This window comes from Carcharodon carcharias, chromosome 9 (genome assembly GCF_017639515.1).
Source record: "Carcharodon carcharias isolate sCarCar2 chromosome 9, sCarCar2.pri, whole genome shotgun sequence".
Classification (NCBI taxonomy): domain Eukaryota; kingdom Metazoa; phylum Chordata; class Chondrichthyes; order Lamniformes; family Lamnidae; genus Carcharodon; species Carcharodon carcharias.
Window position 1 is genome coordinate 142,921,958 of NC_054475.1, and position 72,089 is coordinate 142,994,046.

The following is a 72,089-nucleotide window of genomic DNA, read 5'->3' on the forward strand; positions in this document are numbered from 1 at the left end:
AAAAGTCGTGGCACTCCCTACCTAACTACACTGTAGTTTTAACTACACCCCCTGAACTGCAGCAGTTCAAGAAGGCACCTCAGCACCATCTTCTCAAGAGCAATTAGGGATGGGCAATAAATGCTGAGCTTGCCACGTCAATGAGCTAATAGAAAAATATCTGATTGTTGAGGTGTTGTCTTTTTTACTTTTTTCAATTGTTCAATCAATTTGGAAATGAATGCTTTATTCCAGGTTAGGCCTTAATGGGGGCGATTTTAATTCAAAAAAAAGAAAATTCTTGGAATTGGGTAGAACGTTCATTTTATACCTAACCATTGATTTCAATGGAGAATAAAATCAGATTGGGTGTAAAAACAGAATGTACCCATTCCTGTCAGTTTCCCACAGAAGGGATTAAGTTAAAATTGTCCCCAGTGAGTTAAGTGTCTGGGGAAAGTTTGTATTGGACAGCAAGTCATTTTCTGTATAGTTGTCTGTATGGATGGGTTATGCACACTTAAATGTCTCTTGGCCAGAAAAGCAATGATACCACCAGCCATTTATCTGTTGCTGTTAGTACTGCACCTCTGACACTGTGAAAGAAGAAATGGTTTCTCTCAGCCTGATTCACTTAGCAGCACAGGAGGCACTAGTGCCATTTTATTTACTTTAGCCAAAAGGGGGTTTTCTTTTATTCATTCATGGGACGTGGGCATCGCTGGCTAGGCCAGCATTTATTGCATATCCCTAATTGCTCTTGGAAAGGTGGTGCTGAGTTGCCTTCTTGAACCATTGCAGTCCATGTGGTGTAGGTACACGTAGAGCGCTGTTAGGGAGGGATTTCCAGGATTTTGATCCAGTGACAGTGAAAGAACAGTGATATATTTTCAAAACAAAAACAGAATTAGCTGGAAAAACTCAGCAGGTCTGGCAGCATCGGCGGAGAAGAAAGGAGTTGACGTTTCGAGTCCTCATGACCCTTCGATATTTTCAAGTCAGGATGGTGAGTGTCACTGGAGGAGAACTTCCAGGTGGTTGCGCTCCCATTTGTCTCCTGCCCTTGTCCTTCTAGAAGATAGTGGTTATTGGTTTGGAATGTGCTGTATAAGGAGCCTTGGTGAATTTGTGCAGTGCATCTGTATTGCAAGGTAAATGCAGAAAAGTTTGCTGGTTTACATAACTTCTTAAAAAGTCTAACTAATGTTAAATGTCACAGGGACAGAGTTAGTAGCATCACTGGATAAGAAATATCCTCACTATCATCAAATCGAGCCCCCACCTCTAGCCCCTTCCGATACTCAAAATATGCTCTCTTAATTTATTTGAATCAACACTGCTTTCGGAAACACTGATCAGTACTTTTATCATGGGAGTGAACTCCATTCCCTCATTTCTTCTCAGAACAAACAATCTCTGGTTCCCTCCAAGAAACACTCAGCAAGAGCACATGCTTGGAAAAGAAAAATAATACATATCAAATTTACACATGATGAAAATGTGCGTAATTATTGTTAAAAATAGAAAATTTGAGATGGAAAGGCATAACAAAATGGGCAGGTTTATTTATTCATTGTCACCATAGCCTTAATGGGGCCATTGGCATTATCTTGCTTCTTCTCTGGCTTTTTCAAGCCTCCCTCAGCCCACACATCTCAATGCCATCCACCCATCCAATTTTTCTTCTTCCTCTTCTGTTTTTACCCTCAATTTCTCCTTCAATTGTTGCCAGGACAAGGCTGTGGGTTTTTGTTTCCAATGTCCATACTTGGCTATCTTTCGCTCTCTATCTGTACTTATCAACCCTTTTGATTCCTGAACTTTTACTCTTCATCTAACCCACTCATTTGTCTTTCTGTCCATCCCGTTGATTCTGAGCATCCTCCATCATACCCATATTTCAAAAGCTGTGGCCCTGTCATCCTCTTCCTCCAGAGTTCAACTCTTGCATAACAAAAAGACCAGTTGTGTACAAAATGGTTCCAGGAGAATTGAAAATGTAAAACATTTGAGAAAGGTTTTTATTTAAAATATTTTATTTCTTTCTTTCTTAGATTGTTGAGTTATTTCCTTCCCTTTTAGGTTTTCCTTGCCGTGCACCATACCCAACCAGCCACCAGAGATGTTAAGCAAGCAACCTTTCTTTTATTCATTCATGGGAAGTGGGCATCACTGGATAATCCAGCATTTATTGTTCATCTCTAGTTGTCCTTGAGAAGGTGGTGGTGAGTTGCCTTCTTGAACCGCTGCAGTTCCTGTGGTGTAGGTACACTAACGGTGCTGTCGGGTAGGGATTTCCAGGATTTTGACTCAGCGACAGTGAATGAATGGTGATACGTTTCCAAGTCAGGATTGGAGGGGAACTCCAAAGTGGTGGTGTTCCCATGTATCTGCTGCCCTTGACCTTCTAGATGATAGTGGTTGTGAGTTTGAAAGTTGCTATCTAATGAGCCTTGGTGAGTTTCTGCAGTGCATCTTGTAGATGGTACACACTGCTGCCACTTTTTGTCGGTGGTGGGGAGAGTGAAAGTTTGTGGATGGGGTGCCAATCAAGTGGGCTGCTTTGTCCTGGATGGTGTCAAGTTTCTTAAGTGTTGCTGGAGCTGCACTCCATTCCTAGCTGGATTCCTAGCCTCTGATCTGCTCTTGTAGCCACAGTATTTATTATGGCAAATCCAGTCCAGTTTCTGGTCAATGGTAACCCCAGTATGTTGATAGTGGGGGATTCAATGATGGTAATGCCATTGAATGTCAAAGGGCAATGGTCAGAATCTCTTTTGTTGAAGATGGTCATTGCCTGGCACTTGTATGCCTTGAATATTACTTGCCACTTGTCAGCCTAGGCCTGGATATTGTCCAGGTCTTGTTGCATTTGGACATGGACTGCTTCAGTATCTGAAGCATCGCAAAGGGTGCATTGTCAAAACATTGTTGACTTCTGATCTTATGATGGAAGGAAGATTATGTTGAAGCAACTAAAGATGGTTTTGCCTTGGACACTACCCTGAGGAACTCCCACAGTGATGTCCTGGAACTGAGATGATTGACCTCCAACAACCACAACCGTCTTCCTTTGTGTTAGATATGAGTCCAACTGGTGAAGAGTTTACACTGATTCCCATTGACTCCAGTTTTGCTAGGGCTCCTTCATGCCACACTCAGTCAAATGCTGCCTTGATGTCAAGGGTAGTCACTCTCACCTCACCTGGCATCAATTAGGAACTGGCCACTGGGAAAATGTATAATAGTGCAATACCTTGCATGCCCTTCAGTTCTTTTTCTTCCTCCTTGTAAAGGTAATAAAGGTTTAGATTTTGTAGTCAGAAGAGAAGGAATTGGGCTTGCCATTCACCTTGCTGATAGCTGTCCACAAAATATTTGAAGTGGAGTGGAGACTTGCCGTCTTTGGATGTTGATCTGGTGGGGCATCCTCTACAGGAGATCAGAGACACCCGTAAGCAAGACAAGAAACAGCGCAACTCTTCAACCAATCAAATTGAGGAACAATCACTGAGACACACAGGGCAGAATTTTAAGTCCCAAGACAAGGCAGGTCAGGTGTGACTGGGAAGTACGAAGAAGTTCGGGATGATGGTGAAAGCTGAAAAGTGGCATCCAACATTACCTGCTCCACTTTGGGGTTTAACTTGGGCAGGTTTGCAGATGAGTGGGAAACCCCAATGCAACTGTCAGGTCAGTCATTAAAATATTCAACGAAGCAGTTAATTCATGATTTAACCCAGAACTCCAGCTTTAACAGTCAGTGCACTGGTTTCCCGAGTTGTGTAGAGCACCAGGGTCAACAAGGTTAGAGGACAGCAGGGAATGATACTTCAGTAAAATTGACAGAGTGGGAAGCCTTCAAACAGTAAAAGGCTGCTGTGCACAGCACTTGTTCTGAGAGTGTGCTTTCACTGCTTGGCAGGTGATCTCTGACTCCTTGGAAGTCTTGGACTTCACTCACATTGAGTTGCACATTTCTGCAGTCAGCCTTCACTGTGGCATGGGATCAGCTAATGCAGCTCTACTTTGCACCTTTGATATGGAACAAGGGGAGAGCAACACCAAAAATAATAGCATCAGGAACAACAGCAGCAACAGCTGCCTTCTCCTTACCCACATGCCACTCCACAGTACAGGGGGGATGAACACAGAGGTCAAGTTCCAAGGAGGCGGTAACCTCCCCCACCTCCAAACACAGGTTCTACAAGCCGAGGATCAACTCTCTCAATATGTGTGAGCCCCAGGATGCTCAGACATTCACAGCAGGTCTCTGCTGTGTATGCGTGAGCCCCAGGATGCTCAGACATTCACAGCAGGTCTCTGCTGACATCTGCAGCTTCATGGAACAAGACTCCCCTGCCAGTGGAGCAGGTAGGGTTATCACTGGAGAGCCTCACTCGCAACGCTCCCACTCCCATCCTCCCACTCCCATCTCCCACTCACTGGAGGGCTTCCCTCACAACCCTCTCACTCCCACCCCTTGCTCCCCCAGCCTGGATCTCTGCCTCTCCCTGAAGTTCTGCACTCTTTCTTCCTGCAAGGAGAGAATCAGGGAGCGGTGAGTTTGAGAAATATATTTGGCGACATCGTCCATGCCCGTTACTATCAGGTGTGTTTGGCGGCATTGCCGGACAATACGGCTAGAAGGCCAAAAACTGGTTTCACGATGTGGTAAAGCCAGTTTGCAATTGTCCCCCCTGTCCGCTGATGGCAGGCTGCATTTCCTGCCATCGGACGTTGGGGATTTCATCATAATACATCCGCATATCCTCATAAGCCCAGCCCGCCGGACTCATCCCGCCCCCACTGACGTGTTCCACAACAGCATATAAAAGGCGTGAACTTGGCGGGCTGCACTTTGAGGGGAACTCGGACAGTAACATTGTGGAGTGCTTGACCAGGTTGCCTGTTGTATTTCAGGGTTGGGGTGCATTAAGGGGAGGGGCGGGCAATGGCTACCCTGATATTGAGGCAAGCTGGGGGTTGGGGGGCAAGGTCTGCCTTGCAGTTTGAGGTAGCACACAAGCATGTGCGGGGTGGGGGTGGACGATGGAAGTGGCCACACATTAGGGAAACCTTGGGTGTAAAGTGACCATTTCTCTGCAGCTGAGGTAGTTCAGGAGCAGCCACAATGATGTGAATGGAGTCAGGCCTCTAGCTTCTCTGCTCAATCAAGCAACACAGAGGCATGAAAGTGCCACCCTTCAAACACAGACTTCAAAATAATGAGCATTTTAGTCGACTGCAGAACAGTTGGGACGACTGGGCACGTTAGACAATCTCCTTGCTAAAGCTGACCATGGAGCAGTCACTGCTGGAAGTGCTCCCAGCCCCTTGCAATGATATCATTCAGGTTTGGACCAGTCTCCCCCACGGTTGAAGCTAACAGTGCAGTCTTGAAGTGCGGGTTGGGAGAATGCCTGTGCCTGAGCTGAGAGCACAGCATGCAGTACAGTGGGCGAAGCTGCTGCCAATCAGTCAGGTGGAGGGGGGTGGGTTTTCAGGAAGCCTTGCAGTGCACTAAACCCTGGCCATCCAACTGGTGGCCAGCATTCTCCAGGATGCATTAAGAGGCCTTCAGACTTAACCAAGACATGTTCTTAGTACACCCATGCTAACCCACACATCTCCCTCTTTCATCCTGCAGGCAGGGTACATCAGGATCATGGAGCCTGACTTAGCCAAATGCCTTGTGGCGTACAGAGAGCAGAGACGATGGAGAAGAGAGCGACTAAGGTGCCAGACTGTGCAGAGGGAGGAGCAGCACTCTCTGAAAGAAGGGACAGCTGGGGCCCCCACACATGCTGCCGAAGAGCCACAGCGAGCTGTTGTAGGTCGGTGCCTAGCTAGACCCATGGTCTATAGACTCCGCTTTTCATTCCTGCAGATTACCGAGAACCAGTGTCGCTGAGGGCTGCACATGTCTAGGGAACTAGCCGGTCACATCTGCCACCTACTACAGGATTTGGCGCAATGGGGACATGGAGGGCGTCCATTGCCAGTGGCTGTGAAAGTGACAGCAGTGCTCAATTTCTCTGCCAGTGGCTCCATTCAGGGCTCCACATGTGACTGCTATGGTATATCACCAGCCTCCACCCACAAGTGCATCCATGAGGTCATGGATGCCATCTTTGCGAGGGCACACACCATGGTGCAGGACAGCCAGGGTGTAAGAGCACTTGGATTTCCCAGGTCTCAGGTTTCCCACAGGTGCAGGGTGCCATCGACTGAAATCACATGGCGCTCAGATTTCCATTGATTTCCATTCACCTATGTCAACCATAAAGGTTTCCATTCGCTGAATGTGCAGCTGATATGCGACCACCTCAAACGCATCCTGCAGGTCTGTGCACGGGTTCCAGGGAGTGTGCATGGCTCCTACATGCTCAGTGTGTCACAGATTCCTGACGTCTTCCAGGGCCCACAGGAGTTGCGGGGATGGCTCCTCAGGGACCATAAAACCATAGAACCATAGAACACTACAGCACAGAAAACAGGCCATTCGGCCCTTCTGGTCGGTGCCGAAATATTATTCCGCTAGTCCCATTGACTTGCACCTAGTCCATAACCCTCCAGTCCTCTCCCATACATGTATCTATCTAATTTATTCTTAAAACTTAAGAGTGAGCCCGCATTTACCACTTCAGTTGGTAGCTCGTTCCACACTCTCACCATTCTCTGAGTGAAGAAGTTCCCCTAATGTTCCCCCTAAACCTTGCCTGTTTCACCCTAAAGTCATGTCTTCTCATGTTTATTTCTCCTAATCTAAGTGGAAAGAGCCTACTCGCATTTACTCTGTCTACACCCCTCATAATTTTATAAACTTCTATCATATCTCCCCTCATTCTTCTATGCTCCAAGGAATAAAGTCCTAACCTGTTTAATCTTTCCCTGTAACTCAACTCCTTAAGACCTGGCAAGATCCTAGTAAATCTTCTCTGCATTCTCTCAATCTTACAGATATCATTCCTGTAGTTAGGCGACCAGAACTGCACACAATATTCCAAAGTTGGCCTCACCAATGTCTTATACAACCTCACCATAACATCCCAACTCCTATACTCAATACTTTGATTTATAAAGGCCAGTATGCCAAAAGCTTTCTTTACAACCTTGTCTACCTGTGATGCCACTTTCAGGGAACTATGTTCTGAACTCCCAGATCCCTTTGTTCCTCCACACTCCTCAGTGCCCTACCATTTACTGTGTATGTCCTACCTTGGTTTGACCTTCCAAAATGTAACACCTCACACTTTTCCACAGTAAATTCCATCTGCCATTTTCTGGCCCATTTTTCCAGTTGGTCCAGATCTCTCTGCAAGCTTTGAAAGCCTTCCTTGCTGTCCACAACGCCTCCAATCTTAGTGTCATCAGTAAACTTGCTGATCCAATTCACCACATTATCATCCAAATCATTGATATAGACAACAAACAACAAAACAATGGTCCCAGCACAGACCCCTGAGGCACACCACTAGTCACAGACCTCCTGTCCGAGAAGCAATCATCCACTACAACTCTCTGTCTTCTCCCACACAGCCAATTTCGAATCCAGTTTACAACATCTCCATGGATACCAATTGTCTGAACCTTCTGAACTAACCTCCCATGTGGGACCTTATCAAAGGCATTGTGGGACAAGGGCATTGTGGGACAAGGGCATTGGACGTGGCTGATGACACCTGTGCAGCGGCCTCAGACTGCAGTAGAGTGAAGGTATAATGAGGTTCAAGCTGCAACTCACAACTTGGTGGAGCAAACCATCCCAATGCTGAAAATGTGGTTCCAGTACCTGGATTGCTCAGGTGCAGCCCTGCAATATAGTCCACAGAGGGTGCCACGCATCATTGTCGACTGCTGCGCCTTTTACAACCTGGTGCTGCAATGGGGAGAGGAGCTGAGTGAGGAAGAGATGAAGGAGCTGCAGGTGTCCTCCGATGAGGAGGATGCTGATGGGGATGAGGGTGAGTAGACCCTTGAAGGTGACGATGATGGGGATGAGGCCATTGCACTGGCTAGATGAGACAGGCACGCTCAGGAGGCTCTCACAGCTGCTAGAGGTGAGGATGATGACAACATAGAGTGAGAAGACACCATAGATCCTCATATTGCATCTGTGAATGTTTGACTCCAGTCTGACTTATGGCAGGGCACATGCCCTATGTGATAATGCTCCTGTCATGGAGACACAGTGGAATCGCTCGATTCCAGGGGGATGATGATGACATGCAGTGAGGACACTCCATGGATCTTTACATAGCCTCTGAGAATATCTGACTCCTGTCTGTCCGAGAGCAGTTCGCTTGCGCTCTGTGATCAGGGTCATATCATAGAGATGCAGCCATGAAACTTTAAAAGCATCTGATCCTTTGTCCGCCTTCACCACCTGACCCCTTCAGGAGCACAGTGTCACTGGTCACAGATGCTGAAGAGATGGGGGCCAGCCCCACCTTAAAGATGCTGAGAGCACAAGAGAGAATGATGGGACTCTGTAACACCAGCCCATGACATTTTGGCAGCAATAACAAACACCATCGAGGTGCAGGCATCAGTAATGTGTCCAGGGAGTGTGAGGCCGGACCAATACTTTGGTCTGAAGGCTGCACAAAGCACAGGAAAGAGGCCCTGGACTGAGACACCTGCCTTTATCCTGTGCAGGAAGGTTTCACATCTGAGTGACACGAACATTGCTCATCAGAACAAGGAGCCATAAGCAGGGAGACATTCTTGGGAGTTTATTGGCAATAGCAAACAGTATTTACAAGTGATTAACACCCATGCCCAGGCCGTGCAACCACATCTCCTTAACTATCCTATCCCTGCCACTACATCTTGGTATTCCCTGGACATCCACAGCGGAGGTGGAGGCAGCCTGCTGACTGTAACGCCCTGTCGGTGATGACTTTGGCGGGTGTCCTCTAGAGGGCTGAGATTTGGTGGGCCCCGGCCTGTTTTTGGGGTCCTGCTGTGTGGCAGTGGCACTGTTCTCAGCCAGTAGAGCTGGGGCTTTTGAGATCACAGGATGGGCTGGGCACTCCCAGGGTCACCTCGATGGATGGCCCTAGGGGGTACACCTGCTGATCCTCCTCCCTATGGGTGCCTCAGGGCCCTTGGCTGATTCCTTGAGGAGAAGGGGTAGCTGGAGTGAGATCAAGCTGCCCCTCACCTACCTCGAGTACGCATTGTTGGAGGCCAACTAAGGTGGCAGTGATGGAGTTGAGCCCGCTCAGCAGTGCAGGAGCGATGTCCTGGACTAAAGTCTCCATGGCTGCCACCTATCCACTATTGTTGATCTCGGTGCATTGTCATGGCAGCACTATCACCTCAACCTGAAGGTGGATGGACTCTTCCATCGTGCTTTACAATCTGAGGAATGCAGCACCCATCCCTTCCTGATGTTCCTGAACTTGCCTTAGCAACTCCAGCATCTGTGGCATGATCAAGTCCAGAAGTTCATCAACTGAGTCGACTCAGCAAATTTCTGGCCTCCAGCGGTCCTCCAAGTGCCAGACACCTGGGAAGTCCCTGCCGCCACCTGCCATGGATCAGGCAGTGTGATGTGCTCACCAGATTGTGATCCCGAGGCTATTCTAAAGCTAAAGTCCCACAGAGGTGTGTCTCTGCGCTGGTGGAGGGTTGGGTGAGTGCTGTGACAGGACTTCAAGGAGAGCGCCTCCAAATTCCTCTTCAGAGGTTCCTTCGGGACTTGACTGGAGGCCCTGGGTTGTGAACTCCATCGGCTGCTTCTCAGCTGTGTCGTTAAGAGCAAGGGGAGATAATTAGTGCATGGCAGTGATCTGTGAAACAGGACACATCGCTCATGGCATTGATGTCTGATGGATGTTGCAGTGTTGGGTCCTCACTTGGTTGAGCACCACCAACCTCACCGTCAGCACAGGAATGGTCCAGATTCTTGCCGGCCAGCTGGATGGCTCTGTTTTCAAAGTTCATGAGGACCTTGATTTCAGGCATTCCTCCACCGGCCTGCAACCTCTCCCTCTTGTTGTGTGCCAGCTTGTCCTGCATGAATGGAGATGGAGAGTGTAAGCAGAAGCCTGCCAGGCCAGAAGATAAGTATGCCTGGCATGTGTGGGTGATGAGTGGCCCCATGGACAGGATGAGGGCAATGAAGGTGTGTGTGAGAGAGTGAATGGTAATGTCCCTTGAACTGGCAGTGAGTGAGGGCCCTGTGGATGTCTGATGGGGTGTGAGTGTGTAAGTTGAGAGTGATGAGAAGAGTGACTTACCCAGACAGAACAGAGGAGATCATTCATCCTCCTGTGGCATTGGGTGGATGTCCTCTTTCGAAGGGCATTAGTGCTGAACACCGCTGCCACCAGCTCCCAAGCTGGATTAGTAAGGTTGCTGCCTATCCTTCAGCCAGAATGGAGATAGAGGACATCACAGTGAGCCTCCACTGTCCAAAAGGTTCTCCAGGGACACATCACTGAACCTGGGGGCTGCAGTCTTTTTGCCTTTCAAGGCCTTGTTTCCTTTGCAGCAGTCATGGACTGGAAGCACTGAGAGGTGTGTGTAGTTGTACTTTAAATATGGCGCCCAGCGCGCTGAAGTGGCAAGGTGATAGCATGGTAGGCAAATGAGAGTCCACCCGCCATGGAAACAGCGTGTTTCCCAGGAATGAATAATGAATGCAGTGGGTTTGGGACGATAAGGCGTGAAAAGCCGCCATTGCGGCTGGTGGGTAAAATGGCGTTTTAGCGGCCCACTACTTAGTGGAATCTGGGACGATTCCGCCCATTTTTTGGAGAGGTGAGAAAGACAATATTTGTGGAGGGTGATTGTGAGGGACAGCTGTGATATGGCACAAAGATGAGCGTGAGTGCCAGTGCTGGATGTTCAGTAATGTAAGTAGGTGCCTGGAGAGAGAGGAATGATTGGAGCTGCAAGTTGTGTTATTGAGGTGCAAAATGCTGGAAAAGTCAAGAAGTAGATTTTGGAAATTGAAAGTGCTCCACCACCTACCTTTCTGGCCTCCTGAGGTCCTCCAGGTTCAAGGGAGCACCACACCTACGGTTCTTTTCCTTGGTCACTTCTATCCATGCCCGCTTAGTTGGAGAGGCTGGCCTCTTCCTACCATCCTTAAGAAAGATCACATCATTTCAGCCCCATAGATCCTGCAAAAGAACCTCAGGTAAGATCTGAAATCTAGGAGGCAGCCTCCCCAGGTTTCCTTCCCATTCATGTGGCTGCTACAGCCACAAGAATCAATGTGTAGTTCAGCCATTCTGATCCCTTCCATTTAACTAGAAACCCTTTGTTTGACAGATTTGGTGCATCACCTCTCCTGTCTTAAAAACAAAAAACTGCGGATGCTGGAAATCCAAAACAAAAACAAAAACAGAATTACCTGGAAAAACTCAGCAGGTCTAGCAGCATCGGCGGAGAAGAAAAGAGTTGACGTTGCGAGTCCTCATGACCCTTCGACAGAACTAAGTAGAAATATTTCTACTTAGTTCTGTAGAAGTGTAATGAGGACTCGAAACGTCAACACCTCTCCTGTCTTCTCTGATTGGTCTGATAACCCAACGGTGAGATTTAATGCCATAGCTCTTTAACTCCCAATTGTGTGTGCGTCTGTTTCGATAAAATTCGGGCCACGGATTCTAAACCAACAAGTATAAAACAGTAAGTTTTAATTATGTTTAAATAATGTAAGAAATCAAAATAATGATTGGGAAAGAAAGATGGGATTAGGGAGAGAGCTAAAAGAGACAGATAAAATAAGAAAATTATATATTTTTTTAAATCTCCAACAATAATTAAACTCTGAAGGAATGAGATTCTACATCTGTAAAGTTTAATTTTTAGGGTCAGAAAGCTGTAATTAACATTTATCCCATAAATAAAAATTTACATACACCTGAATGCACCAGCCCTAACTTTTTCTGACACTTTTAGTGGGGAACTAGTGGGTAAGTATCACCACTTCATGGCCTGTATTGATTTTAATCTGAAGGCTATTGGTGAGATACTGTTTTAGCACAGCCAGTAGAGAAGCAGGGTGACTCAGATTTTTTTGGCAGGTAGTTTAGATTTAGCTTTGGATTTCCACTTTTAACTGTACATATGCTTAGTCTGGAAGTTGCTATCCAATTTACCCCACAATAGCAGTGAATGCTGTTAGTCTTACCATTATTCTCAACACAAAATCCAGACTATTATCTAAAGTTGGCTCAGTATTTACCCCAATAGCAGGTATACTCATAGGTGAGGGCAATCACAGAGAAGAATCCTATTCCCTAACATTCCTTGACATAAGGTGCTAACAGAGCAGTAAAGATAGCTGTTTGGAATGACACTAACTGATTTTAGTTTAGAAATGCCAAGTATATTGACGGAGTTCAATTTACATTAAGGCACAGTTCAATTTTTTTAATGAATTTACATCCAATCCCATTCTTGATCAACAGTCTCATTCTTAACATCTTTTTGAAGTTGTCAGATATGGGTGCTGGTTTAACTGCATTCAGTGAAACTGACCCTTAGATTAATTTTGAACAGTTTATTCATAAAGCCTTTACTAATAGAGGCCCCATGTAGGATCCTTAGTGCTGACTCATTAGCATATTAGTGTGGTGCAATATTAAAGAAAGCAGCAGGGAGGATTGAACATGCCACAGTTCTTAAAAAAAAATTTCAAAGGAATTAGTTTCTGAACCTTCATCTAAATAATATTCAGCATAATGCTACTTATATAACTCATGTGGGAGGGTTGATCATGAATACTTTTGGTTATTCTATGGTCTCTTATTTTGTATAATATATTCAATACCGTGGGACTGTGACTAATTTGTTGCTCCACTCAATTTTCAGAAATGTTTCAGTGAATCTCCGCCAAAATGATAGATTTTAATGATCAGATGCAATGCCAGTTAGAATTTCTAATGCCATGATTTAGTGGCATTGTAAATATGTATACAATCTTGAGCGGTGGATCAGAAGAAATCCAAACCAGGAGATGTGTCTCTTTTCATAGCAGAAGATCAAGAGATCTTGACAGCACTGATGATAAACTGAAGATTGAAACCTGACAAAATTGTAAACCTTATACCTTCTTGATAAACTTCCATATTTTTAAAACTTCCTCAGTCAAATTTCACACATATGCACACACAACCCATCCTGTAATTGTTGTCAGGCTTCTGATCAGTAAGGGAGTTGGAGTATTTAGCATCTTCACATCATTTATGTGATTGGGCTCAACAACATTACATTTCTTTGGTAAGGCTCGGCTCGCTGTGCCTGCTATTCATAGAAGGTAGGATCGTCACTTCTTTTTAGGTCAAATGGTCTGTTTATTTGAGCAGAGTTTCTTTTTTAAAATTATTTTTTAAGTAAACCACAGAATTTCAGAATAGTTACAGCACAGAAGGAAGCCATTCAGCTGATCGTATCTGTACTGGAGCAATTGAGCTAGCACCACTCACTGACCTTCTCCTCCTTACCCTACACATTCCTCCTTTTCTGATAATAATGCAATACCCTCTTAACTACCTTGATTGCACCTGCCATCACCACACTCTCAGGCATTGCATTCCAGGCCTTAACCACTTGCTGCATGAAAAAGTTTTTCGTCATGTCTCAATTGCTTCTTTTGCCAATTCTTAAATCTGTGACCTCTTGGTTTCAATCCTTCCACCAATGAGAACAGTTTCTCTCCTTCCACTCTGTTCAGACTGCTCATGATCTTGAATATCTCTATCAAATCTCCTCTCAACCTTCTTTCTCCAAGGAAAACTGTCCCAACTTCTCTAATCTATCTACCTAACTGGAGTTCCTAATTCCTGGAATCATGCCTGTGAACCTTTTCTTTACTCTCTCTAATTCCTTTACATCTTTCCTAAAGTGTGGCAGCCAGAACCAACACTCCAGCAATAGTACTGAAGACTTGTGCTCTAGGACTAGCCATGGTCCCCAACCAAGCTGTTCCAGTTCAGCTACAACACTGACATCTACTCAGCAATGTGGAAAATTGCCCACATATGCCCTGTACACAAAAAGCAGGACAAATCCAACCTGGCCAATTACCGCCCCATCAGGCCACTGTCCATCATCAGTAAAGTGATGGAAGTAGTGCCATCAAGCGGCACTTGCTTGGCAATAACCTGCTCACTGACACTCAGTTTGTGTTCCACCAGGGCCACTCCACTCCTGACCTCATTTTAGCCTTGGTTCAATCATGGACAAAACAGCGAAACTCTAGAGGTGAGGTGAGAGTGACTGCCTTTGACATCAAGGCAGCATTTGACCGAGTGTGGCATCAAGAAGCCCTAGCAAAACGCGAGTCAATGGGAATCAGGGGGAAAACTCTCCACAGGTTGGAGTCATATCTAACACAAAGGAAAATGGCTGTGTTTGTTGGAGGTCAATCATCTCAGTTCCTGGACATGGCTGTAGGAGTTCCTCAGGGTAGTGTCCTCAGTCTAACTATCATCAGCTGCTTCATCAATGACCTTCCTTCCATCATAAGGTCAGAAATGGGGATGTTTGCTAACGATTGCACAATGTGCAGCACAATTCATGACTCCTCAGATACTGAAGCAGTCCATGTCCAAATGCAGCAAGACCTGAACAACATCCAGGCTTGGGCTGACAAGTGACAAGTAACATTCGTGCCACACAACTGCCAGGCAATGACCATCTCCAACAAGGCAGAATCTAACCATCACTCCATGATATTCAATGGCATTACCATCACTGAATTCCCCACTAACAACATTGTGGGGGCTACCATTGACCAGAAACTGAACCGGACTCACCATATAAACACTGCATGAGCATGTCAGAGGCTAGGAATCCTGCGGCAAGTAGCTCACCTCCTGACTCCCCAAAGCCTGTGGACACCATCTTCAAGGCACAAGTCAGGTGTGTGATGGAATATTCTCCTGGATTCTCTCTTGCCTGGATAAGTGAAGCTCCAACAACACTCACTCAAGAAGCTTAACACCATCCAGGACAAACCACTTGTTTGGCACCCCTTCCACAAACATTCATTGCCTCCACCACTGACGCTCAGTAGCAGCAGTGTGTACCAGCTACAAGATGCACTGCAGGAAATCATCAAAGCTCCTTAGACAGCACCTCCCAAACCCACAACCACTACCATCTAGAAGGACAAAGGCAGCAGCTACATGAGAACACCATCACTTGGTAGTTCCCCTCCAAGCCACTCACCATCCTGACTTGGAAATATATCGTTTCACTGTCGCTGGGTCAAAATTCTGGAACTTCCTCCCTAATAGCACTATAGGTGTACCTACATCACAGGGACTGCAGTGGTTCAAGAAGGTAGCTCACCACCACCTTCTCGAGGGCAATTAGGGATGGGCAATAAATGCTGGCCCAGCCAGTGATGCCCACATCCCGTGAATGAATTTTTAAAAAACTGTCTCTCCCAGTAATCTGCGCAGCTGGGTATTCCTCTCTGATATTACCTCCTGATCCCTACACCTCTGGAAGTTAGTTTAAACCAGGTAGGAAGTGTCAAACTTTCTTAGGTTTTTATCCATTTTACATTTGAAACTGTAAACTATCAAAACAGGTCTAATTCATATTGTTGGTGTAGCTGTAAAACCCATTGGGACTTTGAAATGAAGTTCAGCAGCAACAGCAAGAAGAGGAGCAGCTGGGCTCAGGAGATAAATGTAAACCTGCAGCATCCAAACGTAGAACTGGTAAATAGTCAAGAGCCAGAAAATCCTGAAACAGAAAGTGAGAAAGTATTGCTATGCCAGTTAAACACTGACACCATACAACTCATTAAAAGAGGAATTGCAAGTCCAAAGTCCGTGACAAGAGCTCCTGAAGAGTACCACCTACTGAGTTTTAAAAAGCAGGAAATACATGGCCCATAATTGCACCACAACATCGAAAGCAAAGGTCAGTTCACAGTCTTCACTGTGTTTTGTTTGTGATTACCGTGCCAGATGCATTTTCACAGCTAAGACTAACCAGCTGCTTATATTTCAGATCGTTTCAGATAGGAACAAATATCCAACATAAAAACAGAAAATGCTAGAAATACACAGCAGGTCAGGCAGCATCTGTGGACAGAAGAACAGAATTTATGTTTCAGATCTGTGACCTTTTGTCAACTTCACAAGGCATTAAAAGCAACACCTCAAGTGGAGAGGGTCATAGAGGGTGAATGTTTCCTCTTGCAGAGAAGAGTATAATCAGAGGCCATCAATATAAGACAGACACAAAGAAATCCCATTGGAAGAGTGGTAAAAATGTGGCAAGCACTACTACTGGGAGTGGCTGAAGCGAATCGTTTAGATGCATTTAAGAGGAAGTTAGACAAGTGTTTAAGGGGGAAGAGAATAGATGGTTATAATTTAGGTTTCGGTGAGAAAAGATGGGAGGAGGCTCAAGTGGAGCATAAACACCGGCATGAAGTGTTTGGGCTGAATGTCCTGTTTCAATGTAATATATCCTATGTAATCGAAGTAACTAGTGGAATACTATTTTTTATGGTAAAAGGTATAGGGGAAAAATTACCCTGGAAAACAGGCATCAGGAATCACAATGGACAATTAACCCATGCCCATTGCTTTTGATGCAAGCAGCATGCAAACTTTGTACTGCCTGCTCATTTAAATGATCGTAGTGTGCAGTGGCTAGCACCACTTAAAGCTTGTCTGTACTACTTAAAGACAGACTGCTCCTCTTAAAGGGAAGGTGCATTCTGGCTGCACCATGTCCTGGAAGTGGTTGGGGAGCAGAATGAATAATGACATGATGGAGTAGAGAATATGCTCCAATGTTCTCAGGAATGCACTGAAGGCCAGGATGGAGGAGATGGACAGGAGGTGAGTTGTCCTCTTTCTACAGGGTACCAGTAGCCCCTCCAGACAGATATTGTAATGGCAGTGGGACCAGATATCAGTCACAGTCAAAGCCACCACACCTGGCCCTGGGGACCTGGATACAATGCTGGAAGAAGTTCAAAGACCTCACATAAGTCATCAAAGTTAATAACTGCATCTTCAAGTGCAATATCTCTGAGGCTGCTCATTTCACCACATCCTCTTCACTCACCAACAAACACTGTCAATTGTGACTCATACCTAATATTTATGGCTTCACTTCACCCTCACACACTTTACATCCACATCTCACAGCTTCCACACATTGCCAGCCATTCAAACTTGCTAGCCACATTGCCCAAATAGATTGCACCACATTCAATGATACTCTTCCCTCTCTCTTACATGATTTGTTGCCACATGACTGTATGCAGCAACAGCTAATTGGTGAGGAAGGGGCATGGCTGTGTGTCCTCACCCCCATGGGGGCAGATGGTGCTGGCTGTTATTAGAATAGCTATGACATGGCCAGCGATGGAGCTGCAATTATCAAAAGTCAAGTTCTGTTCATACCTTATCTGCCTTCTCACGTCCACTTCTCCCTCGTCCGACAAACTCTTCTTATTTACAAACTTCAGATGGTGTACGTATGCACCCATTGCTTTCCACTTTTCCCCACACCACAACCTTCCCACTAGGGAGGGAGTTTCCCAGGCTTGTGGAGGTGGTTTTGGAGGCTTAGTGGTGGGGGTTTGGGGGGGTGGGGGCGTTGGTATAATTTGCAAGAAATACTGTTGGGCCAATATCCCAAGATATTTCCACCTCTTTCTGTCTTTCCCGGGGCAGGTGGAAACCCATCAGGTTGATGCGGTAAAGCAATTAAAGTTATTAAGCAGACAATTAAATGGGATTTTGTGCACAGATTCCCTCTTTCCACTAGGGAAGCAGTCCCAGACTGTGTCTCCAAACCAGCGGGTTGGAGAAGGCAAGAGCACATTGGCAGGGACTTTCTGAATGTAACTAACAAGCTGTGAAGGCTTGTATCAGTTACACTGAAGAGCTACAGACATGCCCAAGTGAAAGCCTGCTGTGAAAAGCACTCCAAGTCCTTAGAGGAGTGGCTGTGAAGCATGGTTGCAAGAGAGCAATAAGCTGAGGGTGGGTGTGAGCATTAGCTCTTCAGATGGGGATGTTTGGTGCTGGCTGGAAAAGGGATGAGTGGAACTGCAAGTTGTGTTGACTTGGAGAGTGCAGGAAAATGCTGTGCAAGTCAGAGTGTGATGCTTGAAGTTTAAAGGTGCTATGCTGCTCACCTGTCATGCACTCCTGAAACCCTAGATCCTCGTGATAACTCTTGTTGGATAGAACACCATATTGTTTCTCAGTTCATTAGCCATTTCCATCCAAGCCTGCTTAGTTGAAAAGGTTTACCTTCATCCTCCCATCCTTGTGGAAGCTCACCTCGCTGCAGTCCCTCAGATCCCTCAACTGAACCTCTAGGTAAGAGGGAGGGAGTTGTAGATCAGTCTTCTTAGGTCTCCTTTCCATGCTGTTCATGTTGTAGCCTAAAAGAAACAACTGCTGGTGAGCTTGTCTCTGACATGCCATGGTTTCTTTAAGCAGAAATCATTCCTCCAACAAGATGGACCTGTCACTCTGCCCGCCCTCTCTAATTGGTCATGGAGCCCAGCGGTGGGTTCTTAATTAGTTCCCTCACAGAAAGAGCAGCCAGTGGTTTGGCTATTCTTATGTTCAAGTTCCCTATCCGAAATGGTCTGCCACTCCACCAAAATCTAAAGTGGTAAAATTGTGCCTTTCTCCTTTCAGATACCTAAGAACTGTCATGTGATCAGGCATTGGTGGAAGAGAACAAGGTAGGAGAGCAGGAAGACAGTGATGAAGAAGAAACAACATCACTCAGCCTCACACTCGAAGCCATCAGCTCAGGTATTATCACTGTACACACTTTAGAGGATAGCATAGTGGCAGTATCGACATTTAGTGGTGAGTCAGCAGGGCACAGGACAAGGGTAATGCAAGGTTTGGCCACACAGGAGTTCCACCGCAGAGGAGTCAGGTGAGGACTTCAATGGGGTGGCTGACAGAAGAAGGCTGATTGATAAACACATTGGGCCATAACTTCCAAGCTCCAGGGCCTTGTATTGGGGGCTGTACCCCAAAGATGCACTGGGAACACCCCCACCACCACCCCACCCTGGAGGTTCTCAGGTAAGGTTTGCACGGCCTGGGAAGTGCAAACTTCCCATGAGCAATTGCCCTGCACTGGTAGCCATCTGAAAATGCGATTCAAATCATTAACTTAACTTTGGATGGTTCCAACTACCTTAGATCAGCAGTTACCCAGAAAATGTTAGAAAAATTAAAACTAAGTTTAGCTTCTGGGTAACTATTGTATGGTCCCACACTGACCACTCCACAGGACTCCCCCCAAACCTCCCAAACCCCCATGGGGCTGCCCCCATCCCCCAATTACTCCCCACCCCCCCATAGGACTCCCCCTATCCTCCAATTACTGCCCCCCACCCCCCACAGGGGACTCCCCCAACCCCCGGCCAACCTGCCCAACCGGACTGCCCCCATCCCCCAAGGGATTATACTCCCCAATGGAAACTTTCCAACCCACGGAACTCCCCACTCCCCCACAGGACTCCTTAGCCCCCACGGGAATTCTTCCCCCCAGCCCCTGTTACGTGGTCCTCACCCGCCGGGTCCAACTCATCCCCACCCCCACCCCCTTCAGCTGCCAGAGACCTGACTGCCAACAGCAACCGCCCCTCCCCCCCCCCCCCACCCCGGCCACAGCCACCACCAACCCTACTCTCACCTTCACCCCCACCAAAGGCCTGATCCAACATCCCCCCACTACTCCAAAAGGCATGGCCTGACACCACCCCCCACTACACTGCAACCCCCCCAACCCCCAAGGCTCGACCCGACCCTACCCATCCCAACAACCCCTGCGCCAAGACATGACCTGACCCAACCCAAAACCATCCACCAAGGTCTGACCCAAAACCCAACTCCCATAATCCTACCCACTTACCTTATACTCTTATCTTCTCCCTGGCTTGTCAAGGACACTTAAACTTGGCTGGACATTTAAATTTACCTGGTTTACGGCAGCTAGTGCTGTAAAAAAAGGGGGCGTGGCTTGCTTACTTGCAACTCTACAGGCCTCAACACTAGGCGTTGGGGACATGCTACTCCACCCAGATCTCACCCGGCCTGAGTCGGAAGGTCAGGCGAGATAGGATCGCCTGTATTTCAAGATAAGAACTTTCAAGCAGAATGGCAATCCAATCAATTATCACTCTATCGGAAGTTATGGCTCAATGAAATGCTTCGTGCATTGGCAGACCAGCTAGACAGGTGATCTGGTTGAAACATATAAAACCCTAAGGGGATTTGATAGGGTAGATACCGGGAGGGTGTTTCCACTTGTGGGAGAGACTAGAACCAGGGGGCACAGTTTAAGAATGAGGTCTACTGTTTAAGACGGAGACGAGAAGAATTTTTTTCTCTCAAAGGGTCATTTGTATGTGGAATTCTCTTCCCCAGAAAGCAGTGGAGGCTGGGTCATTGAATTTATTCAAGGCTGAGTTAGACAGATTTTTGATAGACAAGGGAGTCAAGGATTATGGGGGGCAGATGGCAAAGTGGAGTTAAGACCACAACCAAATCAGCCATGATCTTATTGAATGGCAGGGCAGCTTTGAAGGGCTGAATGGTCTACTGTTGCTCCTAAGCCCTATGTTTCTAAAGCCAATGATCATTGTCAAGGAGCATGGAGGAGTCCATCATTAAATTTGCACAGGGCTTTGCATAGGGCTGGTAGTGAGTTCAGCCTCTCCAGCTCCATGCTAACACTTACGAACTCATCCAAGGGGCTGCATCTTCCAGTCGGTGAGCGGGGAGGGCGGGGCCCGTTCACCAACATATAAAATGACGTGGGGTGATGTTGGGCGTGCATCCTGATGTCACCCCACGTCATTTAGGTTTTCAGTTCGGCAGGCATACAACCGAACTGTCAGCGGCCACTTAAGGCCTTTGAAAAACTAATTAAGCCAATTAAAGGACCTGCCCGTCCAACCTTAATGTTGGTGGGCAGGCTGGGAGCCCAGGCGGGCTTCTGAAAAAACACAAAACCTCATCCACGGGCGGGATGAGGTTTCATGAGGAATTTAAAAATTTCAGAATATTTTATAGTAAAAGTTATGGACATGTCCCAACTCATGTGACAGTGCCACATGAGGGGACATGTCAGTAAAATTATTCCTATTCTTTAAACTGTAATTCACATTTGAGCCGCTCTCCCTGAGGCAGCACTTTGCCTCAGGGAGATGTGTGCGCTCTTTCGTGTGCATGCATGGAACACCGCACTCCCAGCTCAGGGAATCCCCCCGCCAACACAGGGAGCACACAGCGTTTCTGAGCGGGCATTCTTAATTGGCCCTCCCATGTAAAGTGGCGGCATGGCTCCAATCGGGGGCCCCGATCGGGAACCTGCCCACCCGCACCTGCCCCTGCACATCCCCCCGATGGGCGGGGGTGGGGGGGGTGGTGGAATGATGCAGCATCTAATGGCTGATATCTCAGCTTTCATTGTAGCAGAAACAGAAGCCACCCAATGTTTGGGGGCGCAGTGAAGGCGCGGACTTGTTCTCATGCAAATTCAGACAGCTGCCAATATAGCTGCAGGTATCAATGTGCAAAGTGGCTTGCAGGGTATCACTGCAGTCCAGAAATCTGTCCTCCAACAAAGTGCTAGGATTGCTAAGGTCCCTCCCCGAGCAGGGGATGGGGTGGGGGCAGCAACGACACAGCAGAGCATGACCTGCTGTTCTCTCTCAGGGTGACAGCATTTCTCCTCCCACCAGTATGACTCTGTCCTTGCTGTTCCTTGTCAGGCAGCCAGCCCACACTGCAACCAGCTATGCCAAATTGGTGCAGTCCAAAGTCAGTCCTTATAGGACCAGAACTGTTCAAGATTGGCATGCAAAAAATATTTGCAGTCTCCCCAGTGAAAGTCAGCAGCCTTCTATCAGCCATTGCTGCAGCCATTAGGGTAGTGTTACATAGAAGCACTAGGAAAGACAAAGGTACATAAAGACAGGCACCAAGACAATGCACAAGGGTGATTAGTTGGCTTTGCTATGGAATATTGGATGGTTTAATTTATAAAGTGGCTTGAATTTTTTTTTCTGGGGGTTTTATTTTAGCATTGTGGTCAAGAGGACACTGTGTTGCTCAGTAACAGAGAGAAGGGAAGGTATGGGATGTAGTTGATTGGGGGATTGAGGTAGTGTTCATGGTTACAGCAGTCAGATCATGGAATAACACAACCTGAAATGAGATGCGTTGGTTGTTTTCTCCTTTTCCTCTTCCATTTCAGGTGGTCACCATACACGAAGTGGCAAGGGCTGTCCCCTCATGATGGTTAGATTCTACAGCATGCAGCAGACCATGACAAATCATGGCACACATTCTTCTGAGTGCTGCTGTGAATTCCGGGCAGTGGAAGCATTACTTAAGCACCAAAATAGTCTGTTCTATCACCTTTTATCGCAATATTGCTTATATATATATATATATATACTGTACAGGTGTGCGTGGGTTGCACATTGGGATTGTGTGATCAAGGGATAGCCCTTGTCATCCAGTAACTACTCTCTGGTTTATTGTGGTACCTCAAACACAGATATTGCAGTAGGCTGCCATGGAATGAAGGCATCATGATTGCTGCCAGGATTATAGGCATTGACTAGCATGATAGACAGAGTATGGTCACACAACAGCTGGACATTGAGGGATTGGAATCCCTTCCAGTTGCAGTACATATCAGAGTTGACAAGGGGCTCACAAAGCGACGTGTGCATCACTCAGTGGTGTCGTGCACCATGGGAAGCACGCGATTCTCGCAAAGCTGTGTGCTCACTTCATCTGCTTCTCTCTGGCAGAAGGAAGGAAATGTACTTAGCTCTCAAGGCATAGACAGCATCAGTGACCTCTCTTGCGCAGCTGGGGGCAACAAACTAGGAGATGTTGCAAACTTCATCTGCACCAGCTTGGAAGGAGGCAGACATATAAATGTTTATAACCATGGTAACCTTCACAGCCACTGGTAATGCTGTCCTTGCCCTGCAGTTGTGGTTGGAACAGGTAGCACATTTCAATGTGCACCTCCTAATTGAAGCAAAGTTATCAGATACACTGTTCGTCTCTGAGGTTAAGGTATGAGCAGAATGGCTGTCTGAACACCCTGGGTTGATATGGCCTCCTGCTGAAAGCCTTCCTCCCTCCTCTGCCTGCAGCTTGTCCTGCTCTGTGCCACCTTTGCTCATTCTCCTTGTTATGCCATGGTCCAAGAGGGATGCAAACTACTGCACCCATATCTGAGAGAATGTGTATTGTGCAGAAGCATTGAATTGAAAACCAAGCCTTTCAACATCTGCCACACCACTCCTTATAAACTTCAACAATTTTTAAATAAAAGTACAAACCATTAGACAATTCTAAAATTGCAGCAAGGGCCATTAGAAATCAATCAGCAATTAGTTTATGATCCCTTTAAATAGTACAGGTGGCTGGGGGAGGTGGGGAAGGTTCTTCCTGCTACTGACCACATGTTAGATGGGGCATAAAGCTACAAAATGGCAGCTCTGGCGTCAAATCAGAATTACTTACTAACTGATGTCATGATCTATCCATTCTGGATGCTTCCTGCACACACTCCGCATTAAAACCTTGCCCAAGATGGCAACTGGCATGGCCCACACCAGAGGTCTCACAGCATGTGCCTTGGATACCATTTTGGAGCCAAAACAACACCCATAGTGCCATCTGAAAAACAGATGCTACATAACCAAATTCTTTAGCCATTGAATAACCTTTGGGACAATGTGGGAGAGACTGGACAGAAACAAACTTTTCCAACGATTGACATTGTGAAGTACCTGAACCAGTGAATGGTGCTGAAATAAAATGATTGCTAAGGCACCTTGGATGAATACTTGAATTATGTTAGTTGATTGCTCCACCACCATTAGGCTCCATTAATCCTTCAAGCCAACCACCTCCCCGTAATATCGTCAAATTCCAATTTCACCAAAATAAGATTCTCCTCATATTATTTTAAAATCAGCATAACCACTATTAAATGATTTCAAAGTTTGAAGTTGTATTGATGGTGAGATTCTGGCTCAGAATTTCCCGGAGTCTAGCACTGTTGTAATGCTGCATCTATATCACTGATTTCATGGCACAAAAGTCCCAGCAAATCATGGTGTGAGAGATTTATGTCATGACAAAAAATCCTGGTATTTTTGCACCTCTCTGCCATTTTCCTTGCTGAAAAAGTCATGGCATTCAAAAGGGAATCAAATCATTATCTGAAAAGGAAAAATTTGCAGGGCTACGGGGAAAAGACAGGTTAGTGGCAAAAGGTACGTTGTTCTAGCACAGAGCCAATGCAGACATGAAGGGCCAAATGGTCTCCTTCTGTGCTGTAGCCATTCTATGATCCTATGATATGATCATATCTCTGCCCACTGTGAAAATGTCAAGGGTAAATTTGCTGAATTTATGGTACTTCGCTTGTAGCTGGTACTGAGCTCACTACAGAATGCTGCTAGGCTCAGTCTGACTGGTATTATCACAGGAATTTTAGTCCGTGATGTTATGGATTGATAACAGATACACATGTAGGGGCAGCAATCTGAGACTTTTATTACTAGAAAAATGATTCTTACACCCACATTCTGGTAGCAGTAATGGTGTTTATTCAGAACATTTGTGTGGATTTGTTTGCCACTTACCACAATGGTGCGGCTCTCAACATTATGAATCACTTCTTAAGTGTCTATTCTTACTGGGGACTAATTGCAAAAATTAGAAAGCATAGACATGTGCTTCAGGTCACAGTGAACCTCCTGCTTTATATTAACATTGATCTTTTGTTAAATGAATAATGTGGTATTATATGCAATGCACAACTCATGATAGAAGCTGGTTAATGACCTGATCTAAACTCTTCTAACAGCATTCCTACTGATGCTTAATAATGATTAACAGGTGATGTGAATAATACTAAAAATAAAATCAATCACTATTACAATGGTAATTTGACAGTTTTAGTATTATAAAGAGATTCCATAATCACATTTTCCCCTCCGTCTATCTGTCTGGCCTGTATTTGAAGAAGATATTTTCATGTAAAATTTTTTAAACCCAAGCAATCAATTTAATTGTAAAAACGTAACAAAGTAAAATAGAGTACAGTATTCAATACAGTGATCTCCTATGATCACGTGAAACTTGCAAAGTGTTGCAGATAAATTTTCAATGACTGATATACTGAATAATTTGATGTGTGTTTTCCATACCATGATATTAAAAGAAAATTTATAATTCAAAAGATATTTTCACTTACAGGGGATTTTGACATAAATTCGCATCTGAGGCTTAGACGCACACCAGTCTAACTCGTAGCGTTTGTCATCAATTTTGCTGTAGCCAAAAATTCCAGCTCTCCCTCTGGCTCAAAACTGTACCCAGCATTTAACCACTAAATCATAGAATTGCAAAGCACGGAATTAGGCTATTCAGCCTATCATGCCTGTGCCGGCTGTTTATAGGAGCTATCAAGTTAGTCCAACTTCCCTGCTCTTCATCCTTGCTCTGCAAGTATTTTCCTTTCAAGTATTTATAAAATTTCATTTTGAATGTTACTGTTTGAATATATATCCTTTCATACAGTCAATTCCACATCATAACAACTTGCTACGTAAAATAGATTCTCCTCATGGCTCCTCTCTTTTTGAGTTGGGTGAGGTAGGCCCTCACCCAACTCAAAAAAATGAGGGGCCATGAGGAGAATCTATTTTATGCAGCGAATAGGGGGGCCTGTCTGATGATAGGCAAGTGCCAAAATTTCTGGCAGCTTGGATTAAGGCATCTGTAATGGCAGGAGAACCCATAGCCAATTGAAGATGGCAAGACCTTCCACTGTCCCACAAACTTCAGTGGGGTCAACACTAGAGGGCACTGGGAGGTGGGATCTCGGTTTTCCAAGAGCTTATTGTGGACAATGACATTGACATTGTGGCCTTAACAGAGACATGACTCATTTCCCCTAACTTGCTGGAGTTCTTTAAGGAGGTAACAGAGAGGGTTAAAGAGGGTATTGCTATTGATGTGGTGTACATGAACTTCCAAAAGGCATTTAATACAGTGCTGCACAACAGACTTGAAAGCAAAATTATAGCTCATGGCATTACATTGCTGAATGCCCCACCATCAACATCCTGAATATTACCATTGACCAGAAACTGAACTGGATTAGCCATGTAAATACTGTGGCTACAAGAGCAGGTCAGAGGAACCCTGCAGCAAGTAACTCATCTCCTGACTCCCCAAAGCCTGTCCACCAAGTACAAGGCACAAGTCAGGAGTGTGATAGAATACACTCCACTTGTCTGGATGAGTGCAGTTCCAGCAACACTTAAGAAGCTTGACACCATCCAGAACAAAGCAACCCGCTTGATTGGCACCCCTTCCACAAACATTCACGCCCTCCACCACAGACGAACCATAGCAACAGTGTGTACCATCTACAAGGAGCACTGCAGAAACTCACCAAGGTTCCTTAGGCAGCACCTTCCAAACCCATGACCAAAACCATCTGAAGGACAAGGGCAGCAGATACATGAGAACACCACTACCTGGAATTTCTCCTCCAAACCACTCACCATCCTGACTTGGAGATATATTGCCGTTCCTTCACTGTTCTGGGTCAAAATCCTGGAACTCCTTCCCTAACAGCACTCTGGGTGTACCTACACCACAGGGACACAGGGACCGCAGCAGCTCAAGAAGGCAGCTCACCACTACCTTCTCAAGGGCAATTAGGGATGGGCAATAAACGCTAGGCTTGCCAGCAATACCCACATCCTGTAAAATGAATACAAAAAAAGGACAGTAGCAATATGGATACAAAATTGGCTGAATAACAGAGGGTAATGGTTAACAGATGTTTTTCGGACTGGAGGAAGGTTTGCAGTGAAGTTCCCCTTTCTTTTCCTGATATATATATTAATGATCTTGATGTATAGGGTACAATTTTCAAATTTGCAGCTGATATGAAACTTCGAAGCATTGTGAACTGTGAGCAGGATAGTGCAGAACTTCAAAAGGTCATAGACAAGTTGGTGGAATGGGAGGACAGGTGGCAGATGAAGTTCAATTCATTTTGGCAGGAAGAACATGGAGGGACAATATAAAATAAAGGTTACAACTCTGAAGTGGGTGCAGGAGCAGAGGAACCTCGGTGTACATGTCATTTGTCACAAGTCATAGAAGGTGGCAGGACAGGTTGAGAGAGAGCAGTTAATAAAGCATACAGTATCCTAGACCTTATTAATAGGGGCATAGAGTACAAAGCAAAGAGGGTATTGCTGAAAAAGAGACATGTCAAAGCTCTTGTGTTTTGCAAGCACAGGCTGGTTGGATACGGTCTGTACCTTGCACATTGTGAACAGCGGTTGTGACATGCTGTTTAATACATTCTGCCAGCCTTTGGCATGTGCAGCCTACATACCTAGCATCACACTGACACTGAAAATCATATACCACATTACTCATTTGTGTGATAGGCAAAACGTCTTTTTGGTATGTGGGCAGCATCCTGTTAGTGATGAGTACCACTCGTATTGCATAGTAGCAACATGAAACAGCTAGCTTCACCGGTTGCTCAAAGTTTTGAGATACCTTGCCCTTCTAGGGTAATCTGAGGTAGATTGGGCATACTTCAGGGCCGAAAGTGATAGCCTTAAGCCTGTTCATGAGCTTGTGCGATATGCAGCATGAAATGATCTGATCAGGGTAGCCATTATCACGCAAATCTCAAACACAGTGTCTAACATTAGATGTAATCCCATGATTGACTATATTTGCTAAATGATCCTCAGTGTGCTAAGAGTTACACTGACAACCAATTTAAGATTGTCAGTCGGACTCACAGTTTGGAAAATTTACAAGTACAGGAAGTTGCATATATTAATACACAGGATCCCATTCTTTACAGACAGAAAGAACATGTACACACATTGTGCCTGTTTCAGCTAAACAAAATAAGTGACAGCCATTTGCTGACTCATTCCTCAGGGCAATGCCTTGACCAATCAGGGTCAAGCCGCCTGGTTTAAATTTCAGACAATGCTCGGCATCAATTGGTGTATTCTCCATGGCAATGCCTCTACCAATCAGAGTCCACTTGCCAACCAATCAACACTCCCTTCTCATACAGTATAAATTGATGTTTTCCCTTAATATTGCCAATCTTGTGAAGTGTCCTGATGAGTGCAAGATGAAAAGCTTTGGCATGTCTCTTTTTCCAGCAATACTCAGGTTCTATACCACCAAATGACAAAGAGGCTATGTTGAACTTGTATAAGCCACTAGTTTGGCCTCAGCTGGAGTACTGCATCGAGTTCTGGGTGTCGCACTTTAGGAATGATGCTAAGGCATTGGAGAGAGTGCAGTAAAGATTCACAACAATAGTTCCAGGGATGAGGAACTTCAGTTATGAAGATAGGTTGGAGGAGAGAAGGCTGAGAGGAGATTTGATAGAGGTATTCAAAATCGTGAGGGGTTTGGACAGAGTAGATTGGGAGAAAACTGTTCCTACTTGTGAAAGGATTGAGAATGAGAGAGCACAGATTTAAAGCAATTGGTAAAAGAAGCAAAAGTGACATGTGGAAAAACTTTTTCATGCAGGGAGTGGGGTCTGGAAAGCACTGCCTGAGATTGTGGTGGAGGCAGGTTCAATCGAGCCATTCAGAAGGGAATTAGACTGTTTATCGGAAAAGGAAGAATGTGCAGGCGTACAGGGACAAGGCAGGTGAATGGCACTAAGTGGGTTGCTCAGTCAGAGAGCTGGTGCAGATACAATGGGCTGAATGGTTTCCTTCTGTGCCATAACAATTCTGTGAAGCTTCCTCACCTCATTATACCTTCCACCAATTGCCCCACCGAACCATTACAGCAGTGGTGTAGCCCTTATTTCTAAATCACAGTTTGGTCTGTCTCCCTACTCCTCTGACAACTTTTCTTCCTTTGAACATCTCACCTTGTTCTAGCCTCCACATGCCTCATTTGAAATCATTGTTCTGTACCATCCATCCAAATACCACTCCAAACTTCTCACTGAGGTATCTTCTGTACTTTCCTTCCTCTGCCTCTGCAGTGAGTGACTTATCATCCTTGGTGATTTCAACCTCTATCGCATCTTTTCTTTTTCTCTCACTGAGTTTACTGCCCTCCCTTCCTCCCCAAATCTCTCCTTCCATGTGAACTCTTCTAACCGCATACATGGCCACTCCTCTTGACATCTCATGCAGTCTTGCCACCCCGATTGTAACTATCACTGATAAGGCAACCTTTGATCATTTCCTTGTATCATGCTCCATCCACATTCATGCCTCTGCGCAACCGCCCCCCCCCCCCCTCCCCGCCCTCCCCCTCCCCACCACTTCCTTCTATGCCCAACCCTGGGGAAAAAATCTCACAAGTCACTGTCCACTGCACTTTCACATTCCCAACTATCTCACCTTTAGTCTGTAATTCATCAGCCCATCTTAACAGCTGTCAATTTGCTAAATCACACCGTCTCACACCTTTGATGCCCTTGCCTCCACTAGGACTATTATTCTTTCCCGTATTAATCATTGCCCCAGGTATACCCCTCATCTCTACTCCTTTAGCGACACAGATTTGAAAGTCTTTGGTGAACAATTGGTGAACCAGGATCTGGCTCAACCACTTAAAGAATTATTGGGCAACGCTCTCCACCATAAAACCTTCCCACTATTTAAAGATCATCCAGGAAGGCAAAGATAACACCCAGCTTTTCTTCTCCACCACTAACCCTCTTCTTAAATCATTCTCCCCTACCCCCTCCAACAATAAGTTTGATGAGCTCATGGACTATTCTGTTACTAAGATCGAAGCAATCTGCTTTGCTGCTTCCCTCCCTTCCATTAGTCCACCATACCTAACTTCCTTTAGATTCTCCCTTGCCCTAACCCAGAATTTGCATCTTCCTCTAGTTTCTCTCCTATTTCTCCTAATGTCCTATCCAAGCTCATCTTGTTGATGAGGCCCTATTCCTCATAAACTACTGACCACTCATCTTCCTTTCCTGGCTCTCATGTTAGCTGACATTATTAACAGTTGTCTCTCCTCAGATCCTGTCCCCTCTCCTTCAAGCAGCCATCATCGCCCCTCTCCTCAAAATAATAATCCTTGGCTTCTCTGTCCTTACAAATTACTGTCCCATCTTGAACACCCCTTGCCTCCCAAAGCCCTTGAACATGTTACTATTTCCCAAACCCTTTCCCATCTTTCTCAGAACTTCTTCTTTGAATCCCTCCAATCAGATTTCCACCCAATGCCAAAGTGGCTCTTACCAAAATCACAAATGACATCCCAGTTGACTATGACAAAGGTAACCTATCTCACCTCACTCTTTTTTGACCTGTATGCAACTTTTGACATGGTTTTTGCTCAAAATTCTTCTCCAATACTTTTCTATTATTGTTCAGCTGCATGGGACTGCACTTGCCTGGTTCCATTCTTCCCTTCAAAGTCAGAGAATCATCTGCAAAGGCTTCTCTTCTCACTTCTATGCCACTATCTTTTGTATCCAGCAAGGATCTATCCTTGGTCCCTCCTTTTTCTTATCTATTTGTTCCCCCTTGGCAAGATCATCTAAAATCACTCACATGAATGCTGATGGACTGCTTGTCTGACATCCAGAAATTTTCTGCAATTAAATATTAGAAAGACAGAAGCCATTATTTTCAGTCCCTGTCGCAAATTGAGTTCCCTTACCACTGACTATATCTCTCTCCCTGTCAACTGTCTGAGGCTGAACCACATTGTTCTTTGGTATTATATTTGAACCTGAGATGAGCGTGCCATCACACATCTGCATTCTCACTAAGGCCACCCTATTTCCACCTCCATAGCAGTGCATGACTCTGTCCTTGCCTCAGTTTATATGTTGCTCGAACCCTCATCCATCCCTCAGTTACCTCTAAGCTTGATTATTCCAATGCTCTTCTGCCAGCTTCCCACATTCTGGCCTCTGCATACTTGAGGCCATTCAAAACACTGTTGCCTATGTCCTTACCCACACTAAGTCCAGCTCAGTCTTTACCCCTCTGCTTGCTGATCATTATTGGCTCCTGGTCAAGTAACATATCGATTTTAAAATTCTCACTTCTGTTTTCAAATCCCTCCTTCACCTCATACCTCTATATCTCTATAATATCCTTCAGGCCTGCACTCCCCCTAGATCTCTGTATGCTTTCAATCCCAGCCTCCTAAGAGTTCCCGATCTGAATCACACTTTTATTAGCAGCCTTGTGTTAGGAAATATACATAGCTTAAGTAGGTTATGATTGTGTTTCTGGGTGTTGGGATGAGTTTTAGCTTTAAGGTTTAAGTTTGATTTGTATTTCTGTATCTGTGTGTTATGAAAGGTCAAATGGAGTTTTAGCTTCATTTTAAAAGGCTGCTTGCATTTCTAATGAGATGTCTACGACCCCTATAAAGTGAAAGTAAACACACAAGAGTAGGAAGAGCAGTGCTGTTGCTTAGCAACAGGGGGGCCAGATAGGCAGATTCCTCCCACAGACATACACACAGAATTAAAGAAACAGCAGTTTTAAGTTCAGTTTGAAGCTAGGACCCGGAGAGGCTGGACAATGGGAAATGGAACTACAGATTTCCCAAAAGAACAAAAAGGTCCCAAGCTAAGAAGAACCCCAAATGTCCAGAGGAGTGGAAGAAGAGAAAGTCCAAAGAAGACCGTCTAGCTAAAGGAAGGGCAGGAACCTGAGAAAATGTCCTGTTAAGTGAAGTTAAGAGTGAGGGACAGAGACAAAGGCTTCAACCTTCAGACTTAAAGTGAGAACAGCTTGCAATAAGCTTCAAAGAGACAACTGAAGGTCTGTGACCCTTTCCTATGTGCATGTGAAGCAGTGGTGTGCTGTTAAGGCTGAATTGATGAGAGACAGTGCATGGAAGACAGCTTGAGTGCATGTGGTGACCCAGGGAAGAGGAACATCAGAAGGAGAGTTTGAAACCCTGGAGGTGAACCCTTGTGGAAGGCATCTGAGCAAAAAATTTGGGAGAAGATTTGAAGGCAAGGTCCTGGAGAATGGAGATTGGAAACCCTCATGTGAAGGACAGAATTCAGTGAGATTGGTTGGCTCATGGTGTAACAAGCGTCTGCAGGGAGCTGAAGAGAGATCCATAGCATCTGTTTGAGGTGGCATCTATCAATTGATTTCAGAGTGTGGTGTGTCTGGCCACAGGGTGCCATAGGGCTACATGGACTGTTTACTTACTGTGATCATTAGAGTATAAGATAGCTTTTGTAACCTGTGTTATCCTTACAAATCTGTATACATTTGTAAAGGTATAGTTGTGGGTGAAGGAGTATTGTAATATAGTTCATCCTTTCTTGTTGAATAAATGTTTTATTCTTTTGCTGGAAGTTCATCAACTGACTCCTATGCCTCTGTTCAGTAGCTACTCTTCATGTATCTAAACAAACAAAAATAAAAGTTAGTATCTGTTAAGCTGGGTTCCACTCTGGGATCAGGGTTATCCAGTCTCAGCTTGGATCATAACACCACGGATTCAACTGCCTAAGACCTGAACTCTTTATCCCTCTCCTTCCCTATATTTCTCTCACTCTCTACCTCCCTTTCCTCCTTTAAGATGCTCCTTTTTCTTTGACCAAGCTTTTAGCTATCTGGCATCATACCTCTTTATGTGGCCCTTTGTCAATTTTTTTTCCATAATGCTCCTGCACAATACCTTGGGCATTTTATGTTAAAGGTGCTCTATAAGTACAAGTTGTTGTTGTTGATGACCAGGATAACTCCCCCCCTAGTACAAATGGTCAGTGACATGGTAATGCACAGATAGGATTCTTCCAACCAGTCATTATATTTGGTGAGTCAGTCACAAATTACAGGGACTTTTTATCTCAATTTTTTTCTTTTAAAACTATTGTAGAGGTATCACTGAGAATATTTTCCCTGGCTTTTGGCCATATATTTAACATAGGATTAATTCTATACTCACTCAAATTATTCAACTGAAAATTGTAATTAAAAGAAGTATTTGCATTCTTATTTTTAATATTTAACAAGGTTAGGGTTACTAGTTCTGGGACATTTTCATATTTAACCACCCTTTGTCAGCATCAATTACGCCCAAACAAAAACAGAATTACCTGGAAAAACACAGCAGGTCTGGCAGCATCGGCGGAGAAGAAAAGAGTTGATGTTTCGAGTCCTCATGACACTTCAGCAGAACTGGGTGAATCCAAGGAGAGGGGTGAAATATAAGCTGGTTTAAGGTGGTGGTGGTGGTGGTTGGGGGGGTGGGGGGGGGGGGGGGGGGGGGGAGTGCGGTGGTGTTGGGTTGGGGGAGAGAACTGGAGGGGGTTGGTGTGATTATAAGGACAAGCAAGCAGTGATAGGAGCAGATAATCAAAAGATGCCATAGACAAAAGAACTAAAGAACACAGAGGTGTTGAAGTTGGTAATATTATCTAAATGAATGTGCTAATTAAGAATGGATGGTAGGTCACTCAAGGTATAGCTCTAGTAGGGGTGGGGGGGCATAAATGATTTAAAAATAATGGAAATAGGTGGGAAAAGAAAAATCTAATATAAGTTATTGGAAAAAACAAAAGGAAGAGGGAAGAAACTGAAAAGGGGTGGGATGGAGGAGGAAGTTCAAGATCTAAAGTTGTTGAATTCAATATTCAGTCCAGAAAGCTGTAAAGTGCCTAGCCGGAAGATGGGGTGCTGTTCCTCCAGTTTGCGTTGGACTTCACTGGAACAATGCAGCAAGCCAAGGATAGACATGTGGGCAAGAGAGCAGGGTGGAGTGTTAAAATGGCAAGCGACGGGGAGGTTTGGGTCATTCTTGCAGACAGACCACAGGTGTTCTGCAATGCGGTCGCTCAGTTTATGTTTGGTCTCTCCAATGTAGAGGAAACTGCATTGGGAGCAACGAATGCAGTAGACTAAGTTGGGGGAAATGCAAGTGAAATGCTGCTTCACTTGAAAGGAGTGTTTGGGCCCTTGGACGGTGAGGAGAGAGGAAGTGAAGGGGCAGGTGTTGCATCTTTTGTGTGGGCATGGGGTGGTGCCATAGGAGGGGGTTGAGGAGTAGGGGGTGATGGAGGAGTGGACCAGGGTGTCCTGGGGAGAACTATCCCTATGGAATGCCGCCAGGGTGGAGGGGGGGGGAGTGAAGGGAAGATGTATTTGGTGGTGGCATCATGCTGGAGTTGGCGGAAATGGCGGAGGATGATCCTTTAAATGCGGAGGCTGGTGGGGTGATAAATGAGGACAAGGGGGACCCTATCATCCTATCATGTTTCTGGGAAGGAGGAGAAGGTGTGAGGGCGGATGCGCGGGAGATGGGCCGGACACGGTTGAGGGCCCTGTCAACAACCGTGGGTGGAAAACCTCGGTTAAGGAAGAAGGAGGACATGTCAGAGGAACTGTTTTTGAAGGTAGCATCATTAGAACAGATGCGACGGAGGTGAAGGAACTGAGAGAATGGGATGGAATCCTTATAGGAAGCGGGGTGTGAGGAGCTGTAGTCGAGATAGCCATGGGAGTAGGTAGGCTTGTAATTGATATTGGTGGACAGTCTATCACCAGAGATTGAGACAGAGAGGTCAAGGAAGGGAAGGGAAGTGTCAGAGATGGACCACGTGAAAATGATGGAGGGGTGGAGATTGGAAGCAATATTAATAAGTTTTTTCAAGTCCCGACAAGTGCATGAAGCAGCACCGAAGTAATCATCGATGTACCGGAGAAAGAGTTGTGGAAGGGGGCCGGAGTAGGACTGGAACAAGGAATGTTCCACATACCCCATAAAGAGACAGGCATAGCTGGGGCCCATGCAGGTACCCATAGCCACACCTTTTATTTGGAGGAAGTGAGAGGAGTTGAAGGAGAAATTGTTCAGTGTGAGAACAAGTTCAGCCAGACGGAGGAGAGTAGTGGTGGATGGGGATTGCTCAGGCCTCTGTTCGAGGAAGAAGCTAAGGGCCCTCAGACCATCCTGGTGGGGGATGGAGGTGTAGAGGGATTGGACGTCCATGGTGAAGAGGAAGCGGTTGGGGCCAGGGAACTGGAAATTGTTGATGTGACGTAAGGTGTCAGAGGAATCACGGATGCAGGTGGGAAGGGACTGTACAAGGGGAGAGAGAAGGGAGTCAAGATAATGAGAAATGAGTTCCGTGGGGCAGGAGCAAGCTGACACGATCGGTCTACCGGGACTGTTCTGTTTGTGGATTTTGGGTAGGAGGTAGGAGCGGGCCGTCCGAGGTTGGGTGACTATCAGGTTGGAAGAAGTGGGAGGAAGATCTCCAGAGGAGATGAGGTCAGTGACAGTCCTGGAAACAATGGATTGATGTTCAGTGGTGGGTTCATGGTCCAGGGAGAGGTAGGAGGAAGTGTCTGCGAGTTGACGCTCACGCCGCCCTTCCTGTAAGGACTCCATCCCATTCTCTCAGTTCCTTCGCCTCCATCGCATCTGTTCTGATGATGCTACCTTCAAAAACAGTTCCTCTGACATGTCCTCCTTCTTCCTTAACCGAGGTTTTCCACACACGGTCGTTGACAGGGCCCTCAACCATGTCCGGCCCATCTCCCACGCATCCGCCCTCACACCTTCTCCTCCTTCCCAGAAACATGATAGGATGATAGGGTCCCCCTTGTCCTCACTTATCACCCCACCAGCCTTCACATTCAAAGGATCATCCTCCGCCATTTCCGCCAACTCCAGCATGATGCCACCACCAAACACATCTTCCCTTCAGCCCCCTGTCGGCATTCCGTAGGGATTGTTCCCTCCGGGGCACCCTGGTTCACTCCTCCATCACTCCCTACTCCTCAACCCCCACCTATGGCACCTCCCCATGCCCACACAAAAGATGCAACACCTGCCCCTTCACTTCCTCTCTCCTCACTGTCCAAGGGCCCAAACACTCCTTTCAAGTGAAGCAGCATTTCACTTGCATTTCCCCCAACTTAGTCTACTGCATTCGTTGCTCCCAATGCAGTTTCCTCTACATTGGAGAGACCAAATGTAAACTGGGCGACCGCTTTGCAGAACACCTGCGGTCTGTCTGCAAGAATGACCCAAACCTCCCTGTCGCTTGCCATTTTAACACTCCACCCTGCTCTCTTGCCCACATGTCTGTCCTTGGCTTGCTGCATTGTTCCAGTGAAGCCCAACGCAAACTGGAGGAACAGCACCTCATCTTCTGACTAGGCACTTTACAGCCTTCCAGACTGAATATTGAATTCAACAACTTTAGATCTTGAACTTCCTCCTCCATCCCCACCCCTTTTCTGTTTCTTCCCCTTTCCTTTTGTTTTTTCCAATAATTTATATAGATTTTTCTTTTCCCACCTATTTCCATTATTTTTAAATCTTTTATGCCCCCCCACCCCCACTAGAGCTATACCTTGAGTGCCCTACTTATTCTTAATTACCACATTCATTTAGATAATATTACCAACTTCAACACCTCTGTGTTCTTTTGTTCTTTTGTCTGTGACATCTTTTGATTATCTGCTCCTATTACTGCTTGCTTGTCCCTACAACCACACCACCCTCCTCCACTTCTCTCCCCCCACCCAACACCCCCCACCCTCCCTCCCCCCCATCTTAAACCAGCTTACAATTGACCCCTCTCCTTGGATTCACCCAGTTCTGCTGAAGGGTCATGAGGACTCGAAACATCAACTCTTTTCTTCTCCGCCGATGCTGCCAGACCTGCTGAGTTTTTCCAGGTAATTCTGTTTTTGTTTTGGATTTCCAGCATCCGCAGTTTTTTATTCTTATCAATTACTCCCAAGTCAGTTACGACCTGATCAAACAGTATGTGGAAGCAGTGATTCTCACTCCCTTTCTGGCTGAGAGAGGTCTTACAACTCTAATCACTCAAATGCTACCATTAGGCTTTAAGTGACGTCTTTAGTTTTCTGCTTCTTTTGGGTTTCTGCCTCCTGATAACAGCTGCTTATATGCCATACACACTTTTCCATACTTCCCGATGTTGCAATTAAGGGAGACTCTGCACACTCTTAATTTACCTCACTTATTTTTCTATTTTACCTAGATGGCATCTTGCATATCCTAATGACTTTTGTTCCTGCTGCTTTCTCCCTAATTTTATTGTCAATTCGCACTTTTGATTTTTACTCATTTATGTTGAGTGACATATTAGAAATACAAATACGAAAGGGACAAGTGCCTCCAACTTTAGCCGATCTGTTTTACAGTACCTTTCTATTTCCCTTTCTTTGCTCGTTTCCTTCCACTTAACTTTCCTTATCACGCTTTTTTTTATGACCAGATGTAGTACCAGTATTTAGCCATGCCTAGTTCTATCCGGGTTACCTTGAAGTGGTGCTCCAGCTCTACCTTTTCTATGTCACCTAACAGAAAACAGGGCAAGCAATTATGCGTTCCTGACAAAACACTGGGATTCACACTCGAGTTAGTGCTCCTAATAGACAGAGGAATACTCATGAACTTTGGACTCTGACAAAATAATATTTTCAGAGTAAAGGCAGCCTGCCATGTAAGTCAATGGAATAAAGGGACACAGCAAAAATAATGAGTAATGTCAGACAAAATCAAAATTTTCTCAAAAAACGATAATGTTAAAGCAAGTTTGAAATGAATTGACAAAAAATACTGAGTCTTTTTTGAAGCAGAAGAATCTTATATATAACAGTGCTTATATGACTACATGAATTCTCATATTCTGTCACTGACTCAGCTATGGCACAGCTTTGCTGAAAACTACTGAATCAGAAAAAATACTGTTAACACTTAGAGAGAGAAATATGCAGTTTTGTGTATTGTAGATGACGTCAAAGATTTTTGATACAGAATGCACAGTGAATATTAGTGTGGGTTCAATAAAGTATCTCTTAGGAATTAAGACCGACAGCAAAGATAAAGTTATAAATAAGCAAAGCAGAGCAAAACAGAAGAAGAAGTAAGAAAGAAAAGGATAGAGAAGAGAAAAGCAAAAAAAGCGTCAAGAGAAATGTGAGGAAAGCAAAGAAAAACAAGGTTGGGACTAAAGGAGAGAAAGACGGAATGCAGGGGGAGGAATAAAATAAGCAGAAACAATGAGAAAAGAAAAAGGAATGAGAAAGGCGGGTTAAGGAAAACATGAATTGGAATTAAAATGCAGAATAAACGTAACAGAATAAACAAAAATGAAATGAGGCATGGAGCCAAAAACAACAGAATAGGAATCAGCAAGAAAACCCGAGAAAAACAGTGGGGGTGGGGGTTTGATAAAACAGGTGGCGATGAAAAGTGAAGTAACTGGGAATAGAAGTGAGTTTCAAAGATAAAACAAATAGGAATGAAAAGACGCAGAAAAGTCAGAAAAAGAAATGGAATAAGAGAAGCAAATAGGAGAAATTATTAAAGGGACATAGCAAATTAGAAACTGTTAGAATTTTGCTTCAATGAAAACAAAGTGTGAGTTTAATGATTTCGGAAATGATCGAAAAACAAGTAAAGAACAAAGGTAAAAGTATGGTGCATGTGAAAGATTTGTCGATAATGTAACATTTCAGCAGTAATTTAATTGATCAGAGATACTTTAATATCTGCTAGTTCTTTAAATCAGTTGATTTGACAATTCTTAGCCAATGGAGGAAATTGCAAGCAGCATTTATAATAATCTGCTACTGTATTGGGATAATTAAAGTAATGAAAACAAGCACTGCCTATTCATACATGCTGTCCACTCTGACAGGAGGCTCATCCTTTAAATAGTTTCAGCGCTTCTCCCACTTCTTTCTGTCCAGATGTTTATTTCTTTTTCAACATCATCAGTTTTTTTTTTAACGAAGTCAATTAAATTGCATCATCCTGGTCGCGGGAAACGCTCATGGGTTATTTTTTTGTAAACCTGCTCCTCTCTTACTGAACCTTATCAGCTAACGAGCTTTGATCAGCATTCACAATGCACTCGGGCCTTCTCTCGAATACGATATCGACTTCTGATTGACACAAAGGTGGATAAAATGATCACAACAAAGGTTTAACCTTACCTTCTAAACTAATAGTCCCATACTATCTCATTTGTCTATGATGCTTTAACTGTACATAATGCCTGATCAGGGACGTTTCTGACCTTTCCCTTTAACTAGAAGCCTATGTATCCTGTGTCTAAAAATAAATTTGCACTGAGAAAATGCTTGTCTTCAGGGGTGAGTGGCTTCGCTTTCTGGAGAATTTATATGTAATGCTCAATCTTATAGACATTAATTGTGATGATTGAGTGTGGGTTATTCAGATTGTTTGAAGGTACCCTATTCAGTTAGACTAGCTCGGCATTTTCTCGCTTTATTTAATACGTTGCTTGTCTCTGTTCTGTAACAATACGAGGGGCACGGGCTCCGAGGTTGTAGTGTGGTGGTTCTAGTCGAATCGGTCCCCTACCAGAAGCACGGTGGGAGAAGGGCTCCCTACACATTACAAAAAAAGGGCACGGGTGAGCTGGATCCTAAACTAGGGTTAAACCGCAAGGAAAAGTGGTCTGGTTTCATCCGTGAACGATAATAGCATTTTACCCCTCTCATTGAACGTCCGAGTTTGATAACTTGTAAATATTCTATTACGTTTTAAAAAAAACACCCGTTCGCAGTAATAGACTCCGAATGAGCTTGGTAAACATGTCCCTTTAAAGCGTACTGTCGAATTCCGTGCAGCACCCTATGTTTTCAAGTATGTATGTAAAAGAAAGCAGACAGAAAACAGGAACGATAATGGGTGTGAATTGGTTCCCCCTGTATTCTGTGTGGGAGCTATTCCTGGAGATGATGTATTTGGTACCTGGCTGGTTTCAATGACCTTGGGAGGTGTCTGCAGAGGATGGGCGTCTGGTTAAGAATCTTGTGAATGAAGCCCGGCTGTTACTGATGTGTGTGTGTGTGATCTGTTTGATATTCGCATCACACAGCCTGTGATTCAGTAAGGATGCTGAACACAGTAAGTGAACATTTTTGACGTCAGAGCTGAGATTTATCACCACCTCTTCGGGGCATCGCATTAACCGCATTCCATTCACCAAATCTAGTGTTTGATTAGCAATGTCAGCCACCAAATAAACCTGCAACCCCGAAGTAAAGATTCTTACATCGGACTAAAGCCCAGTCTGCCAGCACCGAGGAAGGAGCACAAGAGCCGGTAAGGCTTAGTCCAGTCAGTGCCCTTGTTACATTGTTATTAATATTGTGTAACCCTTGGGATGCTACATAGAGGGAGAAGTATAACATTTCCAACGATATAGCATTAGATTTCATTACAAAAGTCTATTAATTCGATTTCCATTCTAAGGTTACATTAAGACAAGGACATTAGTGTTGTGATTTAAGATTGAACGCTTTACGGTATAGATGTTAGCAAACCGTATCAGCTTTCTCTTAAAAATGAAGTATCGTACAGTTATTATGTATTTGTGATGGGCCGTATATACATCTAGCTATGCTTTAGTGAGATACCATCCTTACAATAGTGCAATATCTGTATAAACTATGTGGGAGGCAATTAATTTGTTGACTTGATTTTTGCTCTCTGGATTTCAAAATCTATATCTGCTTTTCAAATTGTAGATTAAATCTGCACTTGTAAATGCGGCCATTTAGTTAAACTAGGATGATTTCGTTATTTTAGTCCTCTTTCCCACCATACACAGAATCATGTTTACTACACACTGTTGGGGCTCTACCTCATTGCTACTGCAGTGAGTAATTATAAGGAGTTCGCACCATTTACAGCAGCCAGTTGTTAATCATTGTGAATTCTTTTAAACGAACATTGCCTGATGTGGGAAAACTGTCAACAAATGTTTGCCACTTAATACCTAACCCGCTGCACCGCAGGCTCGATTCTTTGCAAAAGCGTGTTTTTGGAATGGTTTGTCTCTTTGTTTTTGAACCATACGCTTTTTTTTTCTCTCCTCCCCTCAGATTATGCTTTCCATGCCTCCAGTTATGAATGATCAGGCCCGGAACAGCTCAAAGCAGTCCCTCAACTGGCTCTCCTCGGACAACAGCAACTCCTCGATCGCAACCTCCGACCTACCCACGGGGGCAGTCAATCCCTGGGACATCGCCCTCTGTGTGGTGGGGACTGTTATCTCTTGCGAGAATGCTATCGTGGTGGCCGTGATCTTCTACACGCCGACCCTCAGGACTCCAATGTTCATCCTGATCGGGAGCTTGGCTTTAGCTGATCTCCTCGGAGGAATGGGCTTGATCCTCAATTTCATTTTTCTCTACTTGCTGAACTTCGAAGCCGCTCGGCTGGTCTCGGCTGCGCTCCTGATAGCCTCCTTCTCGGCTTCAGTCTGCAATCTGCTGGCCATCACGATGGACCGTTATTTGTCCCTCTATAACGCCCTAACATACCACACAGAGAGAACCACCACCTTCACCTACCTGATGCTCCTGGCTATATGGGTCACATGCATCACTCTGGGATCACTGCCCATCGTGGGCTGGAACTGCTTGGAGGATGAGTCGTCCTGCAGCGTGGTCAAACCCATCACCAAAAACAACGCCGCCGTCCTCTCGGTGTCATTTCTGCTGATATTCGCCCTAATGTTACAACTCTACGTTCAAATCTGCAAAATCGCTTTCAGGCACGCCCAGCAGATCGCCGTGCAGTACCATTTCGTGGCCACCTCCAACACCTCGACCAGGAAAGGGATCTCGACTTTATCTGTCATCCTGGGCACCTTCGCTGCTTGCTGGATCCCTTTTGCAATCTACTGTTTGATTGCAGACTCCAGTTACCCGCTGATCTACACCTATGTCACCGTCCTACCAGCGACTTGCAATTCAGTCATTAACCCTATCATTTATGCATACCGGAACCCTGATATCCAGAAGTCGCTCTGGGTGGCTTGCTGTGGTTGTATCCCATCTAATTTTTCATTTAGACCAAGATCGTCCAGCGACGTATAGTGTCTTCTGTTTTGTGGGATTTTATTTTTAAAACAATTATTATTTGTAATTTTTATTTTTTTACTGAAAATTTATTTTAAAAAAAACACATTGCCCGCTATTTAAAACATTTTCATTGCGGGAAAGCGTACTTTTTGAGAGCAGCTTTTTTTTCACACATCAGGTAAAGTAACAGTATTTGCGCCCCCAGCGGTTTTCCGTAGAATCATGATCATAAACTCCATAACACGCAATTAAAGCTGCAGCGTATTAATGGTTACGGGACAAAAGTGAATTTGGTACGCGTATAAATACATAGAAAAGGAACCCGGTGTGGGGGAAAAGTGCTATTTTTCCAAAAAATGTGGAACTTAAGAGACCCGGGCGAAGTTCTGGAAATGGCAGGTGTTTGATGGGATTTTGCAAGGATCAATTTGGGCATCGCGAGTTCCACAGGAGCGCCAGTGGCAACTTTCCTCCAGTTTAGAGCACTATTCATATGTAATGCACTTTAAGCTACTGGAATAGAGTCCAGTGTTCTAAACGTCTTTAAAGATCTATCTATCTAGTCTATTGTGATAATAAAATGATTTATTTATGTAACATCTATCCATCTGACAATCTATGAAACATTAATCTATATCTATCATTTATTATGAGTTGACGTTCTGACGGCATTTAAACTGTGACTGAATTGTGCTTTCAATTCTATACTGCGGATTTAACCTTTTAAAACCAATACAAATATTGTATACTATTGGGCAGGACATCGTGAGCGTGTCAGAATGATTTATTATATTTGCCAAATTGATCCCTGGACGTGATGTGAACAGCTGCAGTGAACGATACACGTGTTATTCTGCGGCAGCACCGTTTTAAGTCAAAGCATATTTTGGCCCTTTACTGTGGCTCCTTTCACATGATGTTTATTCGGAATATAGCTCTATTTTTTTCGTACAGGTACCAATACCTCAAATTGTGAGTTATAATTTCGCCGTATTGGCGAAACCCCCTTGTTAACTAGTCGCTGCCTTTGGGGGTGGGGTAGGGGAGGCTGGGTAAGAGAATAAAATCCAGTCAAAATGGCAGCTTTTAGCAATTAATCAAATGCCACAAAAAAGTAAATCAAATTTAATAGCGTTTGGTTACTACCCTGAAACAGTCAGGTAAATCGAAGTAGATCCTTTCCCAGGAGTTACCGTACACTTTGGAATCCTGTCGGTCCCGGAGTAGGAACAATTATAAAAAGCACTTCTGCCAATATCTTAATGAAGGCTCCGTCAGTCAGCACTTCAATTCAGACAGTATTTGCCAATGATTTGGAAACTATCCGAACAGGTTTATTGGGGCAAATGTTTCCTTCCTCCTCACCCATCATTTAAATTGCACTTTATCAATCGAGTGATTTTTTTTAAAATATTGCCATTTCCTGCACTGTCAAATATCTGATAGCCTATTTATCTGCTGAGATCGATTTATTTTGATATGGTTACCTATTACTGTAAGCAACATTACCAACCTTTTTGCAAAGGATAAATTGGATTAAAATAAACAGTATTTTAGGAATCAACCTTTTGTTCTGTTTGGTCTGCTGTCGGTTCTCGGTTGTTTTCAATGGGCGGCTTGTCTGCATGATTCGAGTCTGCGCATTGACTCGCTGCTAACGACCTGCAATGCTGATTTACAGCCCGAGTCAGACCCCAAGAGCCTTGAAATAGTTCGTCAAACTGTTGTTCACATTTATGATTCTCTGCCTTCATGCCAAACGTTACAAATCGTTAGGTCAATACCAGGCTGATAGGAAAACACATCTGTTTAGCCTGTCAGGAATATATTACGTTTGGTGGGTACTCTCGACAATTTTGCGCAGTCAGTTCCGAATTTATAATTATTTCTATCTGAAGAAAAAGTCTCCCGTTCCGTAACGTGTTCCCCCTTCCCGCCCCTCTCTCTTCAGCTCCTGTCCGCTGACGTCAATGAAACCATGAGCCGGCCGTGTTTGCAATGTCGGCAGACTTCAGATGTGAAGCTACATCAATGACCGGCTACCTGCATCGCTTCTGCATTGCAAATTGCTGGCGAACATTCCCTGTGTCTACCCCTGAACCTCTCATAAGGGCCCCCATTGAGTCAGTGCCCACCACCGTCCACCACCCTCAGTCATTTCAAAACATGTGGTGTCTTTCAGATTTCTTCCTGTGGGTGTTTGACTTTCAACTAAGGAAAGAGAAATGAAATATGGACGGTTACATAATGGATAGTGCAGCTTTCGACTGAGGTCGTTAATCTTACCGAATGCCAGGTGACATTTACATAAAATGATTATAAGGAACAAACTTTTATTTCAAAAGAAGGGTGTTTTGTCAACCCTGTTCGGTTAGCAAACACCTCCTGAAATGCACATTTTAAATAGAACCAAGCAATTTGGTCACATATAAAGGATTTTAATACTTACTTGTGATTTAATGGCAAAGGCACTCTCTCTAAATTAACCCAATCATAATTCTAACATGATTTGTATGCCCATGCACTTTTATTATTATTATGCTGAAAGCTAATCTCACTGGGCTGGTTGTAGGTTGTCAAAACTGTCCTTAGTGCCCAGGTCATAGAAGGAAGAAGGAGTTTCAACTCCTGATCAATATTCAGTGATCACTGTTGGAAGTGTGTGGATTGGGGGGAGGTGGAGGAGACAATGTTTGTGGACAGGTACAGGTTAGCCATTAGTGATTGCTACCCAATCCTTGGTCAAATGGTTGCTCAGTGCTCATTGTCTAGAGCTATATCAGACAACTTGAATAAATGAAATAAGGGTGGCTAACATGTATGGAACTAAATCCTAATGAGAAATCAACATTCTCATGAGGGAAAAATTAAAGAATACAAGAGAGATCAAATCTTACACTATTTATCCCATTTTCTACATTTTAAATATGAGCAAAATGTTTTTACAAAAATCAAACCTATGTAGCATTGATTAATATTTTTGAATGATTCTGAGTCGTTCATTTTTTATAGTAATTGGTACATACTACATTGAAAAACAAATAAAAAACTAGATTCTTCAATAAAAAAAGTGATATGAAACTGTAGCCTTTATGTAGAACTCTCCCCTCTATCAGAAAAAACGAAATCCCAATAGGCTGCTATGTAAGTGGGCCATTTTTCTTTAGGCAGGGAAGAGATGCAGTGTGTCTGCAAATTGCACTCACAAATATAACTTCCTGCTGAGGATGGTAAATGTGTGTAACAGGTGACCAGAAAGGCAGTGAAAGGGGAAGACATTATAAAGTTTAAGATGATGATGGATACATTTTTGGTAAATAGGGATATTGAGGGATATCTGAGGTAAACTGAGATAAGAAGTCTTTGACCTTTTGCACAAGACTAGTGGATACAGGTGGTTGTTCCTGGTCCTGTACAGCCCTAGGTTTCTAAAATGGAAAATGGAAGATACTAGATTGAGGGCTTAGCTTAAGTAAGCATAGCAATGTGTTATGGATATTCCTGATCTCCTGGAGATTGGACATTGCCTTAAAGAATGGGTAAGGAATTTCCAAGAGCTTTTCACAAAATTGACCACAGTTTGAGTCTCTGTCTTTCCACGAGTTGAGCTTTATTAGTGGTTTGGTAGAATGGTTCCATAGAATGAAGGTAAGTATTGTTGGATCTTTTGTTACCTCTCTTTTTGTATATCAGATATATTGAGCACAAGTTTCACCATCGACACTCACTTTGAAAAATCAAAAATCAATAATAATTGGCATTTCTCTTTTCTATTTTTGAATTCTTGACTTTGTTTCATTTTTGTTTAAATAGCAAAGGCTTGTATTATCATCAGGAGAAGAAACTGGTTAGGAGGAATTATTGAACCTGTAGGAGTCAAAAGACTGAATTGACATCAGCAGAAAGAATAATTAGACTCACAGGTTCATAGAGGATTATTCACAGAGGGTTATTTTGACCAAAAGGTAAAAATAGGCACCAAATGGGCACAGTGCTATTAAGACTAGCCTGTCTGAGAGTTAGAACTTGGGGATGTCCTGCACCTCCAGTGAAGAGGGACACTATGTTGCCTTCCTTGCCCTCTTGTCCCTCTCTCCTGCAATAGCTGGGGTTGTTTTGCCAGGCATCATGTCCTCCCGTTCTTCCTGCAGACCAAGTTGCCTATGACCAAGCACTCCTTTCCTCCTGGTGACTTCTGTAAGGTGTTCAATTAGGTGAAGTAACAGAGCACTTACTCTTTTTTAGTGACATCCTCAGAATATTTCTGGAATAAATGTTGCACAGATGTTGCTGAAGTCTTGCCAAACTATCTCAGACTGTCTCCCAATATGTTTTAGAGTTCATCTTCAAAGTTCAAGCAGCAAATGACCATGAAATAATGAGTATCCCTTTAAGTGGCACTTGAAATCATCATCAATGATTGATGATAAATCCAACCCAGCCAATTACTGTACCATCAGTCTACTCTCGATCAATAGTAAAGTAATGGAAGGGGTCATCAATAGTGCGATCAAGTGGCACTTGCTTAGCAATAACCTGCTCACTGATGCTCAGTTTGGGTTCCACCAGGGCCTCTCAGCTCCTGACCTCATTACAGCCTTGGTTCAAACATGGACAAAAGAGCTGAACTCCCGAGGTGAGTGAGGCTGCCCTTGACATCAAGGTTGCATTTTCCTGAGTGTGGCATCAAGGAGCCCTAGCAAAGCTGGAGTCAATGGGATTCGGGGGGAAACTTTCCACTGGTTGGAGTCATACCTAACACAAAGGAAGATGGTTGTGGTTATTCGAGGTCAGTCACCTCAGCTCCAGGACATCACTGCAGGAGTTCCTTGTTGTAGTGTCCTCCACCCAACCATCGTCAGCTGCTTCATTAATGAACTTCCTTCCATCATAAGGTCGGAAGTGGGGATGTTCGCTGATGATTGCACAATGTTCAGCACCATTCACGACTCCTCAGAAATTGAAGCAGTCCATGTCCAAATGCAGCAAGAGCAGGACAATATCCAGGCTTGTGCTGACAAGTGGCAAGTAACATTTGTGTCACACAGTGCCAGTCAGTGAACATCTCCAACAAGAGAGAATCTAACCATCACCCCTTGACTTTCAATGGCATTATTATCACTGAAAACTCCACTATCAACATCCTGGGGGTTACCATTGACCAGAAACTGAACTGGGTTAGCCATATAAATACTGTGACTACAAGAGCAGGTCAGAGGGTAGGAGTCCTGCGACGAGAAACTCACCTCATGACTACCCAAAGCCTATCCCGCCATCTACAAGGCACAAGTCAGGAGTGTGATGGAATGCTCTCCACTTGCCTAGATGAGTGCAGCTCCCACAACATTCAAGAAGCTTGACACCATGCAGGACAAAGCAGCCCACTTGATTGGCACCACATCCACAAACATTCACTCCCTCCGCCACCGACGCACAGTACCAGCAGTGTGTACCACCTACAAGATGCACTGCTGGATTTTGCCAAGGCTCCTTATACAGTACCTTCCAATTCCTTGACCACTACCGCCTAGAAGGACAAGGGCAGCAGATAGATGGGAACACCACCTTCTGGAAGTTCCCCTCCGAGTCACTCACCATCCTGACTTGGAAATATATTGCCATTCCTTCACTGTCGCTGGGTCTAAATCCTGGAACTCCCTAAGAGCACTGTGGATGTACCTACACCACATGGACTGCAGTGGTTCAAGAAGGCAGCTCACCACCATCTTCTCAAGGGTAACCAGGGATGGGCAATAAAATGCTGGCCTAGCCGGCAAAGCCTGCATCCTGTGAATGAATTAAAAAATAGTTTACTGCCAAGCAGCTGGTCACTGTTTGGAGAAGGCATTAGTTAAAGCCGCAAAATGCCATACAGCCATATTTAGTGAGCAGAAGCAGACAATTTCAGTGCCAATCAGTCCCTTAACAAACCTTCAGGGGATGTTCCTAGCATAGGCTTCAACTTGTTTACCAAGGTGACATCTTGCACTAAATGTGGGATAAACCTGTGGCCCATCTAGGATCTCATCTTGGCCAACTCAGAGTCTCCTTAGTGCCTGACTTATACAGGGAAAATTCCATTCCACCAATAACTGCAGATAGCTTATTGGCAACTTTTTTCATTCACCTGGTTGCATTGTCATCTATCCATTTATAGCCTGAGAATCAGGTGCAATGGTTTCTCTTCCTGGCCCTGTATCATTATCTCTAACCACCCCGCAAGGTCCCCTCTCATTTCTCATCTACCTGTTTCCCTCAGTGACATCATCCAAAAACACAACTTTGGATTTCATATGTACCCTGATGACACTCAGCACTATCTCACCATTACTTCTATTAACTCTTCTACTGACTCTCAATTCCTAGGTATTCGTCCAACATGCACTATTCGACGAGTAGAAATTTCGTCCAACCAAATATTGGGAAGGCCAAAGCCATTGACTTCAGTGCTTGCCACAAACTCCATTCCCTTTATCACCAATTGTATTCCTCTCCCTGGCAACTCCTTAAGGCTGAACCAGACTGTTCATAACCTTGGTGTTATATTTGACCCCAAATTGAGCTTTCATCCACATATCTGTGCCATCACTAAGACTGCTTATTTCCAGCTCTGTAACAATGCCTGATTCTGCCCCTGCCTCAGCTCATATACCGCTGAAACCTTCATTCATGCTTTTGTTACCTCTGGACTTGACTATTCTAACACACTCATGGCTGGTTCCCTACATTCCACCCTCCATAAACATAAGCTCATCCAAAACTCTACTGCCCATATCCTCACTAGCACCAAGCCCCGCTCACTTATTACGCTGGCATTCAGTGTCCTACATTGGCTCCCAGTTAAGCAACAGCTTGATGTTAAAATTCTTCCCCTTGTTTCAATCTTTCCGTGGCCTCCAGCTTCCCTGTCTCTGTAACTTCCTGCAACGTCACAAAGATCCGAGATTTCTGCGCTCTTCCAATTTGGGCCCCTAATTTTCATCGTTTCATTTATATGGTTGTAAGCTTTGGAATTCACTTCCTAAACCTCTCCACCTCTCTACCTTTATTTCCTCCTTTAAAATACTTCTTAAAATTGACCTTTTTGACCATGCTTTTGGTCACCTGTACTAATATCGCATTACGTGGCTCGGTGTCAAATCTTGTTGATAACCCTCATTGCGATGTTGTACTACATTAAAGGCGCTATATAAATGTAAGTTGTTGTTATAAATTCCCAGGTTCACATTTATAATGGAAGTTAGCTATGCAAGCTTGTCACACTGTAATTACACAAAACCAATTATTCACCACAACACTAAATATAAAACGTTTAAGTACGCTTACTTCTAACTGCAAAAGAAAGATACATGTGAAGATCAGGGAGGATGATTTCCACTAGTCAAAGAAAATACATACAGGATTTCACTGAAAATATTGAGCAGAGGAATTAATTCTTCATAAGCTTATGATGCGGCAACAAAAACAATTTGATGCAATCGTTCTCACAGATACTAAAGAAGAATTGTAAATGTCAATCAAGTGACGGCTGGAGAAAACTATTAGCAAGATAATCTTTAAACAGCTAGAACATATTGAAAAAATGGTATGTTATGAAAGTGAGGGAATAGTTAGTGCATAAGTTGTCATTATACTATTATTTCTAGTGCTTCTGATGTAAGTAAACTAAAAAGAGTAGTGCATATTAAATTAAAATAATGAAAAAGCAGGCAAACCAGTGAATGATCCCTTAGCCAAAACCTGACTGCTCTGCCACTTGGCCTCTGTCCTGGATGATCAACAACAGCATATATAGCATTTTTAACATAATAAAATGTCTGAAAGAGCTTCACAGAAGCAATATAAAGCAAAATATGACACTGAGCCACATGAGATATTTGGTCAAATGACAAAAAGCTTGATCAAACAGGTGGGTCTTTTAAGGAGTGTCTTACAGGAGGAAGCTGAGGTAGAAAGAGGGAGATAGGTAGGGAGAGAATTCCAGAGCTTAGGGCCCAGGCAACTGAAGACATGGTCACCAATGGTGGAGTGATTAAAATCAGGGGGTGCTCAAGAGGCCAGAATTAGAGGAGATTACAGAGATAGAAGCGAGGGCATGAAGGGATTTGAAAACAAGGATAAGAATTTTAAAATCAAAACATTACTTGTCCAGAAACTAATGTAGGTTATGAGCACAGAGGTGACAGGGGAACAGGACTTAATGCGAGTTAGGACAGTGGCAGAGTTTGGGGTGAACTTAAGTTTACAGAGGGTAAAATGTGAGAGACAAGCCTGGGTTGCATTGGAATAGATGAGTCTAGAGATAACTGAGGGTTTTAGAGCAGATAAGTGAGGCAGGGACAATAGGCAGAATCTTGTCCCCTTTAAAAATAATCAAGGGGCAGACCCATTTCCAGGCCCTGACCCCACACTTGCTGTCAGGGCTCCCACCTGGGAGATCTTCCCTGAGGCAGCCAATTAAGAGGCCACCTCTGGGTCAGCAGTCCAGCTAAAGATTCATGAGGCTGCAAGTCCAATCAGAGGGCCTTCAGCCTTTGCTGGATGGCAGAGGTGGATGCTGCTGCTGCAGGAGGGTCTCCACAAGGGCACCTCCAAAGAGATATTTACTTTTATTAAATTAACATTAGGGGAAGCCCCTCCCATGATCTGACCTCCACAGCTGTGGCCCACTGAACAATGCTGCCCCAGTGTGGGGATAAGACTTGGAGGCCTCATGGGCCACCACCACCACCACCAGCCCCCACCTAGTCATCCACTGACAAGCCGCCCCCAGGCATCTGCAAGGTTTGGTCCTCAGCGGAGACCTGTATGCTGCTGAGAAGATTCTGACAGTGTCCCCAGTCAGTGCACAAATGGGCAGTTAATTACCCAAATTGGTTACCCACTGTTGTCAGAGGGGCAGCTTCTGCTGGTGATGACCTGCCTCCTGAAAGATCACCTGGGGACAGGAACACAAGGACCACTAACCTGTCACCAGGTTATCGGAATTACCTCCTGAATATTCCACCCAAAGTCCCTGAAAAATGACATTGGAGATCTATTAATATTGTCTATTTCTGGGCATAATTATACAGAGAGGGCATTGTTACTCTTTCTTGTACACTGCTGTACATTTTTAAATATTTCACCTCACCCGTGCTTGTGCTGTGCGGAACAGTGCAAATGTGAGAGACCAGTTTGTGCTTTTATGCTCAACTTGGAGTGTCCCTTCAATTGAAAAGAATTTATGAGCAAAGTGTGTTGCCTTGTCCAAATGCCATAAATTACAGGTTGAAAATAAATTACCGAAGGGAAAAAGGTGGAACGTTGCCATCATGTGGCCAAAAGTCATCATAGCCTTTTGCACCCAAATGCCTGTTCAATTGTACTTACTATGGAACCTGAAATAAGCATCACATCTAACATGTGAATTATGGCTGTTTTTATATTAACCAGGAGCAATAAGCACTGGTTTTATTTCCAGGTTGCAGCCTTAAAATATCTAGCATCCAAATTCAGGTAACCATAAGTCAATGTGCAATTTTCCATGACTTATAGGCAAATCTTCCTCTAATAAATTATCAGGTAATATTGAAGTATATCAAATGACACTGATGGAAATTAGTAACTCCCAGTCCTCAGACAGAAACACATGCAGGAAATTACCAGGAATGCAAGCATAAAAGAATAACTGATTAAACTCCATACCTTTGTTACTTGCTACCATTGAGCTCCCGATAGGATATGGGAAATTGTGGTATGTTTGTGCTCAGTGTTATTTTGTGCGAAATCCTAGCACTTGAGAGTTCAAATTTAGGGCAAGGAATATTTACCATGTTTGAGTGTTAATGTGTATTGTGTGATGAATAAAAAATAATCTCTCCATATTATAAGACAAGAAAATCAGTTAATAAAATGGTCTTTAATTTTGTTTAAACATATTTTTGACAATTGGTTTGTAGCTTTGAAATTTCCCAACAACTTACTCAAAAGTAAGTCTATTTGCACGACCACATACATTTATAACACTGGAGGTTGTCTTTGGGCAATTGTGTTTGCACTGACTCTTTGTAAGACAATACTAATTCCATTGCTCCAATCTCTCCCCACAACCCTGTATCTTCCTCTCCAATCTCTCCCCACAACCCTATATCTTCCTCTTTCCATTATTTATATTTATTCAATTTTCCCTTAAAAGATGTTATGGTCTCTGCCTCAACCACTCACTGTAACAAAGTATTCAACATTATCCAACAACCTGTGCATAAAGATGTTTCTTCTGACCTCTCCTCTCATTCTTTTAGCAACAGTTTTAAACTGTGACCCCCTTGTCACTGATTCTCCGATAAGAGGAAATAGTTTTCCCCTATTTGGCCCAGAACTTCCATTCCCCGGGTGGAGGGGTTTGGGGGATGGATAGAGATATCCAGACGACACGCTAGGGGATCCCCTGGGAAGTTCCCACACAAGGACTGCATGGCAATTTTAAAGTTTAAACTTATGATGGGCAAATACCCTGCGCTTGGAATCATCTGATACTCTGATTTAAATCGGAGATTTGGGAAGGTTCTGACTCTCTTGGTAGAATAGCTACCCAGGAAAAGCTAGAATGATTAAAACCACTTTTAACTCCTGGGTAATTATACTACTGACCAATGTCCCATGCTCTGCCACCACCACCACCACCCCCCACCAACCCCCACCCACCGCCAAGCCCCCCAGACCCCCTTCACATTTCTAGGCGGTAGCATTCACAGGTTTAGGAGCTTCTGCCAAAGAAGGTTTGGCAAGCTGCTGCCATGCAGCTTGTAGACAGTAATACTGCGCCAGTGGTGGAGGGAGTAAAGGATTGAGGGGTGGATGTGTTGCCAATCAAACAGGCTCCTTGTGCTGGATGGTTTTGAACTTCGAGTATTGGAGCTGTTCTCATCCAGGGAAGTGGAGAGTGTTCCATAACACTCCTGACTTCATACAAATATTCTGAGTTTTCATATCCAATCCCTGAGTTATGAAATCACATTTAAATTATGTTATTATTAGCCATCATAGAATATTTTCTAAATTGTATTTCCCATTTTCAATTAACACAAGCTTGTTTGGTGAACCTGGAAAGAATTCTGAATTTCTTACTGTTGTTTCCCTGTAGTGGGCAGTTATTCTTATCTCTCCTACCACACAAACTCAAAATTGTGCTGCACCTAGGGGTACCAGATGATGAACTTAGCAAAAGATATTACTTTAACAAATAGGTTCATCCCACAGACTCCTACTCCCGCGTTTGTGATTGCTAGAGTCTGTCACTGGGGCCCAAATACAGGGGACCAAATACCTCATGAAGTGCAGAGTTCAAAGATATTTTTAGCATCCAGTGAGACTTCTGTTTTGCTGTAGGTACACAAGAACAGTCAAGCATACAAGATGGCAACTCAGCCCAATAAAACTCATCCTTCTAGCATTTTAAAAATAAAAATATAAAAATGCAGGAAATGCACAGCAGGGCACTAAGTGGCTATAAACAGAAGAAATGCTATCAAATTTTGGATGCCTACACTTCACATCTAAAACATCATCAACCAACACCTTCTCTTCACAAATGCTGATTGCCCATGTATTTCCATCTATTGCTGTTTTTATTTCCAATTTCAGGCATTTGCAGTTTTTATTTACCCCAGTCCATTAATTCTATCATCATGGCATCTAATTAAGTTTTCCCACCAATTTTGCCTGTTAGCCTTTTGGTAAATTATTCTAAACATCTATTATTCAGTATTGAGGATCTCTCTAATATTTTTTCAATATTTTCACAAAATTCCATTTGTGCTCTATAGAGTTTGCATGCTTTGAAGTACGTCCCACCAGTCAGGTTTCTGTCACTGCTGCAGTACCAGATCAGCTCTGATCAAAGTAAAAAATTACATCTTATCTGATTGTGACAACCATAAACCAATCCTCCTTGTCTTTCTCGATTTCTCTGCAGCCATTGACATAGATGAGCACCACCTCTAACTCTTCACCAGGTTGGGGGACTGAACACAAGTGGCTTCATTCTTATCGATCCAGTCATAGCAAAAGAATCATCTGCCTTTTTTTTATTCTTTCATGTGATGTGAGCATCGCTGGCAAGGATTTGTTGCCAATCCCTAATTGTCCTTTAGAAGATGACGGTGAGCTAGCTTCTTGAACCACTGCAGTCCATCTGGTGTAGGTACACCCACAGTGCTATTAGCAAGGGAGTTCCAAGATTTGACCCAGCAACAGTGAAGGAACAGTGGTATAGTTCCAAATCAAAATGGTGTATGATTGGGAGGGGAACTTGTAGGTGGTGGTGTTTCTATGTACTTGCTGCCCTTGTCCTCCTAGGTGCTAGAGGATGCAGGTTTGGAAGGTGCTGTCGAAGGACCCTTGGTGAGTTACTGTTGTGCATCTTGTATATGATGCATACTGCTGCCACTGTGCCTTTTCTCTTCCCCCTTCCATATCATTACCTCTAGTGGCCCCAAGTTTATATCCTTGGCTCACTCCTATCTCTGATCAGCCAGTGCAAATCAATCAGTAATTAACTAGAGTGGTTGATGATACCTTGAATGGTATGGTGGTGACAGTCTTTCCTGCTGCTCAATGCATGGCCAGCTGTGCAAGATTAAGGGAGGATATTAGCTGAAATGTTGAGGATGGAAATGGCACTAGAAGAGTCAAATCAGCATTACACACTGACTGACATTACAATCTACCTACTTTGGATACTTCCTGTGAACACTCCTAATGCCATTGTTACCAACCTACCCAAAATGTCGTCCAGTGTGGACCACACCAGCAGTGTGCGCAAATGGTGCAGACGCCATTTTAGATTTAAAATAGCATCCTTAGTGCCAAAAATACGGGCACTACAGAACTGAGTTTTGTGCCATTTACATTTGAACCATCCAACAAAATAAATGAGGTTGTACTGTGATGGTTGACTTGTATCTAAATACTTAGGGGGCACACAACAGTTAATAGCAACGAAAAGAATTCCAATGCAACACAGGGATTAATACAGAGCATATTTTTATTTCAGTTTTAAAGACAATGTACAGATAAAAATCACTAGGGTTTACATCATCATTAACCATCTTGTGAAATATAATAATACACAATACTGTCAAAACTCCAATGATAAGCTATTGATGTGATGATGTAAACTGAAGCAATGATGCATCCTGTCCAAATATGTACAAAACAATGGGCAAATCTACTGAGTCATTTTGTCATACATTACTTCATGGCAGAGTAAATAATGAGGCAGTGAGCCTTATCATGGCATATACGGATTCTACTTCAACTCTCTGAAATTAGAACTTTTATGGAGGGAACTTAGAGTCAATTTTAAACACTTTTTTTTCCCATTAGCATAAGTTCATTTGTAAGGTTATTACTGGACAGACATTTGTATTGGCTGTATTTTATAATTAGATGGGAAAATAAAAAATGTGAAAATAATTTTTTTTTGGTATAAATCTCCAAAATTCCACTTTGACAATATCAGTGATATTAGTAAGCAATAAAAAAGGGCTCATATTTGTTCAAAAATGCAAATTTATTGCCTCCCACCTCAAATTTAGAAACTAAATAAAAATCAAAACAGAATAAATTGCCAGAGTTATCTTAAAGAGGGAAATTCATTTTTTAAATAAAACTCAAATTTGGCCAAAAATCATTTGGCAAACATAGTTGAAGCAGAGTTGCTCATCTCTGTCAAAAGGAAACTGGATAACTATCTAGTTATAAGCACAAGTTGAGATTCTCGGGGCAAGTATTGATTGAGGCAATAAAATACTCTGTGGAACAGTCCTCTGCTGTTAGGGGTGGACAGGTGGTTGGGAGAATGTTGATTGTAGGTTGCAGGAAATCAAGGCTAAATTATGAATGAATGAACATTCTAGGGTTCTGCTTGGTTACCTTTGCTCTTTGTCCTTGATCTCTGCCCTTGCTGTTCTTTCTTTGAATCTATATTAACTTCTGTTGTTCCCTCCACCCACTATTCTGGAACAGTAACTGGCATGCCTTCATGTAAATCTTCCCGATCGTCTTCCTTCCTTAAGGAGCTTAAAGCTTCAGCTTTCTGGGTCACATTGGATGGTTAGCTGTGGAAGTTATGAAGAAGTCCACAAGCAATTTCTCTGGATAGTTACGCAAGGAAACTAAGCAGTTTTAAAAAAAAAGGGGGACTTTAAAAAGGAAATCAGTCTGGCAAAAAACAGATAGGATCTAGATGATAAGGTGTAATGGCCTAACTATTGCTGCCCGTGACACCATTCCTAGTGGTGGCTAGTAGAAATCTACATTGCAAATATTTGGCTGGAAGAAGTACGTGAACAGATTTGAGACAACCCTGCTATTCTATGATCATAAGCAGACAGAGACTAAAATTTAAATCTTTCACAAGTCAGATAGCGCATGAAAATTGTGTACAAATAGGAATGATGGTAATTGATAAAGTGCTGATTATTAATTTTTTAATAAGATTTTTAAACCTTTATCTTGTCACCATTACATTTATATTAACCTCAATATATTTCAATATACTGATGATAATGAAAATGTCAAATTACTTGCGAAATAATTGAGAATTTCTTTCTTTCAAATTGCATTTAAATGCTGAACATCAAACAAGACAATGAAGCTTTTAAGTATTTGTTTGATTGCTCATAAATTATTTATGAAAACGTTCAAAGAATAATTGCCGTGCTATACTGCAAGTACTGATTTTGATATTGGTACCTATTTTACAATAGTGTGAGAAGGTAACATGGAGGCTCTTTGCCAGACCTGGATCTCCTCTGGTCAGCTAAAGGGCAGCTCTGTACCTGCATGCTTAAACACAAGGACACAGATCTGCTCAATAATTCCTAATGCCAGTGACATTCTTAATGCTAGTATGGCTCTTTATTCAAAGCACCCCCCCCACCAAAAAAAAATTAAATGAAGCTTAAAGGTTCATTTTGCATTGGACAGATATACAAATGATGGAACCGTTCCATGTCAGAGTCAAAATTTATTAAACATAGTGGGATAGAGTTTCCACTTTGAGCAACTTTGGCAATCAGTCACAAATTGCACTGGTTTTCCAAAGGAAAGTTATGGTCTATGTTTCTGCTCAAACTAATTTGCAGAATCACAAACATAAAATCGTGCATGAACTGCTGTTCTAATTGTTTATTTTATTTTCCTTGTATTAAAAAATAATCCTTTATATATTTAAGAGTGGCAACCCGATGCTGTTTTATTAATATAAAAACAAAAAAACTGCGGATGCTGGAAATCCAAAACAAAAACAGAATTACCTGGAAAAACTCAGCAGGTCTGGCAGCATCGGCGGAGAAGAAAAGAGTTGACGTTTCGAGTCCTCATGACCCTTCAACAGAATTTCTGTCGAAGGGTCATGAGGACTCGAAACGTCAACTCTTTTCTTCTCCGCCGATGCTGCCAGACCTGCTGAGTTTTTCCAGGTAATTCTGTTTTTGTTTTGCTGTTTTATTAATATAGCTGAAAATTCACCAGATTTAAATAAATGAAAATAACATTGAAAAACTATACTAAACCATTTACTAGTTTCATTTGCGTACATTAGTTTCTTAGTGAGTTAAATATTTTAAAGGTGCCTCCTAGTATCTGCGCCTATAAAAGCAAGCTTAACTTGAAGAGCCTCCTTGAACAGTCACAAAGGATGCAATTAGCATAAATTAGCCATGCTAGTGATTTCAATTTGGGGTACAGCCAATTTTATAGGCAGGGCCAGATTTCAGCACAATGATTTTTTTAAAATCAGAATTAGAGATAATGGAAACTCAATTTACAGGAGTAGCTTGCACTTAAAACTCCACAATCTATTATACTGGTTTGGTCTATCAAGTTGTGCTGGTTCAAATAATTCACTCAGTAATGACCCTTAGCTATTGAAAAAAAATGTTACTGAAATACTATTGCATCTCACAAAGGGTTCTACAAATGGCAGCTGTGAACAAATTCTGACTAGCTCTTGCTCTTAGGTGTTGGCCTTGACTCAGTGGGTAGCAATCCCACCTCTGAGTCTGAAGGTTCTGGGGTCAAGTTCTACTCCAAAGATTTGCACATAATTTGGGCTGAGTGAGTTTTGCTCTGTTGGAGATGCTGTCTTTCAGATGAAATGTTAAAGCAAGGCCCATCTGCCCCTTCAACTGGACATTAAAGATTCCACAATACTAATCAAAGAATAGGAGGAGAGGGGGTGTCCTTCTGGTGACCCAGCCAACATTAATTCCCCAAACGTCTTTGAAAACAGAGAATCTGGTCATTTATTTCATTGCTGTTTGTGGGACCTTGCTGTGCACAAATTATTTGCTATGTTTCCTACAATGCTGGGACCACACTTCAAAATAACTTCACTGGCTGTAAAGCATTTTTGGGTTATCCTGAGGTCAAGAAAGATGTGACATATATGCAGCTGATTTTTTTCTTTTTACATTTCATTGATGCATTTCAGCTGATGATGCCCTGCTGAGCTCAGTCTGTCACTGTATTCCATGCTGTTCTCAGCAGAAACCCAGGTACCATAATACAATTGAAAAAAAATACTGCACCAGATCAAGAAACGATGTTGTGAAAGTACGACTAAACAACAATACCATGCTTGTGCGCATGCTGTAGTGGTGATGACAAGCCAAGCAACAGAGAATACCTGACAGCTGCCTAATACTTTGTTCAATTGTTTGAATAACACACACATACAAAAACACTTGCAACACAACAGTCAATGTCCACTGTCCAATTGCTTCAGGCCATTGATTTTGATCTCTTTGGCAAAAGGTTAATTATTTGCCACAGGGACCCATTATTTACCCCAAAACATTATACAAATTACAGGCTATAAAAATAGAGCTTTATAAATGATTTCAACATCTCAAAAGTGCCTCGCTTTCAAATAGTAAATGATGTGTAATTTAAAGTGACAAATGTCCACTTCGCACTGCATTATGTTGGTGTAATTGTGCATACAGAATTACAGCAGGATGACACACAAAGTTAATTGTAAATACCAGTAGCAAATCCAGTCTCATTATCTCTGGATGCAACATTGGCAATCCTTTGACTTCCTGCAAGTAATATCTTCAAGCACAAGGAAGGTGGGGAGAGTTCAAATTTAGAGGTGGTGCTTTTTCACCTTGACATTTTTTAAGGCCTTTAATTAATCTAAAATGCCACCATGCTAGTTTTTAGGCATCATTAAAACTCTTGTTATTCAAATCACCAGCTAGCTAAAATAACAACTGTGCTTTGGTTTGCGTGCAGTTACCACTAGCACTAGAAACCAATTTTCTTACTTTTCTTCTTCCCTAACCCTAAGGCATGCATTCCCATTCTATACTGAGACAACCTATATCATTAATGGAGTTGTGCATCAAATCACAAATTGCATAAAAGTATCAATTGCAAATTTAAGATGTACAAGAAACAGTTAATGTTGTAACACACCAAAGAATTGCCCAGTCTATGTTCCAGTCCAAAAGTCATCAACGCAGCAAAATTAGAAACCAATCACAACAACATAATGACTTCCAACCTACCCAATCAGTTGAATTTCACGTACCTCGATAGTGGGCAGGAGTCCCTTCCAGAAGTCAGTGGATCACCAACACCCGCCCCCACCCTTGAAAGATGTTGAATAAAATGTGTATTGTTCGACTAACTGCCATCCAGCAGAGAGCCAGCCAACAGCTTCAGGAGATGGTGGGCAACACACCCAATTGGCTAATGAAGGTGGGACGTCTGGGGACAGGGTGGACAGGCTATTGCCTGGATTGTGGTCACGGCCACTCATTTAAAGGGACCCCTGGGACAAGACTGTGTCAGAGGCAGCAGGAAAAAATGTTTGGGCCAATCAGAATGTTATGTTGAAGAATTTGAATTTATTTAAACCATTGCAGAAGGTAAGTGATTATTTATAAATGTGTAGGAATGTTCTTATAGCTGAGAAACATTCAGGACCTTTGCCAGGGAGGAAATAGTGCTGGAATGCAGCTGACCCATAACCCTGATTGAGATCAAGTGTTTAGGGAAATATTGAATATTGAAGGCTGTTAACTCTCTGTGTCTCTCCAAAGATGGCCAAGAGAAGGGAGCTAGAAGCTGGGAGAGCGAAAGAGCAAAGAAGGCACCAAGGCCTGATGATGTCTCCCTGCCAGCCCTCCTCCAGGCTGTAAATGATAGGAGGGAGGTCCTTATGTCTGTTGACAGGAAGTGGAGACCTGTCAGATTGACCAAAGCAGCCTAGACGGAGGTCGCAGCGGAGACGAGTAGTCTTGGGGTTGTCCAGCGAACCTGGTTTCACTGCCGCAAACACCTCAATGACCTTCTGCAAGAGCAAGTGTGTCACTGTTCTTGTCATGAATGTAAATGGAAGTTGTGTGTTAGCTCCATTATGGGGTTGTCTTGTACATTGCTGAAGTGTGTAAGGCAACATGACGCGCCTGACACTCTGCATGACAATGAGAGGTTATGAAGAGTTGGGGGGGAGCCACACCTGGTAGCTGGCAGAAAACATTACGAAAAGTGTGCTGCCAATAGAGTACACATTAGCAATACATGTGAAGGAACGATTGTAGCACAGCATCATAACTTATTACAATCTTTAATTGCAGGAGAAAAGGGCACACAAAGCCAGGGAATGAAACAGGACCAGAGGTGGGGTGCCAAGCCTGCCATCTTAACTCCCATCAGGGAGGAGGTTCTGCAGTTGGCAGCCAATGATTGGAGCCAGGCCATTGGTCAAGGCAAGATAGGAGGAAGAAGAATTTTTATAATTCTAGCAAATATGTTAAGAGGACTGGGAAAAGAAAAGTGCATGAAGCTTGGCAAGCTGTCAGGAATGAAGCATTGATGGTTTGTGACTTGAAGGATTTCCTGCATTGTGCCTCTATGTTGGATGGCGTAAGGTTCAAACATAGATTTGTATCTCCCAGTGGTTCCAGTGTTTACAATGAGGGAGCGTGACTCAACACATTCACCTCCACTCTCCTTCCTTTTGTTTCCTACTCAGGTACAACATCAGCAACTGCTGCCACTAGCCCCGAGGAAGAAGAAGGTGCCTTAGATGGTGCAGCATCACATCCTTGCTCCACACCCAGCATCAGCACAGATACATGCACCTTGGTGGGCATGTGCACCTCAGCAGTAAAGGAAACACACTGTTGTGAAACACATCACAGTTGCAAGAGCAGCTGTCGGAGACTGAGTTGTGGCAGGTCTCTGGCAGTCAGAGGAGTGCCGGAGGCATCAAGATGCTGAGTTCCAATTGGATGACGCTCCTCTGGAGTCAGCTGTTAGGCAGTAGATGCTGGACTGCACGAGATTCATTGAGATGTGGCAGAGATATCAGCTGGGTTGCGTCTTCTGACATGCACTTTGGAGGAGTCCAGGTAGGCCATGAGCGCAGCGATCACTCACTTTGCAGAATGCATGGCTTCCTCCGTTAACAGAATGGTAACTGTCAAGGAGGGCCAAACCCAGCAGATTACTGAAACGATACTGGATAGGTGATCTGACCTGCACTCCATCACTTTGCCTCTGAGCTCTAGGGCCCAGAGGCCAGGGCAAGAAGGGAACGAGGAACCTGGAGTCACATCCAGCTCCTGGGCCATCTCAGGAAAATGGGGAAGACCAAACAGATCTCATGGCAGCAGGTGAGCAGTAGCTGAAGCCACTGGGGGAGATGGGGGTGGGGGGGGGGGCATCTTTCAGGGCACTTATAATGGGAACAACCTCTCCTCCACCCCTCTGTCATTGGCACAGGAATCTTTGAGAGCCATAGGACAGATGGGCAACCTGCCAGTGTGCAGGAGACACCCACCATGCTGGAGGCCACATGGCATCAGGCGACCAGAGGACGGTTATCAAAGTCATCCCAGAAAGGTGGCGTAAGGGTCAGCAGCTTGTTTCCAGCATGGCTGGCAGCTAGGTGGGAATATCATGCCCAGCAGCTGCACAAGATTCAAGAGAAACTAAACATTAGTCACACTTAGGGGCACATGGATGTATTTCTCATTTTTTTGCACATGGTACCGACGGTCTGTATTTAAATGAATGTTGCTTTCCACATATTACCTGGTTGACATTGTTCATTAAGTGTGTGTTAATATATGGGTAAAGATTCAACTGATGGTCTTATTTGATTCTATGCATCCTAATGACTGACATTATTTAGCTCAGTAACATAGCCCATATGCGGCACTGGTTTTCATGACATCAAGGAGCATGGAGAAGGAAGCACTAACCATGAAGCTGATAAGAGTTAGAAAGACTCATCTATTGGAATCGTCTGATGATAAGAGCTTCCGGTGTCTCATGGTTATCTAGACCCACCCTGGAACCGGCTTGCACATCTGTCTGCTCCAGCTCGGCCTCCTCTTCCACTCAGGTCTCCACAGGTGGCCTGAAATGACCCGGAGGCAAAGAAATTCAATGCGATTATCACTTTTAATGCCAAGGCATCAGGTGGCCAACCACAAAATTGAAGGGTACCTCAGGGGCAAGCATGTCACATAGGGATGTACCAGTCTCTTGTGAAAGGCCAACTCTCCGGAGACATAACGCTCCATCATCTGAAGATATGACAATCGCACTCTGTATGACATGACATTTGCGTGTTGCTATGGAGAATGCCGCAGGGATTGGTTAACTTGTCAAGCTTCGGCCAATCAGGGTCCACTTACCAACCAATCAGCACTCTCTTCTCATGCAGTATTAATTGTTGTTCCATTTACTGTTGGTAATCCTGTGATCTGTGCTGATGAGTGCAAGATGAAAAGCTTAGACAGCATGTCTCTATTTTCAACAATAATCATGAAATTGTTGAAGTTGATAATAAGATTAAGCTTCACATGAATTAACCTAAGACAGAACAGAAACATTTGGTGCACATGCAAAATATTACAATAAGTCTATTTACTGCTTTGAAGTTAGGTCAATTACTAAGCTGGAGAAAATGTAGTTAGATTGATTCCAAGTACACAAAAATCAAGTGTACAGACTTAACCAATAATCTGCATTTACATGTACATAGCACCAGCACCAGCCAACAGTAGTGCATGAATCAGCAAACAGTGATCTTTTAAGTAAAGTATTCACTTGTTTTAAATACAGTCTGACATCTCTGAAATGACACGGAACTAGAGGTGATAAACTGATTGTTAATTATGCTGTGATCTGACACAGATTGCTATTAATGGAAACAATGTAAATGCTGACTCCTGGAATAGGAAGCACCACTAACTGCACACTAATGCTCAGCTGGGCTCGTGTTTCGGTATGACTTATGGATAGTTTTGCTATCATGTTTTGAATATAAGAAGCCACATGGTGTGGTTATTCATCTGGTAGGAAGAAAGATTCTAATTTAAAAAACATAAATTTATAAAAGGCAAATTACTTAACTTTTCTGTTGTTATTTCCCAAATAATTTTTAGACCTTAAAAGGGTGAAAAGATTTTTCTGAACAAAAGAAATACTTTGAACTTAGTTCAGAGAATGGCCAGTGATAATATTTAGGCTTACCATAGTGAGGGATGTATGCATGTCAGTAATACAATATGCACCAAGAGAAATTAAAAGATGTGCATTCATTAATGTTCTGCAGTTTCAAAAATAGATAATTTTTTAAATAGTGAACAAAAGGATGTAAAACTGAATCATGTTAGCGGGGGTCCTACCTTCTGCCAAATCTTAAGGCAGATGAAGGTGTTGCTGGGAGAGGTACTGTGGCTCTGAGGCTTGTTTTGTGGATGATGAAAGCTCATTGAAAATTTAAATGTCCTCAATAGCAGATGTGCTCCATATCATGAAAAATACAAGTGAGTGGGAGAATAAATTGTCTCAAAAATCATGAGGTCCAGTCTAAAATTGAATCGATGGCCAAATTAGCTAGGGAGAATGAAGAGCATGGATGTATTGGACTCAAAGGGCCTCATTCTGTGCCATTATATTCTATAAAAGGAAACAATAGTGGAAGTTACAATGCGACTGAAGTATATTAATTTATTTATTGCAGTGGGTCATTGTAATATTCAGTCAGGCCTTGTTTTCTTTTATTTTTCTCAGCAATTTCTCCTTCTTTCAAGTTACTTGCAGCCATTTCTTTCCATTGGAGCTATACCACACACAATTCATAGAGGATGCCATGGTGCACACAACTACATGGAAATGCATCTCTGCACCCCTGGTATGGGTAAGAAAAATAATTGTGGGATTACAGCATCACCATTTTGTTTTTATACTAGTTCTGATGATAGAAAGCAACACAAGCAGTGCAGTCCCATGCTCGAGTCTGAGCGCACATGGTCAGGGGCAAGTGAAAGCCAATGGTGAGGTCAGTTGGTGCAAGTGTGTATTAAATTGCAAGTTACATTTTACATAACAGGATAGGCATTCTTATCCTAGGCATGCATAAGGCAACTTTGCTCCATGATTTTCCCCCTCTCCCTCCTGTGAAGGTAGTTTCCATTCAGCACACTCTTACACTAGTCTGGCTTTTTGGGAACAGAGCACTGAGAGAGAATTTTGGGAGAACCTAATCTCATCATTCCATAGTACACTGGCGCTTCATTGATTCTAATTTTTTTAGCTAATAAATTCCTTAAAATTCAATTCAAACACTGGCTAAACAATGACTGCTATTTTTGTTTATTACATTTCTTCCTTTTCTCTGGGCATGAAATTAGTTTATTGTTTTATATTATGCAGTTATAAAGGATGGTTTCTCAACTTCTGACGTGCATATACAAAATTCAGATTAATTCAAATTTTTTGTGATCATCAACCAAAGAAACAAATATCTGTACCAAATATTTCCAGGACAGGTACACTAAGGCACAAAGTATAGCTCACTACTCCATTCCAACAATTTACATTGGTTCTAACCTCAGAAGTACTTGTGCGACTGCAGTAGGGTAACTACCCACTAACTAGCTTTACAATCATAAACCATAATTTGAGGCTTGAGCCTATGGGCTGGATTATATGCTGAGGGAAGGCTCCCTGCACACCAGCGTAAATGTCCGTGGCGTGTCCACATCTGCTCAGCCAGATTGCCTCGTTTTAATTTTTTGGCTGGGCCTTTAACTACCATGAGGTGAGTCTTCCACCCCTCTCCAGAAGGAAGTCCCGCCTCAAAGAGCCATTGGCCAATCAAAGGCAGGCAGCTCTGCCATATCCGTGGTGCCACCAGGAGCAGTGGCTGTTGTTGGCACTGCACTAAAGGCATTGAGGAGGCGCTCAGTGATGATCCAGACCTCTAGGTTATTCCAGATCTCGTCACGGCCAAGCTGGCAGGTTCTGACAAGTAAAGTTGAGAGGCATGTTGGACAGGGTAGATGCAGGGAGGGAAAACTGTAATGGGGGCCTACAATTGGCATTGAGGACCTGGAAAGGAGGCACCTCGGATCCCCTTCCCATTCACTGGCCATCAGCCTACAGGGTCAACTAGTCAGGTTGTAGGTTAGGCGTGGGCATCTCCCGCAAACTGTTAAATTTCAGTGATGGCAGGACAAGGCCCTTTATTGGGTATTAATTGCCCATTTATTGGTCCCAACTGAGCCAATTGATGCTGCCTCCATCCTTGTAAAATTGTGGCAACAGCTTTGGGCAGTAGTGAGCATGCCGCCAATGGCGGCAATCCTATTTTACGGGCCCATCCACCTGCTTTCTTGCCTGCAAGTGGCCCATAAAATCCAGCCCTTTTTCCATTAACCCAGAGATGAGTGCAACTAACTGAGCCTAGCTAATAAAGTTTGAGATTAAAAGATAAGACAGTTTCAAGATCAGGAGATATTATAGCTAAACAGGGACTGAAGCTACATTTTTAGCAAGTTAGTAAATTGTCCTAACTTAGAAATCCTTGGGCGAAATTTTCAAACATAAAAAAAGCCTCTGTTGCTCAACTGATCCCTATTCTATATTCTTTATGTACCTGAATTGATTCTGGATCCATTTAGAGTTGATAAAAGAAACAAATTGTTAAACATTGAATATAACTTTGATGGAAATCATTTGAAAACAGAAATGAAGTCTTGCTCCATCATTTTAAAAAAGTGAAAATCCAAGTGAACAGATCCTTAGTCAAAATTACTTATACTGAAATACTTGTAACCTAAATCACTAAAGATAAAACACAGATCAGGAAAACAAAATGAACTACTTACTGACAAATTGATCTTTCCTACATCAAAAGGTCAGAAGTAGGGATATTTGCTGATGATTGATGTTCAGCAACATTCGTGACTCCTCAGCTACTGAAGTAGTCCATGTCCAAATGCAGCAAGATCTGGACAACATTCAGGTTTGGGCTTACAAGTGGCAAGTTACATTTGTGCCACACAAGTTTCAGGCAATGACCATCTCCAACAAGAGAGAATCCAACCATCTCCTCTTGACATTCAATGGCATTACCATTGCTGAATCCCCAATTCTCAACATCTTAGGAGTCACCATTGACCAGAAACTGAACTGGACTAGCCATATAAATACAGTGGCTACAAGAGCAGGTCAGAGGCCGGGAATTCTGTGGTGAGTAACTCACCTTCTGACTCACCAAAGCCTGTCCACCATCTACAAGGCACAAGTCAGGAGTGTGATGGGATACTCTTCACTTGCTTGAATGAGTGCAGCTCCAACAAAACTCAACAAGCTCGACGTCATCCAGGACAAAGCAGCCAACTTGATCGGCACTCCTCCATCACCTTCAACATTCACTCCTCCCATCGACACACAGTGGCAGCATTTGTAAAATCTGCAAGATGCACTGCAGCAACTCACCAAGGCTCCTTCGACAGCACATTTCAAACCCATGACCACTACCACCTGGCAGGACAAGGGCAGCAGATGTGTGGGAACACCACCACCTGCAAGTTCCTCTCCAAGTCACTCATATCCTGACTTGGAAATATATCACAGTTCTTTCCTGTTGCTGAGTCAAAATCCTGGAACTCCCTTCCCAATCACATTGTGGGTATACCTGCACCACATTGACTGCAGCAGTTCAAGAAGACAGCCCGCTGCCACCTTCTCGAGGGCAATTAGGGATAGGCAGTAAATGCTGGCCTAGCCAGTGATGCCCACATCCCATAAAAGAATAAAATAAAAATAGTTTTCTACTAATTTTGAATATCTACATTCATGTCTCTATTTTTTGATTGAAATAACAACTTGAGAGAAATTAACTCCCAGGATGTTTTTATTAAAATATATAATTTGAATGCCCCAACAACAAGCCATTTGGTGAAAGCTTCAATTGAGTAAATTAACTGGCTTCAGCACCCTAGGCTATGAATGGAGGAAAATCAGCAAGAGCTCCCGTTTCTGACCAATATCTAGTAATTTCTGCTGGAGAGTGCACGTTTGTTCATGACAAGGGTTGGACTTGGCTTTTAACACGCATCGTGGTCAAATTGCCTTATGACTGCTCATTACGTAGGCATACAAATGAAAAACAAATCTTGTGAGAGGTTTCCACAGGGCTGCTGTTAGGTGTTTATCTGTATTCCAGGAAAAATCAGCACCTTCAGCAAAGCAACAGGGAAAGTTGAAAAAAAAAGCAAAAACAAAAGCACTTCTTTAGATTTTCTTGAAATTGTCTTAAGCAGGAATTATTTTTAGCACCTTTTAGATCTATTGGAATTAATTCAAATCAGAAATTAAATGACACAAAAACCTACTGGAGTGTGTGCTCTTTTCACTGCTACCAACATCCTGCATGAATTAGTTAATACAAAAGAGGGAGAAGATTGCATTAGGCCATTTTGTGTCTGGCCTAATGTAAAAATACCTTGATCAAAAAATAATTATTTTCAACCAGAATGAAATAAGCAGAACTTCCAGAGATCAGGTGCTCATCTGCCCTGAATCATACATTGTAGCTATTTTAATGTTTTCCGTTTCAACTGCTCTTAATTGCTGCCACTTGGAAAGGCAAATACGTGAACAATAATGTGTGACTGACTATGATTTGCAGCCAGTTGTTAATTTATAACCATACTGAACAAAAGATTCAGAGTTTCAGTTATGTAAATAGGTAAAGTGTGCACCTCACATTGGCATTTTTATTACTTCCACAGGCACTTTTCTTCCATTTGCTTTAAAAAAAGACAAAACACTATGGGTATAGACAATGCCCAACTCAGATGTGAGGAAACTTGTTTCCATTCATTTTACTAATTTTATGTCAGTTTACTGCCTTCTTCAAAGAGCCTGTACATCAATCTCCCAAATGATAAATATGAAGTACTTCAAAATAGGAAGATAAAAGGCTTAAAAACATATTCCATGAATGGTGTTGAACTAGCTATGAGTGAATTGGATATGAAATCAAGAGATGGTAGTAAGATTCCTGCCTCAAGAGTTGTGTCTTCATTGTAGCTGGGTCAAAATCCTAGACCATTTCACATATTAGCACTGTTGGAGTAACTTCACAACATGGACTGCAGCAGTTCATGAAGGTGGTGCACCATCACCTTCTCAAGAACAACTTAGGATGGGAAATAAATGCTGGCCTTGCCAGCAATGGCCACATTCCAAGAATGCATTAAAAAAATTATAAAATATATACAAAGGATATATAGGGAAGAAAACATACAGTATTCCATCACACCATCTAACAGCATCAAGTAAATCTAAGGTTTTTGGTTCCACCAAACCAAATTATTTCAAATCATAGCTCTTTACATGAAGATTTTCCTGACATTATTCTTAAATTGGCTTTATGTCAGTTTTACCACATGGTCCCTTACTTTAACATCCTGTCTTACCTGAAGTAGTTTTCACATTTACCATTTCCCATAGCATTTAATGTCTGTGTAATTCTGTAAGAATCCCGTACAACACTGCCATTCAGACCTAAAATACCTCAGATCTCTAATCTTTCCTCAAAAATAATCTCTGATGCTACAATTAATCTCTGCATTGCATCCATATTCTGAATGTTTCCTTTATATATCAAACTTAGGCACATGTGCAGACTGACCAGAATATTACATTAAATATCCTCTGAATTATAACCTACTGACTAACATTACGGATCAATGTTTAAAGAGACTTGGGTGCGTTTGTACAAGGAATACAGAAAGTTAGCATGCAGGTGCAGCAAGCAAGTCGAAGGCAAATAGCATGTTGGTCTTTATTGCAAGGGGATTGAAGTACAAGAATTAAGAAATCTTGCTACAGTTGTACAGGATTTTGGTGAGACCACATCTGGAATACTGTGTGCAGTTTGGTCTCCACATTTTGGAAGGATATACTTGCATTGGAGGCGATACAGCAAAAGCTCAATAGATAGGTCCCTGGGTTGAAGGTGTTATCCTATGATGGGAGGTGAAGCAAATTGGGCTTATATTCTCTGGTGTTTAGAAGAATGAGAGGCAACATCATTGAAACCTACAAAATTCTGAGGGGGCTTGTTAGGGTAGACGTCGATAGATTGTCTTCACTGGTTGGGGAATCTAAAACGCGGGGGCACAGTCTCAGGATAAGTGTTCAATCATTTAGGACTGAGATGAGGAGAAATTACTTCACCCTAAGCATTGTGAATCTTTGGAATTCTCTACCCAGAGGGTTCTGGATGCTCCATCGGTGAATACATATAAGGTTGGGATAGACAGATTTTTGGTCTCTCAGGAAATTAAGGGATATGGGGAGCAGGTGGGAAAATGGAGTTGAAACCCAAGATCAGCCATGATCATAATGAATTGGGAAGCAGGTTTGATGGGCCATGTGGTCTACTCGTGTTCCTATTTCTTATCAGCATTTTATTTGCTTTGTTTAGTGCAGCTCTAGTCATTTTGGTAGTTAGCTACCAAAACTGCTATCACCACTACAGTCAACTCCAATTTAATTATTGCAACCAACCATTACATACTTATGACGACTATGTAACTTCCAAAGTATAGTAACTTATATTTATCTGTTCAATCTGCAAGTGTTCCACTCAACTTTTGCCTTTTTTTTTCTATCCTTGTATTTCCAATCTGTGTAACAGCCTTTCATTAAAAAACCCTTTGGAAAAGTTTTATGAAAATCTACATCATGCCATATGGTTTTTCAGTCAATTGGATGGCATTTCTTAAAAAAAAATTACATTTTTGTCAGGCAAAATCTCTCTCTTCTGAAGCATAATTGACAGCTACTTTCTAGGTTATCATACATGTAGTCTTGCTTCTGATTATAAATGTGATTAAAATTTAAGCATTTTGTTGCCATAATTTTGGCATGGTCCCTTTAAATTCAGCCAGTATTTATAAGCAATTTAAAATTCAGCCGTGGGCAGAGTCTTCCCTCATGTTTACCTTAATTCAAACGCTTCAAGTTTAATCAGCTATCTGTAAAGCAGAGAGGAAAAAAAACAACAAGCTATTTTGAAACAAAGATAAACTGTTCAAAGCAAAATACTGTAGATGCTGGAAATCTAGAACAAAAACTCAGCAGGTTTGACAGCATCTGTGGAGAGGGATACAGTTGACGCTTCGAGTCCATATGACCCTTCATCAGAACTAAGACATAACTGTTCAATATGCGTATGACAGCCAGTTAGTTTCAAATGTGGTCAACAGTTTCTCAGGTACAGGAAGCACTAGTAATTGTTTTGGATATATTTAAAGAGCTGGAGCTGTTTGAATTTTTGACTCAGTTTGAAATTCTCCAGAGAACAGATCAGGCTTTCTTTTTTCCTATGGCAGTAACAAACACTGTGTATAATAAAGTAGGCTAGAAAAATTATAGCTTAGTAGTAACTTATAAATTTATATATTTTTCCTTTTAAGAATCAACGTGGAAAGAGTTTTACTATATATATATGTATGTACTGGATTACTTTTAATTATTTAGGGATGGGCAACAAATGCTGGCCTTGCAAGCGACACCCTCATGCCATAAAAGAATAAAGAAAAACAAATCATCTTTTGTAAAATAAAACGGTTTAATAATGTAAATCTAAAACAAGTTCTGATGGTTGAGTTCCACTGCTTATTAATGATAAGAGAGCAACTCTATGGAAGCATAGGATTATTTTAGTTGCTGAAAATAATGAACAGAAATGTTGCTCTGTTTGTTCTCCTGAAGCACATTACTGAAATCCTATCAAAATCAAGCTTAGCCTACACTCTTTCAAAAGCATAGGAAATTTAGGCTCATCTATAAGAGATCTAAAATTTAGAGCCAAAAAGGCTGGAGTTAAATGCAGTAGAAAAAATTCCAAAAACATTACAAATTGAACTGTTTTATCAGGTATTGATAAGGCTGGTGGAGTCTGTAGTTGCCCAGATTAGGTTTATTTCCTTTTTCAAATATGAGCATTACATTAATTGGCCTTCTCCAGTACTGAAGGATTCTCTCATGATAACTGCATTAATTCTTATCTCTAGCCTCAGTGTTTTGGACAAGTGCTATTAGTTCTGAGAGGTTTGCTTCACTTAAGTCAAACTGGTGGCCAAAATATGGCTCTTCTGTTACCTGAATAAAGTTATTTGGCCTTTCAACATGATGGTGGCACCACGTGCAGGTATGGCAGCTGTGCTATTCATTGACACTGTATTCAGGGTGCAGAACCACTATTGTCTGTGTGACAAATTTCAAGGAAGCCAAACTAGTAGCTAGCTAGGAGAGAAACTGGCATTTACAATGAGACCTGCGACAATATTGACAATTTCTGTATAGCAGATAGAGCAGTAAGCTGGCAGCAGTACCAAACAAACAATGGCATCCAGAGGACAGGCAACAACGAAGTGGCGAGTGAAACCAAGCAACTTTACCATGGATAAAGGTCCACATGATTCTGGCTTTGATAACGTGACATGTTGCTGGTTATGATTTGGTGGTTTAAATCTTAATAATGCTGCATTTTTGAGGTGCAAGTACAGCACTATTTAATTGGGTCCTTAAGGAGTAAAGTGCTACTTGTTGTAGAACTTTTTAAAATAAGAATATGTGTATTTTAAAAGAAAACACAATGCAGGCTACACTGAAAGCACCCATATATACAGCTAGCAGTATATTTTAATTTGACCACTATTACCATATTAGAGAGCAGATATGTTGTTCTCTTGCTGATGGCAGCATTCCCTGACCTTTGTGCCACTGCAAGCATGTCAGGGATATACAATAATTTCTATAATGTTATTGGAATTTATTG

At 43.1% G+C, this 72,089-nt stretch overlaps 1 protein-coding gene across 1 annotated transcript; it reads left to right on the top strand.

Annotated features, from left to right (window-relative positions):
* The first annotated feature begins 22,931 nt into the window (after positions 1–22,931).
* LOC121282480 (G-protein coupled receptor 12-like) lies at positions 22,932–41,941 on the top strand. The gene is made up of 2 exons (XM_041196183.1): positions 22,932–23,063; positions 40,943–41,941. The coding sequence occupies exons 1-2, from the start codon at positions 22,932–22,934 to the stop codon at positions 41,939–41,941; spliced, it is 1,131 nt and encodes a 376-aa protein (XP_041052117.1).
* Positions 41,942–72,089: the final 30,148 nt, after the last annotated feature.

Coding starts and splice junctions, on each gene's coding strand:
- LOC121282480 (XM_041196183.1), top strand. CDS start 22,932: ATGGTAACCTTCACAGCCACTGGTAATGCTGTCCTTGCCCTGCAGTTG. Junction 23,064..40,942: donor TGTTCGTCTCTGAGGTTAAG/GTATGAGCAGAA, acceptor TCCTCCCCTCAG/ATTATGCTTTCCATGCCTCC.